The sequence below is a fragment of the Papio anubis genome, chromosome 10 (genome assembly GCF_008728515.1).
Source record: "Papio anubis isolate 15944 chromosome 10, Panubis1.0, whole genome shotgun sequence".
NCBI classification, from domain to species: domain Eukaryota; kingdom Metazoa; phylum Chordata; class Mammalia; order Primates; family Cercopithecidae; genus Papio; species Papio anubis.
The window spans coordinates 64,761,999-64,834,087 of NC_044985.1; the positions used below are offsets into that span (position 1 = coordinate 64,761,999).

Sequence of the window (72,089 nt, forward strand, 5' to 3'; positions counted from 1 at the left end):
GGATCTAGAACTAGAAATACCATTTGACCCAGCGATCCCATTATTGGATATACCCAAAGGGTTAAAAATCATGCTGCTATAAAGACACATGCACACGTATGTTTACTGCAGCAATATTCACAATAGCAAAGACTTGGAACCAACCCAAATGTCCATCAATGATAGACTGGATTAAGAAAATATGGCACATATACACCATGAAATACTATGCAGCCATAAAAAAAGATGAGTTCATGTCCTTTGTAGGGACATGGATGAAGCTGGAAACCATAATTCTGAGCAAACTATTCCAAGGACAGAAAACCAAACACAGCATCTATCTATCTATCTATCTATCTATCTATCTATCTATCTAATGCTAAAATATCTCTCTCTCTCTCTGTCTGTCTCTCCCTCTCCCTTTCTCTCTCTCTCTCTCTCTCTCTCTATATATATATATATATATATGGTGCTAACATTAATCTAAGGAAAGCAGGAGTAGCTATATTAATATTAGATAAATCAACTCAGGGCAAAGAAAATTACCAGAGACAGAGAGGGACATTATATTATGATAAAAGTGTCAATCCACCATCAAGACATGATAATCTTAAATGTATATGCACCAAAAAATGGAGATGCAAAATATGTAAAGCCAAAGCTGCTAGAACTGAAAGGAGAAATGGTTAAATTCACAATAAAGTTGAGGGGTTCACATCCTCCCATACCAATTGATGTAACTAGACAAAAGATTATTAAAGATACAGAAGAACTCAACACCACCGTCAACCAACAGGATCTAATTAACTGTTAAAGAAAATTTCATCCAACAAGAGCAGATTACTTTTCAAGTGTCCACAAAACATATAATACAAAACATATAAGATAAACCATATCTTGCACCATAAAACAAACTTTAACAAATTTTAAAGAATTGAAATCATGCAACATGTGTTATTTGCCCACAATGCTATCAAACTAGAAACAACAAAGAGATAACAAGAACATTTTCAAATACTTGGAAACTAATATTATACTTCTAAATAATCCATGGGTCAAAGAGTAAGTCTTAGAAGAAATGTTTTTAAATACAATGAACTGAATGGAAATAAACATATAACATATAGAAACTTTTGGGATACAGCTAAAATAATGCTAAAAGGAAAATATGTAGCCTAAAATCTCAAGTCAATAATTTAAGCTCCCCACTAAAGAAACTAGAAAAAGAAGACCCAAATAAACCCAGAGCAAGCAGAAGGAAGGAAATAATAAAGTTAAAAGCAGAAAACAATAACATTGAAAACAGAAAACAATAAAGAAAATAATAAAAAAGCTGGTTCCTTGAAAGGTTCAATAATATTTATAAACCTCTTTTTTCATTTTTTATTAATTTTTATTCTCATGTCTTCGTATCCAATAGTTATAAACGTCTAACAACTCACAATGAGAAAAAAAGAGAAGACCAATTTTTCATATCAGAAATGGAACAAGAGATATTACTATAAATGTCAAAAGAATGGTAAGAGAACACCATCAACAATACCACTCACATAAATCTGGTTACTTAGATAAAATGGACAAATTCTCCCCCCAAAACCATGAATTATCACAACTCACCTGTTGTGAAGTAAATGACTTGTATAGACCTATGTCTTTTAAGAAAATTAATTTAAAATTAAATACTCCCCAAAAAGAAATCTTCAAGCCCAGATATTTTTACATACAAAAAAATCTACCAAAAATTTAAAGAAGATTTAACACCACTTCTACACAATCTCTTCTAGAAAAGAGGAGCTGAGGGAACATTTTCAATCATTTATATAAAACTAGCAATACCCTGATACCAAAATCAAACACAGAACAAAGTACAGACCAGTATCTCTCTTGTATATAGACACAAAAATGCTTTACAAAATTAACAAATAGAATTTAGCATTTTGTAAAATGAATTTGTCATGATCAAATGAGGTTTATTCCAGGTATGCAAGCCTCTTCAACATTGAAAAATCTATCAATGTAATTCAATCAATGTAGTCCAATTGACTAAAGAAGAAAAACAATCAAGCTGTAGACAAGCTGTAAACCTGGAGAGAGTATTTTCAAAGATATCTGAAACAGAACTTATATGTAAAATATTTGTGGACTTATACATAGAACACTCAAAAGTCAACATTAAAGAGAATTCAATATGAAAATGGACAGATGATGTGAAGAAGCATTCTACTGAAGACATACTGGTGGCAAATAAGCACATAAAAAGATGTTCAACAATCTAGTCATTTGGAAACTGCAAATTAAAACCACAATATGATATCAGCACACACCTATTAGGACAGCTAAAATAAAAGATAGTGACAATACCAAATGATGGCAAGGATTCAGAGAAACTGAATCACTCATATATAGTTGATGGGACTGTAAAATGGTACAGTCCCTCTGGAAAACAGTTTGGGTGTTTCTCAAAAGACTAAACATACTCTTACCATATGTTCCAGCAGTGAACAGTGACACTCCTTGATATTTACCCAAAGAAGTAGAAAGCATATGTCCACACAAAAAATCATGCATGGATGTTGATAGCAGCTTTATTCGTAATTGCCCAAACTTGGAAGCAACTGCAATGCCCTTCAGTAGGTGAATGGATGAATAAACTGTGGTACATCCAGACAATAGAATATTATTCAGCACTAAAAAGAAATGAGCTACTAAGCAGTAAAAAGACATAGAAGCTCCTTAAATACATATTACTAAGTAAAAGAAGCCAGCCTGAAAAGGCTACATAGTATATGATTCCAACTACTACTACATGACCCAGCAATTGAACTCTTGAGACTTTATCCCAGAGAAATGAAGAATTATGTTTATTCAAAAACCTATTCACAAATGCCTATAGCCTCATTAGTAGTAATAGCCGAAAACTAGAAGCAACCTAGATACCTTGCAACAAGAGAATGGTTAGACAAACTATGATACGTTTGTGTGATAGAGTACTACTTCACAATAAAAGGAATGAACTACTCGTTACAGGAAGTAACCTGAATGAATCTCCAGAGAATTATGCTGAGTGAAAAGAGCCAAGCCCAAAGATGACATACTGTTCTATTCCATTCATATAACATTCATGAAAAGGTAAAATATAAAATTGGAGCACAGATTAATGGTTGCTGAGAGTTAAGAAAGGAGTGGGGAGATAATTGTGTATGGCTATAAAAGGGCCATTTGAGTGATGCGTGAGATAATGAAAATCTTCTGTATTCTCATATGCCAATATCCTGGTTGTGATATTACCTTATAATTTTTAAAAATGTTATTATTAGGAGAAACTGGGTAAAGAGTACATAGGATCTCTCTGCATTATTTCTTACAATTGCATGTCAAAATACAATAAAATTAAAGGTTTTTAAAAATGTTTAAAATCATATAAAAATAGTATGTAAATTAAATCAGAAGTAAGTTTGCTCTAATGTTTTTAAGTGTCAATGCTTATGCTAGTTAGCATCAATGCAATTTTGTCCAAAAGCTAGCTATGAGGCTGAACCAAAGACCAACCTTGTCATGAGAATATCTCGTTTTGTAAGATTACTTCTTAGACACATGTTCTTCCCTATGCCTTTGCCCAAACAGAACCCGCTCACTTCTGATTAGTGAATAGTCTATATTATTCAATAATATTTTCAGTGTCTCAAATACTGAGTTCACAGCATGTGTTAATTAAGGACATCTTTTAACCTCAGTAGAATATAATGTTGATTTCATGCCTGGTTCCAAACAACTATCTATTTGTAGTTAATAAGTTTAAGTATTTTACATATCATTTAAGAGCTTTTTATAGAATTTAGCACCTGGAAAAGTGGCATTGCTTATATTGACCTTTGAAACACTGTGAATAATATGAGTATCAACAAATGAAGAAAATAGGCATATCAGTAGTAGAAAGTTTTTATCAGGGCATGAAACAAAAATCAAGTATTCCAAAGTATTTTTCTTGTATTAGAGAGCTGCAGATACACTGCCTCTTCCGTGCCTCACCCATGCTGAGCTTCCTTTGGTGATCTTGTATGCCTGCTCCAGTCCCATTACGTTGGTTTCTTCAGGTCGCATGAGCCAAAACATGTTGAGCTTTTTCCTCTACAACCCTATTTTACAGCTTCCCCTGAGTACTCAAGCTTTTCTCTAGGACTTCTCAGATATGTTCGTTTTTGTTTTTTTTTTTTTTTTTTTTTTGAGACGGAGTCTCGCGCTGTGTCACCCAGGCTGGAGTGCAGTGGCGCGATCTCGGCTCACTGCAAGCTCCGCCTCCCAGGTTCACGCCATTCTCCTGCCTCAGCCTCCGAGTAGCTGGGACTACAGGCGCCCGCCACCACGCCCGGCTAGTTTTTTGTATTTTTAGTAGAGACGGGGTTTCACCATGTTAGCCAGGATGGTCTCGATCTCCTGACCTCGTGATCCACCCGCCTCGGCCTCCCAAAGTGCTGGGATTACAGGCTTATATGTTCGTTTTTTAAGGCTTAAAGACTAATGAAAAATAAAGAACTACTATATCAGGAGTACAAAAATAATGCTTTATGTTAAGTGTTTTATTTGACAGATGAATATTTTAACACAAAATTTTACAATGGACCCTTTTCTTCTGCTACTCCTATCTGCCTCTCCCTGTGGCAATGGGTGCAGTCTCTTTTAGAAGATAAAGGCTGAAGTCTAAAAACACAATCCTTTGTGAAAATTGAGGCTGGGTTCACGTGGTCCCAATTCCATTCCCCTTCCTCCTCCTCCAGGGCATAAAGAGACACTGCCCTTTATGCATTCCCTACTTCTTTTCATCTCCTAATAGTTCCCAACTTTTCTACCTTTGGACATCTGGGCATCAGCTACTGCTGTCTCCAATGTCCTTAACGGTTCAATAAGGAGCACAGCCAGCCTGAGCTATTCCAACTCTCTTGTTGAGAACAGTCCTCAACCCAGGCCTGTAGAGCTTGTCAAAGTATGAGATGGAAATGGTTTTAGTATTTTATTACTTTAATTTCTGCCTTTTACAAATAATTTCTCCCTTTAAACTACTGCATTTCTTTTTACAGAGAAAGAGTGAAGCTTCTATTTCTGTTACATTTACAATAAATTTATATTCACATTAAATGTGACAAATATTTCTTTAAATGGAAACTTTGGAGGGTGGTTTTGTTAATTTGTAAAATCTTCAGATAAGAGATTTGTTAAATCATGTGCCAGTTTTTAGATTTAAAATGTATTTAATCTAAATTAAATTATTAAATTAAATTTAATTTAATATATTAAATTTTATTTAATTTTAAATAAATTTAAGAAACACAATCCTTTGTGATTGTGATTTGTGATTTAAAATTTATTTAATTTTAAATAGTAATATATTCACATGGTTTAAACTACAAAACAACAAAATGTCTCCCTTATACCTTAGCTTCCAGCTCACCTAATTCTTCTCTGTTGAGGTAATTTTTCCAGCTTCTTGTCTATCCCTCCAGAGATATTGTACACATATAAAAGAAAATATATATCATTATACAAGGGATAGGTCCCAAAACATAGGATTACACATCTTGCTTTTTCTTCCACTTTAGCCAAATGTCTTAGAGATTGTGCCATAGCAAGACATAAATATTCACTTCATTTTTACTTATGAATGTACCATAATTTATATAAATAGCTCTACTGATCAATAATGAGTCTATTACAAAATAATGGTATAATCTTGTACTTATATCAGGTCACACACAGGAAAATACAGCTGTAGGTTCTCTAGTGTAAAATACATCTCTAGAAATTCAACTCCTTTTTTTAAAAAAATCAGGGAGTTGTTATATCGACTATAGAATTTTCATGTACTTAATAAATGTATAAAGAGAAATAGTTTTAAATGGCGTTTTAGTTCAAATTGGTAACATGCCATGAATTTTATTAGGAAATAGATCTTAAGATCTGAAAATTATATGTGTACTTCCTTTTGCTTTTGTTTGTTTGTTTTTACTTTCTCCTCCTTTTTCTTTTTCTTTTTTTATTTTCATGGTCTTCTCTTTTTCTTTCGTCCTGCCTTTCTTACTTTCCTCCCCTCTCCCTTCCTTCCCTCTTCCTTTCTTCTATTTGGTTTCTATCAATGGTCAGATTGAGAGCCGTGTAACCACTAGGTGGTGGTACAAGAACATAGGGAGAAGTATTTTTGTAAACAGATTGGGAATTTGTTTTGATTTCCAACTCAGTTTTTAAATTGCTATACTCTTGGGCCCTTAAATACCTCCTAAGGGATGCCATTGTGATTGCTGTTTAGTAGTTGAGCCAACATAAAATTGATGTTGAGCTTTACAACAGCTGTTATAGACCACTTTATGTTGATGCTGAGGCTTTTAAAAAATGCTCCTTGCATGAAAACGTTAACTCTTCGGTAGGAATCTGTTAAGTTTTCTGAGAGATTCAAAGGCCTTGCTTATATTTCTGGCTGATTTACAGATCTTACAATGTTGCAGTTGAGACTACTTAGAATATATATTCCTGCTTTATTTAGCTGACTGAATTTTCAGTAAATACATGACAGTTTCCTAGCTACTTTCTATGGAAATGACAAAAGGCAGCTGCCCACTATGATTTTACCCTATTGACTGCAATTCAGTGTTTTTGCATGACCTTGTGTCATTGATCTTCATCTTAATGGCTAACATATATTTTTTAAATGTTTTGAAATTTGAGGTAAAAATATTTTTCCGTGTATGAATTACCTTAATTTTTGGAAATGTGCCTTTTCTCTTTTAATATTCTGAATATGTGGTTAGAAATTTTGGATCAGTTAATTCTCTTTAAACCACAGAAGAAAGGAATCCAGAATAAATATTGAAGAATCTTTGCTTACGTTAGAACTGTATGATCATTTCAACACTTAAACTCTGCTGAAATTCTGTTTAATGCATTTAGCACAAGAATGTGGTTGTAGTTATCCTGTAAAACATTCTTCTTAGAGCTGGCACACATTCTCATGTAGTGTCCTCGTTGGATTTGTAGAAAGGGATCTACAAGTGCTTCCCTGCTTTGTCTTAGCGTCTTTATGTCAACTTGCAAATCCCTATCTTCCTAAGAAGTAACCTTACAACAAGGTACTTACTGATTTACTTGGATGAGTCAGTTATTTTTGGATAAGTGTTGAGGCGTATCACCTCATTCTCGTAGTGACTGAGAGTTCTACATGCCATTTTTATTAGCATTCCCTGGGTTAGAAAATACTGTTAGCATTTTAGCTAAGTTGTCTTACAGGTTTTGATGAGAATAGGGCTTTCTTACCATTTAACTTGTAGTCTTCCTAATGAAATTCTATGATTTGGTATCTTTTAACATTAAACTTGAAGACTTCATTTAAGGCATTTGGTGTTTAACTAAAAGGAAAATGGCTTATTTGTACCTGTTTATACGTTAGGAAAAAAACAAAAAATGAGCACAGACTTCAACTCCATGGAAGAACACTGTTAAAAGAAGCATCTCTTAGATGATGAAAGCATTATAGCACTGTTCCAGTAAATAGCACCAACTGCAGCTGATTCTTTGGTTTTATTAGGAAAGATAGCCCATTTTGTGATCTGCAACGTTTAAATCAATTGAACTATAGTGAAATCTCTCCCCTGAAATGACTATTACACAGCTTGCAACCTTTTGTTCAAGAGATTAAGTTTGCATCTCCTCACATTATCTCCTTGTAATTGGAAAACTTTCATTTTGACAGAGAAAATGTGCCAGTATCCCTGTGAGCCTTGCCACAAGCCAATGCAGAATGCCATCTGGAGGATGCATGCCCAAGTCATGCAACAGCCTCCTGTCGGGATGTATCTGGAACTTTGCAACAGAACAACTAATAACATCTTAAGCTCCATTTGTCTAGCTCGCTAGTCCTCTTGGCAGAGGTCATACCAGCAGTGGTTTTGTTGATTTGCTGCATCAAATGTAATTAGGTTAAAGCACTCACTGACAGAGCCTCTGATAATGGCATAAAAGCCTCAGGCTTAAATTTACCCATTGAGTCAAATTTAAGTGGATCAACAAAGACATACTAATTTTATCACTAGAACAATAAAACTTAATTATTTTTAAAGGTGCTTATTTGGGACAACAAGATTTTCCTTTCTTTGGATCTCATAATTGTTTTATTTTTATTTTTCTTTTAATTTAATTTAATTTAATTTAATTTATATTACTTTTTAGTCGCTGGCTTCCAATGAAGTGGTTAATGTCTCTGGCTAGGAAAGATGGTTTCATGTGCACACAAGCCATAGATCTCTTCTGAATCTTACTCTTGAGTACCTTGTGGAAAATGATAAGATGTTTTTGTCAGGTTGCATCCAAATAACTTTGAACTCCACCAATTGCATACTCATAAGGGTAGCAGTAACATTATTGCTGACCTTTTAACCCTTACTTACTGGAAAACTCCAGTTGTACCAGTGGCCTCTTTATAAATGACTCACTTTCAGGTTATGACTAAGACAAAGAAAGCATTACTTAGGGTTAAATTTAGGGCAAGGCTGGGCCCAGAGCACAAGACAGGCTTTAGCTGTTGTTAAGAGCCATAAGAAAACTATGAAAAGCATTTCTGTCTTATGCAGAGAAGGAACAATTCAACAGAAATAAGGTTTAACAGTTTCCTGCCTAAATATTGTGAAACAAGTCAGCAGGGGTCTGTGTTAGAGTGAAAGAGAGCTTGGAGGTGGTCTCAGCAGGAAGGTAGCACTTCCCTGGAGTGCCTATATGGATGATCTGAATGAAGCTTTTTAAGAATTAGCAAAGAAATTAAGTATGATGGAATATGCAAGATAATAATAATATGTGAAATGTATGTTCTTAATTCGTTTCTAAATTTTCTCTCGTGTTCAGTTTTCAAATGTACCACCAGCACCAGAACTTCCTAAGAAATCACTCTGAAATTTCCAGGGCATGGCAATGATTTCTGTGGACTTCGTACCTCATCATGGAAGTTGTCTTAGTTTGAGTTCTAGGTATACTGCTTTTGATGATAGCAATAGGCACACATGAGAACGAGGTTAAGTAAGTGTTTATTTGAGGATTTAATATTGTACACACTGTAGGAGTAAAGCAATTATCATGCTGTTAATTTCATATTCATGTATGGCTTATTTATTTGTTGTTTACCTCTCTGCATAATGAAAATGCCATGGAAATCTGCTTCTTCTAGCACTCTAATTTTAAATGAAGCTAAATGTTATGTATAATTTCAAGATACGGATTGCTAATTTCATTCTATTTTAAATACTGTATGCATGAGAAGCTTCTATGTTCTCGCAGAATCCATCTTTAACCAGAATCAAAGCATAATTTTCTAAGTAATTATAGAATAGGTAGTTAATAGATTAAAATATGAATCAGAAGCATCATAGGCATATTTTGAACTGTATAGTTTTCTAAACCCATATATATGTATATGTGTGTGTGTGTGTATTCCCTATCTCAGAATCAACACCTTAGTTACTTTTCTGACAAATATAATGTAGTCAAAACATAATCTCTCTTATTGCTCCTACTGATAAATTATTTGCATCTGGCTTATTTGTAATTTGGTGGCAGAATCAATATTTGGTAAAATGATTCTGAAAGCTTCAGGGGCACTACAGTTTTCATTTATTTACATGATATGCTATTTTTAAAGAACCAGTCATTGCCAGAATTCTATGTTAGTTCATCTTCTGAGAATATAATGGAAAAAAAAGAAAGAAAGAAGTTCATATCTAATGTACATGGAGTTTTCTTCTCCAGTCTGAGAAGTTCTCAAGTAACATGCCTCAAGTTTCACTTCCAGGCCCACCCTTGCTCTTCTCTGTTCAATACCAGAAACTAGAGTTGTGTATCATCCAAGTTTTTCTAATTTTCTATTTTTTCAACAAGTATCACTGTGTGCCCACCATGTGCATGAATAAAGTCCCTATTTCTGGGTGGCTACAGCCCAGTTGAGAAGATAACACATAGATGTGAAATATTGAATAAATAATACAACAAGCCAGTATACATTTAAATATGCCAAAGGCAGAAATTATTGAGGAAATTCACTTCTGAAAACCCTTAACATAGTCTGTAAAGCTTAATATATGCCAGTTTTTCAATTTCCATTGTTATTTACAAAAATGAAACGTTGAATTAAGGAAAAAAAAGCACCATCTGCCTACCCATGCAAAAATGCTTGGTTTTATTCCCAAGCATATCAACCACTGGCTTGGCATTTTAACGAACTGAAGTACTTTTCTCATTAGATTGTGTCTGTGTCTACAAAATGCATTTTCCTGGTTACTCATTTTAATATTTCTGCTCTCTAGCTCTGCCTATGCTGGACTTGAAGCTTTCTGTCTATAAGTACGGCCACCTTGTTAAATGACTCGTACCTTCTAGGTACCTCAAGTGCAGACTATACCTGGTGCCCCTTCTTTTTCAGTTACTTATTCAATCAATTCCATCAATCCTTTCATCAATTGATTGTTTAGTCAATATTTATATTGATTGCCTATTTTCTGTGGGCACAAAGGGCATGTACAGGCCTTTAAAGATACAGAGAAGTATGATACCTGCCCTCAATTACATTTCAAAGAAAAAGTGCATATAAAAATATTCTGTCTGGGCTGGATGTGGTGACTCATGCCTGTAATTCCAACACTGTGGGAAGCTGAGGTGGGTAGATCACTTGAGCTCAGGAGTTCAAGACTAGCCTGGCCAAGTTGGCGAAACTGTCTCTACTAAAAATACAAAAATTAGCTGGGTGTGGTGGCACACACCTGTAACCTCAGCCACTCCGATGGCTGAGATATGGAGAATCTCTTGAACCAGGGATGGGGAGGTTACAACGAGCTGAGACTGTGCCACTGCACTCTAGTCTGGGCAACAGAGCAAGACTCTATCAAAAAAAGAAAAAAAAATCTGTCTTAAGTAGAATTTTCTAAGTGTCAGAGGGAATGTTACACATTTATTCATTCAGTCCATCAATTTATTTAGCAAACATTTTATTGAGCATTGTGATATGTCAAGCATTCTGACTCACTGGAGATACAAAGATGAATAAATCATATATGGTGCCTGCCTGCCTTGTATGAATTTAGAGTAAGTTGATACCATGGTAGGCTAGAACCTTGTTCCTCAACGTTTGTCTGAGAACTGGGAGCATTGGCATCACCTAAGAGCTTTTCAGAAATAAATAATTTTAGGCTCCATCCAGATATATTGAATCAAAGTCTGCATTTTATCAAAGTGCCCAAGCGATCCAAAGTAAAGTTTGAAAATCACTGGGGTAGAAGGATTATGAAATGCTTTTGTGGAGGAGCTGAAATAAGTAGATATCATCCAGTTTTATTAAAAGAGGAAGGAAGACTTGTTAAAAAGGATTGGATAAAATCTGAAATCTAATTTAGGATATGGGGTTTTCAGAGCTAGTTGGGAATGATTCTTCAAACAATGATGGGAAATGACCCAATAGTTGGTGATGATCCAGAGGGAGAGTAGTGGTGATAATGTATGATAATATGGCATTCAAAGCTGAGAGAAGGATGAATGGTCTAGATTCTAGACTCTAGAAGTAGCAATGGGATACTAATGGTGATGCAGTGGCTAAAGGCCAGACTTTCTCATCCCAGCATGTGAAGGTAAACACTCATATTCTCACACGTGATATTTAATTAACTTTTAGGATTTATACTTTTTGAATCCTAAAATTGTAGTGAAAATCAGTAAGTAGATACAAATCCATCTAGTAAAATGTTTTTATATATGCCAGTTTTTTCAAAATATGTTTAATTTATTGGACCTTAAATATGAGAAGAAGAGGAGGTAATCTTAATGGAGAAAGACTGTTTACATCTTTATCTACACAGAGTTATGTCTTCAGAATCAAGAGAAGTCCCACACAAGATTGTGAGAAAATGAAGTTTATCTGTAGTGGCTTTACGTACTTCAGTCATCTTTTTGTTTTCTTCCTCTCAATTTTTGTGATCCAACGCAAGGAAATCAAGACACCATTATGATTAGAAGTCAATAAGGGTAATATTGAGGGATTGGTGACCTCCTCAAATGTATTGGTTTTTGTTTTTGCTTGAGACAGAATTTTGCTCTGTCATCCAGGCTGGAGTGCATTGGCACGATCAAAGCTCATTGCAGCCTCCCAGGCTAAAGCTGTCCTCCCATATCAGCCTCTCAAGTAGCTGGGACTACAGAATCACACAACCGTGCCTGGCTAATTTTTCAAGTTTTTTTGTAGAGATGAATTCTCACTATGGTGCCCAGGCTGGTCTCAAACTCCTGAGCTTAGGTGATACTCCCACCTTGACCTCCCAAAATGCTGGGATTACAAGTGTAAGCCACCACACCTGGCAAACGCATCATTTTGAATCACAGGATCTCAACTGGCTTCTGTCCTGTGAGGTCAAGTCCTCTACACAGGGATACTTCCCCTCACAGGTCTGAAAGAATTTAAGGGGCCAATGCTGTGTAACCCAACCAGCTTATGACAATCATAGACAAGGTACCTTTGCTCACTGGGTCCTTAAGACTGCCTCCACAGATGATTTCATTCCTGAGATGCTTTAAAAGTGACAACCATATCTCCTGTCTTTTTTTTTTTTTTTTTTTACATCTGTTAGTGTGGCTTTAACATTCAGTGTGCTTTAAACACATGACTTATCTGCACACAAACCTGAGCTGACAGGGAGAAGCCTGCAGCTCTCCAATAAATGACAGACTTAATCAGTGAGACATAGAGCCTAGAGCAGTGTCTTGGATAAAGTCTACCTTACAAAGCTCAGAGATGATCAGAATATTTTCATTGCTAATGTTTCAAATGTATCTGCACAATGATAAATTATGTTTTCTCTGAATAGAGTGCTTTGAAATCACTTGAATGGTAAATCTAGAATTATATATTCTTAGCCAATAATACTTCCTAAGTATAGAAAGCTGGAGAAGTAAATGGGGCTACGTAGGGGTTTGGAAAAAAGAGTTTGCTAGCTAGAGGTAGCATCCCTAGGTGAAAGTTTTATAGCAGACTTAGAAGGTTAATTATCTAATAAGTCAGAGTGCTGCTTTGAAAGCTAAATTATTTTATTGTAATTCAGATAGCTCATGTTTTGGGGTAAATGTTTTTTTACATAGCCACAGAAATGTCCTATCATGAAATAAATTAGTAGCTATATTGAACATTAGTAAAGGCACAGTGTTTCAGGGATAATATTTTTTATTACTTTGAGTTCTACAAGTAAAGATGTTTGTAACACCACAAATATGAGTTAAATGGCAACTGAATATTTCACTGATGGCAAATCTTCAATATTTAATGGTAGATTTGATATTTTACTTATGAAGGTCATCTGGAGCCATATACCATATAGTAAATTACTCAAATGATTGATTTTTAAAAATATTGTTTTAGGTCAAAAAATAAAAGAAGATGGAAGGAAGGATGTACAGAAGGAAGGGAAAAAAAAGAAAGAAACTGTGACTATGAAGTAAGAACAATTTTCCTCATTTGTATTGAAAATTCTCTTTCATTCCAAATGGCAACAGCACTGGCTTCATGATTCCTTCTAAAGAAACTGTGGCTGGTGGAGTGGCTCACTCCTGTAATCTTAGCACTTTGGGAGGCCAAGGCCAGCAGATCACTTTGGGTCAGGAGTTCGAGACCAGCCTGGCCAACATGGCGAAACCCCTTCTCTACTAAAAATACAAAAATTAGTGGGGCCTGGTGATGCGCCTCCCAGCTACTCAGGAGGCTGAGGCAGGAGAATTGCTTGAACCCAGAAGGTGGAGGTTGCAGTGAGTCAAAATCATACCATGGCACTTCAGCCTGGGCGATAGAGCCAGACTCTCTCTCAAACAAACAAACAAACAAACAAACACAAGAAACTATCATATCATGGCCACAAACCTTTGAATATATGTGTTCCAGTTCCAATGTGTTGTCCCAAATAGGTTTCACTGTTCTGCAGTTGGTTTCATGCTTATATGCTACTTAATTTTAACAATCACTTATCCATCATTATTTCTATAATGAAAGCCACACTACATATGTTAGTACACTATCTATATTATTACCAATAATATAATTTTTAGCTTTTTTCATGTAGGAAAATGAGAATTTATAAAATAACAGATCATATAATTAGAAACTATAGAGTAGAATATTATCCTTTATTCCTCAAAAGATAGCTGCATTTTAAAAGAAAATTCATTAGGATCAACAAATGTCACTTCTGTAAATATGAAGTGTAGAGTCAAAATTATTTTTCTAACCTTAAAGTTAGTTTCATATTTTTTTTCTAAATATGTTGATCTCAAGTAGTGTCAGCTCTATATTTTGTTTCTCTTTTAGCCCATACTTTGTTTTCATTCAAACTTCTTTCCCACCACATGAGAGTACCACCAGTGAGAAGGACTCAAAATAGCTTTCTCAATTAAGGAAAAAAAAAAAGTGGGAGCTGATAGAATCGCTGTTTAGTGACTGGCTACTGGAGTCCAGCCCATGGAAAAGAAAAGTGTGGTAGCAAAGGTGGCACCACAGAAATGATTATCAGTGGAAAAAGTGTCATGCCTCATGTGACCTCTGTCTGTTAATTTAACATGATGCATTTGAGTATAAAAATAATGGGCTGTGTCAGCCTTATTAATTATCTATGTTTATTCTAGAAGTCAGGATCATGAAATGCCTCCAAACAACATGATTTAACAGGCTACTTTAGACCTTTACTTACAAATCTCTGAGCAAGCAATTGATAATCCCATTGGAAGGCTCTTCTGTAGTCAGGGATGCTGTACTGAGCTGGACTTGAATAACACTAAAAGTAGCTGCAAGATGGTGGAATAATTGATTTTCCATAGTGGGTTCTTTAACCTGGTAGGACAAGTTTCCTAGTTAATGAAACTGTTTTGTTGCTGAAACACTTCCCTCTCTCATACTGCCTCTGTTTGTTCATTATAGTTTAAATACACTGCATTTAGGTTAATAATGGAAGCAAATTAGCCTATTATAACTACTTACATGTTCTTCCTTGGTGTCATCTTTAACACGGCCTTTAAAAAGCAAGAACGCAAGTTGGCAAGATAGTGCTTCAATACTGGAAACTATTAACACCTTAGAATTTACTGGTGGACCATTTTAAGAGGGAGATGTTTGTGAATGGGATACTATGTAGAAAGACCTTGCCATTGAGGGCCATTTTTTTTCTAATTATTCTATCTAGCTGGTCAGTGTGTGTGTGTGTGTGTGTACACAGTCATATTTACATTTCGACTATGAACTTGCAAGAACATCTCTTTGTTCATAACTTCTCTGGATCTTGGCACTATGTTGGGTACCCAATGACTCTGTAATTCATGTTTATGAGGGGTAGATGTTCTAGTGAAAGCACATGAAGATTGGGATGAGAAGGCTGGGTTTCAGTTCTCTTTGATGCTTACCACCTGTGTGACTTGGGCAAGTCACTTAACCTCTTCGAATCTCAGTTTATCACCTCTAAAAGAACTATAATAATATCTTCTCTATTTATAGCATTCTAATTTGTTTGAAGATCAAAAGAACTATAATAATATCTTCTCCATTTATAGCATTCTAATTTGTTTGGAGATCAAAAGAACTATAATAATATCTTCTCTATTTATAGCATTCTAATTTGTTTGAAGATCAAATTCAATTATGAAAATAGTAATAAAATGCTCTATAGTTATAAAATGGTCTTAAGCCCTCTATTATTATTAATAGTAAGTAAACTTTAAAATATGATCTAGCCTTATAAATTTTTCATATTGTATGATCCTTCTTACAAAGTTTAGAGGAGCATTTTGTTGCTAATATTTGCTATGCCTCTACGTTTGTATGTAGTATCCAAGGAATATAATCTTTTTAGATCATTCTGGAAAGAAAAATCGTTATTATGAAGGAAAGAAAGTGGAAGCTTAGTTAAATATCCAAGTTCACCTGCCATCTAAGAGTTATAAAACAATCTAATCAGATGAAGACCATTATTTATATAGGTTCTCCCCATTGTAACTAGATTGATAACCAGATTTAGATATGCCATTTCAATGCATGTCTCACCAACATGAAATAATTAGTAAGTTAATATACATCAATGATGCTTCTTTACTTTTTAACAGTAAAATCTAATTGTTCAGCTAATGTCTGCATTAGGTAAGCCACTTAACCCACTCAAACTTCAGCTTTATTCTTATAAGGTGAGAAAGTGGCATTGAATGATCTCTAAGGCCTTTTTCGGCTCTGAAAAGATTTGGATTTGTGATCTTGTGTGTCTTTGAGTATGTCATAAGTAAACGATGCTTTCACATTAGGAAAAGAATCATTTTAAACTATCTAGAAGTTATTCTTACATTAACTTATTCACTTCCATTATAGCTCTTATCACAGCCTCTAATTATCATGTATATTTATTTATTTTCCTGTTTAGGGTTGGCCTTTCTGTGAGACCTGAGACTGTCTTGATCACAGGTGGCCAGTGTCCAGTACAGTAAATATTTGTTGAATTAATGAATGAATGAATTCAACTTTATCTCCAGGGTGCCATGTCTTTATTCTTTAAAATAACATCACTGGGAGTTCAGTAGGATGTAGCAATGGTTGAATCTACTATTTATGTAAAATAATTAATAGAGGAAATGATTAAATGTTTTGCTTTCTATGTATGAGAACCATCTATATTTTACTAGTTTATGGCTTTATTACTTTAGCTAATGAAGAGTGGGATTTTCATAAGAGAGTTGTTAATGCATTTGGTTTTTTTAACACTAAATTTGATTAGCTATTTTGTTCCTAAAATTTATGATTGGCTCAATGTACTCAATATACTTGAGTACATTGTAATATCTAGATACATTCTTACATTAGGTAAATAAATTTGCCTGTTATTGGCATGTATTGTCTTATGACAGAAGAATGTTTGTCACCATTAAAATTGAATTGTAAATTTTAGAATTCATTGTGAATAGCAATATATCTTGAAATTTCCTATTGAGTTATTAGAATATACATTCTTTTCTACATCTCACTCATGTAGTTTCCCATAACATAAAAATGTTTGAACATCTTGTCATTTATCCTTCACAAACTGACTGAATTACTTTGTCAACATAGATTCAAGTTAAGGTCAATCTGGTTGCTATTTTCTGGCTTTAAATTGGTTGGAATAGTAGATCTCTATTTGTAAGACATTAAACAGTGAGCATCACCAATGAAACTTTTCTCCCAGTGAAGTAAACCTTTTCAAATTAGAAAAAAAAAAATCAAATTGCTTTGGAATACAGAATCACAAAAATCAGTGACAACTGAGCCTGTTATTCCCTGTTGTGGGACTTTCTAATAATAAGTCTCTTGAAAAATTACAAAAGGCATTATCTTTCACTGTCATTATTTATATACAACAGGAACTAGTTTTTCTAACAATGCCAGTTTCATCGATGAACTAACAATTTTTCTTCATTGAAAAGCTGTCAAGTTATGGTGGAGTGTAACTATGACAGTTTGTTAGAGGCAACCATTTGCAGCTTTCTATTATGATTTGTTCCCCAATGGATCTGGGAACCATTCCTCACAATAAAGCTAAGCCTATGTGTGTTTCATAACCACACTTTAGATTACAAATTAGCCAAGAGGTAAAAACAAAACCAGTGAGACTTTAAGGAACACAGGTTTTGGTGACATGGCAGAGAAAACAGGATAGAAAATTATTTGCCTGCCTGTAAGACATTTGTAGTGCCTTGGCCACTGTGGACAAAATCACTCTTCAGTATATCCTTGCTGTGTAGCAAGAGTTGAACAAGAGACTCTCATCATAAACTTCTCTCACTATCACACATGCATGTATACATATTTATGCGATACTTTTATTTTGACTATTTTTGAACTGCAACACATTGCATATTAATTGAGTAAAACTGGTTTTGAATTGTCTTTTTAAAAGGTGCAAATTATGGTTTCAAAGTGACCTGATAGAGGTGCAAATGAATGTTAGCACAACATTTCTAAAATGGAATTATTTTAAATATATGCATATAGATATGAATTCAGAATTGGTCTACTTCATTTTTTGGTTGAGGGTTTACTGCCTTAAAATGGGAAATAAATGTGTGAATTCTATCAAGGGTGTGAAATTCTCCATTTGTACAGACTGGAAACTTGGTAATAATTATGAATATATAGCAATAGCAGAAATTATACAAAAGTTTAGCAACATTTTAATTTTAAATGCAAGTATTTCAAGAGTTGAGAATCTACTTGGAGAGATTTTCTTGCAGTCTTTGATATTAAAAAGTTAGGGATTTCTGAACAGCCTACAAATATAATTTACTTATAATTTTAAAACAGAAAATTGCATTGACTCACCTTTCCTATTTCTAAAGCTGTTTATTCAAAGTGTGTCTGAATCTGATAAACCCATGAGCCCCAACTTCACACAACCTAAGCGAAACTTAGCCTTTCTCTCTTCTCACATCAGTGGACAATGGGCCTCAGCTGCAGGGAGCATTAGAGAAGCTTGCCCAGTCTCAAGGCCAGCTGGAAGGCCAGCTTCCCTGCTTGTCAGCCAAAGAGACACTTGGCACTGAGTTACCTTAGGGCAGAGGTTTAACATGGTTTGAATGAAGCTTGGATTTTGAAGTATCTATCTCTTTAGGTTGATGTCACTGGGAGTCCAAGACCCCTCTTTCATTAACTGGCCTCTCACATAGATGGCAATGATGACAGAAAACAGCCAACCACTAAAACAGTTGGTTCTTTTTTTATTATTTGTAATTTTGTCTGTTTGCATGAGAGCCTGGCAGCATATGGCCTGATGAATTAAAAAAAACAAAACCCCGTAAACTCTCATCTACTGGCCAGAGCCTCCAGCTCATGGAATTAGCAGGGGCTAGTGCTGCTCCACCTGCCACTTGTCTGGAGGGTGGGGGAATAAACTGATGACCTACTAGGCTTCCACAGCCAAATAGCACTCAGCTAATGCCATGATTTAATTCCTAACAGTACTGTCAGAAATGACTAGAAGTGGCAACACCCACTGTTTCAATAGTAAATCTGATTGGCAAGCTACCTGATCTCTGCCCTACCTAATATTCTACACTAATTATACCCTATCAGACCAGCAGGAATTGTGAGGGAGCAGAAGTACTTCTAATCCAATGCACACAGATCAATTTTGAGTAGAAATACATAGAGATGTGCATTCACATGATCATCTCAGGATAAAACGGAGTAGTAAGTAAACTTAGGAAGAAAGAAACATCTTCACAGTGCATCTATTTACTTAATTATACACTTGATCTTTTCAAAGTCAAATACTGATAGGGTTTTTAAATTTTTGTGTTTCTGAATTAGCCATTTTCTTTAACCATAAACTTGGAGAAAGGAAATTTATCTTATGATTTATCTTGAGAACTAAACCTTTCTTTGGCTAAAATAAGGAAATTACAATTATTTGTGTTAATACCTTATAATTAAAAACAATCACTAACCTTTCTTTCTCTCTGTTATTTTGTGTGTATTTAACTTATGATTATACAGCATCAACAAACCATACAAATATATAAACAGAAACAATGTATAGCCTTTCATTAATTAAATGGATTTGTGTAAAAGTAAAAAATAAGTCATTCAAAATTCAAACTGAGTCTGCTAACCCATTTTAATCTAGTTTACACATTTTTTTTCCTACATTTTAATATTGCTAATTACATTTACACTACAGGCATGGATCAGCATTACCAGTGATGACTGCACATCTTTAGTATAAGTGCAGGAAAGGAGGAAATAATTTGGGTGTAAAAAGCTTCTATGACCTTTTCACGTGAGAAATTTCTTGTGAGAATTTTCACATGAGAATTTTCTTGATAAGCCACAGCAGACAAATCTAGCTTTATGAGATTGGGCAGAGATAAGACAGTAAATCCTTGCTAATCCTAGGTATTGCTGTCTCACTAAGTGCTAAAACAACAAACAACCAACAACAAAACGTCTATGAGGTAGGTAAGAGGGAATTTAAAAATATTTAACAACCAGTAGAAAGGGGACTGACCAATCAGGATAGCAGCACTGGAGTATAATCCCAGAAGCCTCATTACTTGTTGAAGCATTGACGCTTTGGTTCCTGAATTTTGGGAGGTCAAAGGATTCTGGTGTAGAATGGGACATGAGAACTGGTGGGCTTTCATAGCAGCTATTTACCAATGTATGAAAGTGTTTCACTGTTGGTTAATCAGCATGGCAGTCAGTACCTCTGCGTGCTGGCTGACCATCAGTCCCAGAGGCGGGCCTTATCCTACAGATGAAGACATTGTGACTTAGAGAGGTAAATTAACATGTTCAAAAATCATCCCGTTAACAGGAGACAGAGCCAGGATTTGAATCCATATCTATCTCGCTCCAAAGACTGAGATTCCCTCTGAGTGATGTGGATAAAGACATCAGATACACACCAGTAAGTCATAAAGGTTGAGCAAGAGCAGAGGAAATCTATTTCAAACTCAACTGGTTCTTTGATATTAGACTGGTACACGTTCCTACATGTAATTGGTAGTTAATAAGTTTGTTAAAATAAAATCTTTATTGCTGCACTTCTACATAGAGAGATGTTTGTAAGACATATGCAAGCCATCTTTTTAGGTACGATGCAATTGTAAATAAGAGCAAGACACTATTTTTAAAAAGAAAAACACCCTCTGCAGTACTCTGTAGTATTATTTTTTTTCAGCTGAGGTAATTTAAATTGAACCAAACTAAGTGATCAAGTTTTGCTTCAACTCAAAATGAATATAAATTACTAAATCTCAAATTGTAAGGAAGATTTAAAGCAGGGGTGTGCAATCTTTTGGCTTCCCTGCGCCACCCTGGAAGAGGAATTGTCTTGGCCACACATGAAATACACTAACAATAGCCCATGAACTTAAAAAAAATTGCAGGAAAATATCTCCTAATGTTTTAAGAAAGTTTACGAATTTGTGTTGGGTGTGCATAGGACAAGCTTGGTTTAAAGATTTAAGGTTTAAAATATTCATATATAGACGTGAAATTTGTGTTGAGCAGTAACATGTAGTAAGTGCTCTGTGGTGGTCGATTTCTTCCTGATGAAGTAAAAGAGATTTTGCAAAGTAATTTCAAATTGATGCTAATCAAGCTTTCTTCCTTCTTATGGGACTGATCAAGGTGAGACTGTAAACACATGCAAATATATAACCACATTCTATTTAGAAAGATAAGTTCAAGAACATTGATTTCACTAGATAAAATGTAGGTAGTGTATAAACAGATATGTCCCTAGATTATGAACAGATTTTGTTCCAAATATTAATTTGTAATTCAGCATTCTAGAATTTTATATGCAAATTTCTATACATAAAAATGAAATGAGTAGTTCCTCAGTTTTACTAGTAAAATTTATTTTACCCATAATGTACTTCAACAATAGAACTAATTCTATTTTACGTCCTATTCTCCATGTAGTATATTGTTAATAAGGGAAAATATTCTGAATTTTAAATGAATTTTCTGCAACACATTTGGTTTCAGACCTCTGGTCTTGACATAAAATGAATAAACTGAATACCCACAGATTAGAGCACATCCTCCTCCTATATTTTCTCAGAAATAAGACAAAGGTTCATCAAGTAAGGGGCTGAAGAATGAAGCTATTTACTTAGATTTACTATGGGTTTCTAGGACAACTGAAAAACTGCAAATCTAAGAGATCCAAATTCTGACAATCAATGTGGATCATAGCACTTAGAATTTAGCAGCTGGATGGAATTTTAGATATGATTAAGTTCCGCATATCGTTCTAAACTGAACAAGCTGAATAACAACTCTTTCTCCTCCCTCTTCATTTAATTCATAAGCATGGGTTAGGGCCAAAGAATATCCACACCTTTGACTGGCCTATTTTACTTGTTAGTAAGGTACAAGGTAGCCATATAGCAAGACAGTTATAGTTGAAGGCCCTGTGACAAGCAATGCTTATCTTTCATTACAACTTTCTTTCATTAAAGCATCCATTGTTACCAGAGTCTACTCATTGTGCAAATATTTCTTGAATTTCTCTCCTTCGTGCATGATCCCAGTTGATGGGGAAATATAGAAACAAATAAAATGTGGTTTTTGCCCTCAAGAAGATTATCTTTTTGGTGAGAAGATAAAGTCAAATAACAATTCAAGAGTTTAATTAAGAAAGTAAATACATGCTTGCAAAATAAATGATTCAGATGAGCTAACAGAAGCTCAGAAGAGGGAAAGAATGCTATACATTAGAATTGAGATTGACTGACGACCCGTGGAAAGGCAGGATCACTGAGGCTGGGATCTAAACTATTTGATTAAGTGTGGATGAAAATGAAACAAAAGTACAGAATGTGGGAAAAAAAGAACTGAATACCAACTGGTGATTTATTGGAAAGAGTCAATGAGAGGGAGAAGTACAGGTTTCATGTGTGAAACCTATAGTAAGCCACAATCATTTTCTAACCAGTGGAGTAGAGGCAGAAATAGCCTGATATAGTCAAAATGGCCTTGGACTTGGGGACGGAATAGTTGTCAGGATACAGAGGTTCATCTCTTTTACATACCAGAAATACAATTTTGAATAAAACGATCAACTTCTTTTATCTAATGTTTCTTGAAATGTGAAACAAAAGGTTTGAATTTAGTGTCTAAAGTGCCACGCAGCACACAATTTCTAAGACCTTGGATTCATTTTTGATGAAAATAGAGAAGTGAAGTAGCTGCAGAACCAAAAGGAGAAAACTTTTCAGAGGACCAGAAGGAAGCCGGAGTGGTTGGTGACATACTGGGAAGTGATGCACTAGGTAGAGAGATCAGTGAGTCTTGAGGGACATTTTGCATTTTGAAATGGTATCTGGGTCTGACCCAGGACTTTGTGTTGTTGCCTTCGATCCCCTTCTGCTAAGCATACCTGTTCTTTAGTTACCCTTTTCTCTCTTTTACGCTTCTTTCCCTGTCATACCTCCTCTACCCCAACTAGATGCACCCGAATGGTAGAAGGTAGAATAAGGAGGAGATGCTCTGCTTCTCTTATTGTGGTTATTCATGGATCTCTTGCTTTTCCCCTTTTGATTTGAGCATTTTGAATTGCCACCAATAGTGGCAACTGCAACTGTGCCTCTTTGGTTTGTGCCTCTTTGGCCTCCAAGGCCAATGATATAATAGCTATATCCTTCAAACCTGCCCAGACATACCTAGAGAAAACATTTTCAGGTATCTCTAGGTATGTGTGAGCTAGGAGGAAGGTTAGTTAGGAGCAGAGACCAAAAAGAGATATAATGAATGCAACTCTATGAATCCCAAGGGAAAAAGTCTCTAATTGCAGAAGGAGCAGTAACAGTTTTAAGCTGGAGAGCCTGGGTTGGTGCCCAAAGCATTTCTTTGTTTGCCAGAAGCTGCCTCAATGTGATATTTCCATCAACACCTATTTGTTGAGAGCCTACTCTGTGCCAGACACTATTATACAGGCTGTAATTTTCTATTGGCTCTAAGCTATTCTGATACATAAAAATAAAGTGAACATAGTTTCTTCAAAAGGGATTAGTATTTTATAATCTAGTTCAGCCTCATGTGTTAACACTTAGTCTGAATATTTGCCATTCTGAAAATATGCAATATCTATGTATTTTTCAGATATGAGCCAAAGTATTGAAAGCATTTCAATACTTTTAATTAACATTGTTCTTTAAAGTGTTCAATCTTTAACCAAAATATTTCTCAAGAAGTATTTCTGGATATACTTGTTATTTATTTTTGTTCTCTGAAAGAAATGCCTCCTGATGTTAAAAATCATTTTGCTGATATCTGTCTTATTCCTTTTTAGAGTCCTCTACAGTCTATCAATATAGAACTAGCTGCAGTTACCAGAAAGTGCTGTATTGTTTTGTGCTTTTGGATCTTTGAATATGCCAGACTGCCAGCTGGGAATGCACTTCCTTGCATGAGAAATGACTACACAATATTCTTTACCACAGTTCAAGAATCAACTCCTTTGATCAACTCTTTTACCCTAATTAGAATGTCCATTTCCCCACTTGGGGTCCAGTGTATTCTGTATAAATTCCTATTGTTGTAATTCTCACATAATATTCATAATTATTTGTCCAGTTTTCCTTTCCCATCTTATGATTTCCCATAAAATCATAAGATTTTATGAACTTATTAAGGGCAGAGATTATGTCTTATTTGTGCTTATATCCTCAGGGCACACACAAAAAAGCTCAATATATGTTCAGTAAATTCATTGAATGAATAAATGAATCAATGAACAAACAAGCAAATGCCATATGCATGCATACATTCAACTCCTAGGAACACATTGTACTGGTACAGTAAGGAATGCAAATAAATATAAGACCCTTTCCTGAAGATATTTCTAAGATGTATCAGCAGTACATTATATGAGATGCATATAATGGTTCCTGGATAACGTATTTTAAAGAAAGAAGGCTTTCTTTAAAAGGCAGTCTCAAAAAGGCAGTCTGTTATAAAAGTCGTTGTAAGTTGAAAAAAAAAATGTTTTTTAAAAAGCAGAACTCTGTAGTTAAAGAAAATTCAGTAGCCTAAATTCTTTACTACTCCATGTGTGGGTATAGTGAAACATTAGCTGTCTGATATTACACTATTGTTGACTTCTCAGTTTTAGTATTCAGAGAATGACCTGAACTTAGCTATGTTAAGTTACCTGCTCCACAGGAAACCACCTCTGTAACTGTTGCTTGTGCTTTCTCTTTAGGTAACACCCAAAGCCACTGTCAGATGTCATGGGAATGAGACCTCACAAGGTAAGTGCAAAGAAAACAGGAACAAATACATTTTCAAACAGAACTTGGTGAAAACATTGGCCCAAGAATGATAGGAAGCACCGCCTTTTGGGGATCCTTATTTCGGCCGTGGAAGGGACATATAGCCCTGTTTTATATGGAATCATATATGGTGTGAGGGATATGAGTCAGATCCTGGGTTCCCAAGTGGCCTATCTGAGACAGAAGCAGGCTGTGTTGTCTAGACAAAAGGAAATGCTTTGTTTTTTGAGGGAATGTTATCAGAATTTTAAAAGCCAAATGATGGCTAGAGAATATAACTAAAATTTTATTGACGCTTTGTTGTTTAGAAGGCTTTTTCCCTCTTTGTTTCATTCTAAAAGTCTATCTTTTTGTCCAATATGCAAATTAAAACTTAATTAAATCTATGATTCCGAAGAGATATAGGCCTTATTACACAGCAGGCATTCTCTGGTTTTTTTTTTCACATCTGGACTTTTAAACTTTGGGGAATTAATGTCATGTCTAAGATTTCTTGTAGTCTTATTTTGCTAAATACAGGATACATAGCTATTTTAAATGAGTGTTTCATAATCATCCAAAAATGCTACAAATTTCAAAGTGAAATAGCTTTTTCCTACGTTGTAAATATTGAATGATTAAGCATTCCTCATGCCTTTTGCATGAAAAGGCAACATAGACTTTATTAGATATCTGTGGTTCTTATTCTTTGAGCATTTGCCTCCCTATTGACCTTCAGGCCTTTTGTGCTTCTTTAAAGCCGTTTCCATCCCCCTACTTCCTCCTTCACAGAATATAAGATGTCAATGAAAGAAGATGAAACCAGAGGTTTTAAGAAAAGATTGGACAATAATGACTAAAACAAGCTCCTTTAGCTTTTATTTTTAACCATTTAATGTGTTTTTATTGATATAAATTGCTTTATTATGATTATAGTTGGAAGTCAACATTTTGGCATATTAAAAAGACCATTTCCTTCCAACCTAGAAAATTCTATCTCATGTTGTTACATGTTAGGCCTCTTAGCAACTTATTCTGTCCTATAGCTTTGTGTTGACACTGCCAATTTGGAGTCCCCAGTTCTAGTCCTGTCAACTATTTCTCCATAGGAAACTGAACCAGAGATTATACCACAATTTTCTTTTATTTTTCTCAGCTGGAGGATTTTTTTTCACTGTGAAACTGTCTGGTTTCCCACTGGTGGGTCTAATATACAGAGCTCTCTGGTTTGACATATGTGATAAACTAACAAGAATATTTGCATTTGTATAGCTTTTATTTAAAGATATTTCACTCTCCTAATACTATTTTGAGTTATAGATACATGTTTTTTAAAAGCAAACTCAAATGGCTGACAAACAACTGCTGCATAGACTTTGGTGCCTGACTGCCTATGTTTATAGATTGCTTATAGAAGTGTGAGTTCTGATAGCCTTTTTGGAGATGAATCTAGCAATATCTATGGCTATTTATTGTGGCATTTGCTGAAGTTCCTTCTACAGCCTATCAGGCACAGCATCACCTGGACCTTGGGCAAGATATATGTCTGACCCCTTTTCCTGCCCTTCTGTCAGTCTGCATTTACTGCAGTGACATTCACAAGTGTTCCCAGTCTGGCTGAGTATCTCTCCCTCAGAACTCAGGTGCTTTGCTGTTCCTTCTGACTGGATTGCTCCTCTCTTAACAGGCCTCGTGGCTTACTCCCTCCAGTCATTCAGGTTTCTGATCAAATACCTCCTCAGAGAGCTCTTCCCTGGCCACCCCCTTCAAAGTAGTAAGTAATTTCATGTAACTTTGTATCCCCTTATTTAGTTTCATAAAAATATAACATTATGTTACATATTAAATTAGTGCCTGTCCCCTCCACTAGAATGGATTCTTTATGAAAGTGGGAACTTTGTTTTGTTCATTACTCTATTCCTAGAGTTGAACATGCACATAGAGGGTATTAAGTAAAGGCTTGTTGCACGAATAATTTGTGGTAGCAAATGAATGAAAAAATAAACAAATATAATATCCTTGGTAAGAGAATCATTAGATAAATTGTGGCATATCAATAACATGATTAAGTCATTGAGAAGAATAGAATTAGATCTATGTCATCCAGGGAGTTTCAAAGTTTATTATTAAGGAAGAAGTGGAGATGCAGAAAAGTTTGTATAATAGGACCCTGAGCAATGATCTACATATATATGTATCTATCCATCTATTTGATCCATCTATCATTGCATAAGAATGATGGATATCGTAGGATATTCACCAGGTTGTAAGTGTTAGCTTTGTAGGGAAATTGTGCAGTGTGATTTTGTTGAACAGGGTATGGAAACAGAGACTAGAGGGCTCAAAGTTGGCTGAAATATGTAAAATGATTGCCAGTTTGAGATACATCTTCACTTGCTTCTGCTAGATACACTTCAGAGCAACTTCAGTCATATCTTCCTTCCCTTGCCGCCCACACTATGACTTAGTGTCAAACTCTGACCCATTGTTGCTGCCTTGGCCTTCCTTAATTACTCTCCTTTGGAATTCCGTGTTGGTGCTCAGTGCTTCCATGCTGAAATGCAGGTTCCACGCAGTCAACTTGTCTTGTCTTTGACTACTATTTAGAACCTCTTTGCATTCCTTGAAAAAAGGCATTTGTCTGTTACTGATGTGTTTTGCCCGTGTTGCCTATGCAATGAGTCCTTGATATTGTTATGACTGTTGCTGATCACTTTTGGTGGGTTTTGAGGAAAAACTATGAAATCGATTCTAGACAATTTAGACTTTTGTGGTTCACTGGGGCGCATAAAACTCCTGAGCCAGAGAAGTGTGACTAGGAGAATAACAATATTTATTCAACGATAATGTGCTCCACATACATTAAGAGAACTCTGCACAGCCCCCGATGGAAAGTTATGGAAACATTCTCAAGTTAGAAACAGTAAATGTTTTGCAAATAAAGTGGCACTGTCTTAGAAATGCCAGAAGGCAGAGGCAAAATATTCGATTTGATAATTAAGAATATAATTAATGATGAGAAACCCTATATTTTAGAGTAAGACTATATCCCCTTTATCATGGCATTCAGTCATTTGAAATTTTATATTCATTAATTTAGTGGTATTTTCCACCAACTCTAAGGAGGAGCTGGAGGGGTGTGTACTTTTTTCGTTAACATTGGATTGCAGTATTCAGGCACCTATCTATTCTCACTTTAAATAAAATAATTTAGGAATGTTAGTTCTAAACTCAAGCTGAGGCAAAATAAAGATTTTGTAGTGATTTTCATTTGAGAAGATACAAAGGTTTTGCCAATATACAAGTGTGTTACTTATATCCTTAGAGGGTTTCCAGCTTATTACTGTTTTAAAGATGAACATCAATGGCATTACTTGTGAAGAACATTAAAGATTATTCTAGTACAATAAGAAACTGGATCAATTCACATCATAAACCATTTTGGATATTAGAAAATTAGTTTAAAAAGTAATTTTTCTGAGTGAGGAAAAAAATATGTTGAAGCCCTGCTGTTGGGCAAAAAAATCTGAAGAGTCTATTTTTCTGAGCTGAGCTTTGAGCAGTTTCTTCCATCAACATATTTTTAAAACCAAATTCTTTTCTTTTCTCAAACAATATATATAATGTGTAGAGAAGTCGGGAGTGATAGACTAATGTGATGTAACAATTCTAACTTTCTCACATGCATGCTTAAAAATCATGAAACAGCAACAAATTGTAGCAGTTTGTAATTGTTTGCTTTTGTGTTAAATGCTGGGCTGTGACAATCACTTGTTTAGGACAGAAGTTTTTTTAATTATGTGAACCTGAACCCACAGAACTCAAAGGAAACATGTAAATAAATAAAGAAGTGCAAATACCTTTTTTGCATAAAGAGCAGTCTATCAGACTCATGATGAGCTTTCTCCTTTTGTTGCTTTAACTCTTTCGCAAAATGTTTTTTGTTTGTATATGTTTTGCAGTGTCCTTTTCAAAATTAATGACCTGGACTTTCTGAATCATAAAACAATTCTGAAAGCCCACATTATTAGAACCATGGGGGAAGTTTGCATCTGTTGATTAGCTGAGAAGCTTGCTTTCACTATTAATATGCAACAGTACTTTCAGTTATGTTCTGGTAAAAGTAAGTATAGATATTAGACATCAACTCAAAAACTTTTGACAAGACAGGTTTCTACAGAGAGGAATCTCCAGTACTACAGGGTTTTGCTTCGTAGCAAAGTTTAACATCTTTACCCCTTTTAAACTCTTGAAACCTAAAACTCAACTAGATAATGTACTTCAATCTTATTAGTTATAAAAAATGTACTAACTACAACGGCCTTTCATCATGGACATCTAAGGTTACCCCACAAGAAACTTCAGAGTAATTGAAATGAAGATCTTAGCAGGCTCTTCTCTGTATTTTAAATGTGTCTGCCAAGCAGTATGCTCAGGAGCTTGTTAATGGACAGTTGTTTCAGATAATGTTCTTTATAAATATCATTGACCTACCTACTCTATACTTGTAGTCTCTCCACTAAGATTTATAATTTTCTGTTCTCATGTTAAAACTGAATGCATATGATTTATTTCTAGTAAGCTCCATCAAATAATACAAAACACAATGTCTTTATTTCTTAAATGTATATAGGTACTGACTGAGAGTGGCAGGAGGCAGCCAAATGCCTAGGCAGACAGGGTTGTGTTTTTGGTTAAACCACACCTCCAAGTCAAAGACAGTTTAAAGCCTGATAGCCAAGCTACAGATTAAATCCTCAGACTGGGTTGAGAACTTCTCTTCCTGTTTGGCGCATTCCTCTGATTCATCCCCACCCATCACCTATTTTACATATACCTACCCTTTCCTAATTGGTTTTCTACACTGTCCTGCCCACCTTTGAGTGGTATCTTCACTTTAACCTTTTTTGCATCCTCACAAACCAATTAGTATGCATTCCCCATTCTCAACCCATAAAAGGCCTTGGACCAAGTCACAGGGGGAAATTTCCTGCCTTTGGGTAGGGGGACCACCCCCACATCCCCTCTCCACTGAAAGCTGTTTCATTGCTCAATCAAATTCTTCTCTGTCCTCCTCACCCTTCAGTGTCCAGCGTATCCTCATTCTTCTTGGGTGCAGTACAAGACCTGGGGAACCACTGAACGTGGGTACAAGCTATAACACAAGTGAGCTGGGACACACCAGCGTGGCCTAGTGGGGCCCGGGAGGGGTGTCATCAGCCAGAGGTCCCTGGCTTGCAAAGTGACTGGGAAGAAAACTCCTACATCATAATGTTTTCTGTTACTGTATAAATAAGAAATGCTGAGAGAGGAATAGTAATAAAAATGATTTTTATTTAGAGAGCTTGAAAAATGTTTTCACAGGATTCAGATATAAAAATGATCACAAAACTCAAGAAAAACAGGCATGCTATGGAAAACATAATGAACAATATACTAATGTTTTCATACACGAATATGGAAATCTTTAAAATAAGCATATTTTAAATTTTATAATTTAAAATTTATTATGTGTAGCAAAATTTCTAATATTTCATGTTATGATCCACATAGTAATTATCTTATATAAAAATTAACTTGAATAAATATTTTTAAATTTATATATTATCTATTAAACCCATTCTCTTTTATATTCTTTCTGTCTGTCCTTATCTCTATCTCTTTCTCCATAAGCACACATATATTTTTTTAAATCAAATGCAAACATGTAATATATTGATAGAAATGTAAAAATTGAGGTTTATATGAAATTTCAGATGATAACAGATATAAGCACTAAAATTTTATTTAGAAAATGCAAAGAAAATATTTCTAAGAAATAAAAACTGATTACTTGGTGCAGGCTAATTTTAATGACTATATATAATAACTCATAGATGCAAATTTTACATGCTTTATTGCTCATAAACTGTGATTTAGATGAAAAATTTGTTCAGTGAGTACATTAAAAATTAAGATAAATTTGTTACTGTTGCTTTGTGAAAATAAGACATATTCTTCCATTAGCAGCATCTACAGGAATAAAGCTTTTCCAAAACCTCTGGGTTCCTTAACCACTAAGATGGACCTCACTATAGGAATATCTTGGACCTTGTCCAAGAAATTTCATAAATCAGTGTCAGCACTTTAAGTCAGTTTCATCTACAGCGGTGAAGCATCACAAATACTACAAACAGAGCTTCTCTAAGTTTCAGCATAGTGCAGTATGCTTTGGTTGCAAATTTTACCTTAATTTACTTTTGTTTACTTTCAGCTAAAGAGCATGTTCAATATAAGATTAATGTAAAATGAGTCCCAGCTCCAGGTAAAGTGAGTTCATACCCTTTCCTTTATTTTTTTCTCTAATGCCTTTACTCACAACTTTTATGTAGTAACCACTGTCTGACAACTACAAGTTTATATATTTGTTTGTTTTTCTGAAAACTACCCCTCAAGTAAATTTGTCAAAAATTGGAAGTAACCATCTGATTGTCATTTTGTTCAGTAAGTTTTACGTTTTGCTAACAGACTTGTTCATCATCGAATAGATATGACTTCTAAGCTGTTAATAATTCCATATTGTGTTGACCTGTGTGTTCCAAGTCCAGTTGGAGTTAGTGAAGAAACTGAGGTAGGCAAAGCTGCTTTGGCTCCAAGAGGAAAAATAGTTTTTATTTCATGAAAATGCAAATAATTAAGGAGGTGGGAGCTAAAAATATGTATAGAGATAAGACTTTCCAGGAAGAAGTTAGAGAAGAAAAGGAGTAGAAAATAAAACCATGCAAATTCACAATTTAAACTGAGAAGAAAAACTCAGAAACTAAAAAAAGATAATATGGAAAGTAAAAAGAAGTAGCATCTCAGATGACCAAAAAAGGGGGGAATTGTGAAAAGAATGGAGCCATCTGCATTATCCATTGTTGCAGCAAGCTCAAGTAGCTGGAAAACAGAACAGGGTTTAGGGATGCTAGCCACTGACAATTCATGGTGGCCTTTTAGAAAGCAGTCTTAGAAGACTGACGTGGCTGCAAGGATGGGATGTGGAGCCAGTGAGTATAAAGTGACTCGGAAGTGTTGGCTGAGAAGCTGAAAGAGACAGAGTGCATAGTCCAAGCAGGAAGGAAGATTGAGGCAAGAGATGCATTTGATTTTCCAGTTTTTGAAAAGAGAATTCCATTTCTGATATAAATACATGGATTTAATCTGAAATGTTTCTGTATTATTTAGAAGGTTTCAGGGCTGTAGCTTTAAGATGACATAGTAGAAATAAACATACAAAATTAATTTAGCCACTTGAAAGAATTTACACTAAGCTTAAATACAAAATTGTAGTCACTTTTAAACTCTCACAAGGTTAATTTAGGATGTAGTGGCACGTGTTTCATAAATAATAATTAAAATGACAAATTTCCACATCTTTATTTCTGTGAATATTTAATATTTTATGTTCTATTGATGACATATGCCATCTATAATGCTGTTATTTTAATGTTAAGTTAGAACTCATTTTATCTTCAGAATATGCTAGCATATTTCATAGAAATCCAAGAAATATTTTCATTATTATAGAGAATTTTGAATGGAACTTTTATAAATACTAACATGGAGGGGGAAAGGACAACTCCTATAAATTTGCATCAATAATAATTGTAAATATCCTGAACTTATGAAGAGAAACAAGTATGAAAAATCATGAAAATAGTGAAGTTACAAACTATTGTGAATGGATCTGTAGTCCTACTGGTTCAGCCTGTAGTGAACAAAATTATTAGATGTTTCACTTGATATTGTATTTAAACCACCTAAAAAAAAAAAAAAAAAAAAACTGAACAGTTTACCATGACCTGCTTCATCCTAAACTTCTACATTTTGGTGTTCTCTTAAGGCAGTATCCTAGGTCACCTCTCTTTTCTGACTAATCTGTCCTAGGTGATTTCATTCATAGCCAAGGTTTGAAGTATCATCTATACATTGATTACTACCAAATTTATATTTCTAGCAAACCCTTCTTCTCTAAACGCATATATCAACTTCTTCCTCCTTCCTCTCCACCTCTTCCTCCTGTTCTGCTTCCTCCTGATTCTCTGCCTTCTTTTCCTTGTAACAGCTTAATTGAAGAATAATTGACATATAATAAACTGCACATATTTAAAGTGTACAACTTGGTAAGTTTTGACGTATGTATTCACCCATAAAACCATCACTACAAACAAAAGAGTGAACATAATGATCACCCCACAAGTTTCCTCATGCCTTTTGTAATTCCTCCCATTCCCCTGCCCCATCATGAGTCCCTAGGCATCCAAAAATCTGCTTTCTGTATACACTGGTTTACATATTCTAGAATTTTATAAAAATGGAATAATTTGATAAATGAATGAAATGTTTTCATAGTATTTTGAAGGTTTCAAGGCTATCTATAGCTTTAATATTACAAACTGCAAAATACAAAGATACAATATTAAACAGCCATTTGAAATAGTATTTTAATCATTCTGTTTATGGCTTTTTTTCTTCAACCCATGTTTTCATAGTATTTTGAAGATTTCAAGGCTATCTGCAGCTTTAATATTAAAAACTGCAAAATACAAAGATACAATATTAAACAGCCATTTGAAATAGTATTTTAATCATTCTGTTTATGGCTTTTTTTCTTCAACCCAATTATTCTGAGATTCATCCATGTTGTCGCATGTGTTATTGAATGTAGTTCACTCGTTTTCACTGCTGAGTAGTAATATCTTATTGCATGACTATACCACAATTTGTTTACTCATTCATCTGTTGGTGGGCATTTGAGTTGTTTCCAGTTTGGGGCTATTACAAATAAAGCTGCTATGAACATCTGCATATGAGCCTTTGTATGGACATAGGTTTTAATTTCTCTGGGGTAAATACCTAAAACTGGAGTGGCTGGATCATATGGTAGGTATATGTTTACATTTTTAGGAAGCTGCCAAATTGTTTTTTAACATAGTTGTATTTTTTCATTCTCACTACCAGTGTATGAAACCTCTAGCTGTTCTCCATCCTTGCGACACTTGCTATGGTCAGTACTGTAATTTTAATTCTAATAAGTGTGTACTGTTAGTGTCCTGGTTTTAATTTATATATCCCTAGTAACAAATGATGTTGAGTATCTTATCTGTGCTTATTTGCTATCTGTATTCATTTTTGGAGAAGTATTTGTTCAAATCATCTCCCTGTTTTTAAATTGGGTTGGTTGTTTCTTAATATTGAGTTTTGAGAATATGTAATATAGTTTTTTGGGGGAGATACATGTTCTCTGGCAGATATATACTTTGTAAATATTTTCTTCTAGTCTGTGGCCTGTTCATTTATTCTCTTAACAGTGTCTTTAAAAGAGCAGGCATATTCAATTTTGCTGAAGTATAATTTACCAGTTTTCTGTTTGCTGTATCATGCTTTTGGCATAATATCTAAAAATTGTTTGTCTAAACTAGGGTCAAAAAGATTTTCTCTATATTTTCTTACAGAAGTTTTATAGTTTTATGCTCTGCATTTAGGTCTACAATCCATTTTCAATTAATTTAGGTATATGGTATGAGGTATAGATCAGTTTATTTTCCCACATATGGATATATAATTGTTCCAAAACCATTTTTTGAAAGACTATTCTTTCTCAGTTGAATTGCCTTTTGACCTTTGCCAAAACAGCAGTTGTCTATGTATATGTAGGTCTGTTTCTGTACTCTCTGTTCTATTCCATTGATCTATTTGGGTATTTTGATGTCAAAACTATGCTGCCTTGATTACTATAGATTATATCCATCTTGAAATTAGGTACTATTAGTGTTCCAACTATTTTCTTTTTTAAAAAGTTTTTTTTTTTTTTTTTTTTTGAGACTGAGTCTCGCTCTGCAGCCCAGGCTGGAATGCAGTGGTGCCATCTCGGCTCACTGCAAGCTCCACCTCCCGGGTTCATGCCATTCTCCTACCTCAGCCTCTCGAGTAGCTGGAACTACAGGCACCTGCCACTATGCCTGGCTAATTTTTTTGTATTTTTAGTAGAGATGAGGTTTCACCGTGTTAGTCAGGATGGTCTTGATCTCCTGACCTCGTGATCTGCCCGCTCTGGCCTCCCACGCCTGGGATTACAAGCATGAGCCACCGCGCCTAGCCTTGAAAGTTGTTTTGACTAGTCTACGTCTTTGCATTTTTAGATGAATTTCATACCTCAGAGAAACTCTATTTTTCAATTATCTTTATTTCAGTTTTTCATTTTGATAGTTTCTAATGCCATATCTTCAGGTCCACTAAATCTTTTTTTCTGCGATGACTAATCTGCTATTCATACAATTCATTATATTTTTTATCCTGGACTTTCTAGTGTTTATTTCTAGAAGTTTTATTTTTTAATATCTTCTTCTATGTCTCTACTTGAATTTTTTAAAATATGGAAAACACCCTTGTCTGCTAATTGTAACACTTGTATCATTTCTGGATTGGTTTCAGTTGATTCATTTTGATTCTTTTTTTAAAATGTAATACTTAAAATAGGTCATATTTTCCTACTTCTTTCCATGCCTTTTTTTGTTGTTGTTGTTGTTTTTTTTGGACAAGGTTTTACTCTGTCACCCAGGCTGGAGTGCAATGGCACATCATGGTGCGCTGCAGCCTTAACTCCCTGGGCTCAAGTTATCCTCCCACCACAGCCTCCACAGTAGCTGGGACTACAGGCATGTGTCACCAATCTTAGCTAAATTTTTTTAATTTTTTTTTTTTTTAGAGCAGGGTCTCACTTTGTTTCCCAAGCTCTGGTAATGTTTGACTGGCTGCTAGGCACTGTGAATTTTGCCTTGTTGGGTGCCGGTATTTTTGTATTCCTATATATGTTACTGAGCTTTGTTCTAGGGTAGAGTTCAGTTACTTAGAAATAACTTGGTCCCTTCGTATATTACCTTAAAGATTTATCCTCAGTGAAATACTAGCAAATTGAATTGAACAACACATTAAATAGATCACTCACCATGATCAAGTGGTATTCATCCCAAAGATGCAAGGATGGTTCAATACAGGCAAAATAATAAACATGAGATATCACATCAACAGAATCAAGGACAAAAACTATCTGATCATTTTGATAAATGCTGAAAAAGCATTCATTCAATAAAATTTAACATCCTTTCCTGATAAAAACTTTCAACAAATTGGGTGTGGAAGACCATACCTCAAAATGATAAAGACATATTTGATGAACCCACAGTTAATATCATACTGAACAGATAAAAATTAAAAGTTGTTCTACCAACATTTGGAACAAGACAAGGATTACTACTTTTACCTCTTTTATTCAACATAGTTCTGGAAGTCCTAGACAGAGCAATTAGGCAATATAAAGAAATAAATGGTATCCAAATAGGAAAGGAAGAAGTCAAACTGTCCCTGTTTGCAGATAACATGATCTTATATGTTAAAAAACCTAAAGATTCCACCAAAAACCTCTTAGAACTGAGAAATAAATTCATGAAAATTGCAGGACATAAAATCAACACACAAAAATCAGTAACATTTCTATATACTAACAGCAATCAATTTGAAAAAGTTATCAAGAAAGCAATTCCATTTACAATAACTATGAAAAACCCCTAAGAATAAATTTAACCAAGGAAGTGAAAGATCTCTACAAGAAAAATTGTAAAACACCGATGAAAAAAATTCAAGAGGACACACCTGTATAGAAAACAAAAAGATAGCCATGATCAAGGATTAGAGGAATTAATGTTGTTAAAAAGTCCATACTACCCAAAATTATCTACAGATTTAATTTGACTCCTATTAAAATAACAATGACATTCTTCACAGAAATAGCAAAACAATCCTAAAATTTTTATAGAATCACAAAAAATCCTGAAATAGTTAAAGCAATCATGATAAAAAACAACAAAGCTGAAGGCATCACACTTTCTGACTTCAAATTATATTACAAAGTTCTAGTAATGAAAACAACATATGTATATACATATATGTGTGTGTCAAGATTCTGTGAGTTGCCAAATATTTCGTACTTAATATTAGCCAGCTAATGATGAGTCTAGCTCTCCTAGAATATTTAGAAATCATAAAAGTACAGCCATTAAATTAACATCAGCCTTTGGGTCCATTTTTTGTTTGCTTACTGCTGCATGGTTACCTGTCTGTTGGAATGTGGGTTCAGGGATTAACCTCTCCACAATCATTTAAAAATGTGGCACACTTTAATATTTGGAATTCCACATAGAAACTGGTTTGTCAAAGTTTATGATCTAAGTTGTTGGCCCTTTCCTTCTTTCAGTGGAGACCAGACTGCACTGACAAGATCAAAGGTAACACAGGCTTATTTCTTCTTCACACTGATGTAACTTGTTGCCCCTGGGAGATTTCAACCAACTATAGCTAGGCATACTCACATTAGTGACAAGTTGAGCAGTATGGTAGCCATGCAATACAAAGGTATGGCTTCTACTCTGTTGGTTGAAAACAGACATCAAAGCTGGAAATGAATAGATGTATCTGTATTTTGCCATATTTACTTAATTTACTATAAAAAGGAAGTGGTATGATTTGATGTGACTTAAGATTGTATATGCTTCCTAAATTTGCCATCTTTGTAGATTAAAGGAGAACACTGAGATTATGGGTGTTAACAGCCCATCAGAAACTCATGGGATATATTCTGCTTATAAAGAAAATCCTCTTTCTCTCCTTGACTCTTTCCTCTCTTCCTTCCCAGTGAGGTAGGGGTCCATAAGGGATGATGGGAATATAGTGGCTCAGTCTGATGCATGATATTATGAGATGAGAGCCCACACGAGTTTAGGAGGTTGGCTGTGTCGAGGAAAAGATGACGATAGACAGCCTGGAACACAATTGCAGACTGTGAAAGATTTAAGAAGATATTCATTTTGAGGGCAGAAGTAGCCAGGCATAGTGCTGAAAGATTTTACATGTAAGGGACATCGGATTAGTACATATACTGAAGATATTGAGAGCCAGGTTTTTTACTATCCATATGATATCCATATGGAAAGGGAGGACATTAGAAAGAACTTCATGGTGTTGGATTAGAATTGGAGGTATAAATGTAAAGTCAAAGTTTTCAATATATACTGACATGTGCAAAAATACAAATAGGTATAAATATATGTATGCATATATATAGAGACTAGCTCCATTCACTGGGAGAACCTGGAAACATTGATATCCCAGTTGCAATAAATACATCTATTACCCAGATGTTTGTTTATAAATGCCATCCTCCATACAAGAAAACAGAGATACTTGGAGAAACAGCTAATCCCAGAGTTTGGGAAGAGAATGTACACCTTGAGCCTTCTTGTGCCAGAATGTAAGAAAGTACTCAATGAATAAATGGGACATACTCAAATACACAGAAGCCAGCATGAAAGAGTTCCTACTGGCCAAGCCAGGACAATAGGCATATCAAAATAAGAAATGGTAATAAATTCAACTAACTTCATTAAAACCTTTTTTTTTTTATCATTGTGAGAATACAAACATTTTGTTTTTAACTTTATCCCATTCAATCTAGTGTTTATTTCACTTTTCTGATATTTTCAGGTGGTTAAGCTGTTGAAAAGCCATAGAAGTTTCCACATGAAGTATATTCTCTGATGAAATGATAATATTTCCTTAAACTTTAATAATTGTGGGAAAAAGTGCCACTGATTCCCCTGCCCTTAATTATCTAGTCAAAGAGATTAATGTCTCTGTCCCTTGACAATGCAAAAGGTAAATCTGAGTGGAAGGGAGGACAATGGCATTTTAGGCATGAACCTTATTTATTCATTGTCGTTCCCTCTCTCTCGTTCTTTCCAAGCACAGATAATCTCTCTCTTTTTTTAAAAATTCTGGCATATGTTAGTTTCATATATAATACACAAGTGAATCATATAACTTACTAACAATTTTAAAGATAAGATTATAATTTTAAACATTTTAAAACAATTTACAATTTGGTTTTATTTATGTCGTTAAATATAGAATATATATAATATACACTATATCTTATGTGCAAATATATATGAATCTCCTTATGCTATAAGAGGGAAATAAGCATAAAAATGAAAAACAATAAAATCACCTAATATAGAAGGAGCAGGACTGAGGTAAAAATGAATAAATAAAAATTTTACAAAAAGAAAATCATTTAAATCATGAGTTTAAAAGAGAGAGAATTTAGGAGAAAATAGAAAAAGTCAAAGGAGAGTAGACTTGAGGACAATTTCAGGTAAGAAGTGTGAAGAGGAACAGCAAGAGTAAGGAGACAGAAAAGTGAATGCAGATGGTCAGGAATGGAGGGAGGAAAAACAGATATGAAGTAGGGCTATCCAGGGAAGAGAAAATCTCAAGAGCTGCAGTTGGTGGACAGTGTATATTGCCACTTGAGTCATTGCATTTGGAAATTAGGTGATGGTTGGTGGCCGTGGAGAATGGAAATTCAGTTGAATATATGTATAGAAGCCAAATTCTGGGAGGTGAGGCCAACGTGGGAAAAGCAAAGATTAAAACTAGCCCACGTCCTCCTCAAGTTTTAAGTAGCAGTTCCAATTCCACTTCCTACAGGAAGTCTGGGCTGAGTCTTCTGCTGGCAGATGCTTCCTTAGCACCCTGTACTCTTCCTACCATGTCACTGATTAGACCTTTATTTTATGTATTATTTGATTCTGGTTTTCCTGCAGGTATAGGGCAAAGACCACATCTTTACTCATAAAGCATCTAGCACAGTGTTTGGCATATAGCAGCTGCTCAATACATAAATTTTAGCGTTAAATCATTAGAATAATAATTTGAGAGAGCCACATAGTTATGTTTTCAACTACAATGGAATTATTCAGAAACTTCCTCAATAGCATCCTCATGAAAAGAGAAAAAGACAATAAATTGAAGCAAATTTTTCAAGTCAAGCAGTAGAATTAAATAGACAAACAAAAAACCTGAGGCACTAATGCCTTAATGTTGAGATTATGGCAAATGTTAAAATGGAGCAATATAGAGAAATGAATGAGAGAGGACCATGGCATGAGACAACAGTAATTTAAATTCAGGCTATGTTTATGAGATTTGTAATGTGAAACTTGCTTAACTTGCGTGAGCCTCAATTTTTTCATCTTTAAAATGAAGATTAAAATGTAGTGGTAACATAAGGACATGTGCAAAACTTGTATACATAGTAAATGCTTAAGAAATATTAAGTATTATAATAACTACTTCTATTTTCTAGTTTTCATTTTTATGTAGTTTAAAATTGTTGAATTTAATAAACTAAAAAGAAACTTTCCAAATAATGCTGATAGCCAGTATACAAAAGTTTTCATGTTTTAGACTTGTTAATGAGAGAATTGTGAACTTCTACAGAAAAGACCACTGTCTTATCCTCCAGATTATCCTTCATATTCGGCAAACAGTATGCACTACATATGGAATTTTGGCATCAAAGAGACAATAAATATATGAAATATTCATTTTCCCTTACTTTTTTGTCTCTCTTTTGCAAATATTCTTTCATATGTAGAAAATTAAACCACCATGCAAAAGAGTGCAGTCCCTGATGAAAAGCTGAGATAAGAATGAAATTAAAAGTTTGAAAGACTTAAAATGAAAATACTGAAATAAGCCAGTTATGAGGTGGTTGGTAAGTCTGCACCCTTTTGACATTGCTTGCCAACTCCAGTACTTGTCTGTTAGATAATAACTGCAATTACTCTACCTACCATCTAACCCTCAGAGTCTCTGTTGATTATTATAGATAGTTCAGGTGTCATTTTATAAAAATTGGAAAACAAATTGATTTTGTTTTTCTGCACCACTACCATCAAAATGCAGTCTGTATGCCTGTCATTAGCAGAACTGTGTATATAATTTATACATAAAGCTATCATAGACTTATCTTAGACAGTATGCCAGAGGATAATGTGGAAATTATGCTCTTTTGTGTAACTGGGAAGGTCTCCAAGAAGAGTGCCATTTCTTGGAACAGCAGAAGTCTTTTCTCACATGAGCTACATGACAGAGGAGTGTTACGCAACTCACCCATGGATGCTGGCAGCCAAGTAACACCCAGAGTTCTGATTCTGCATTATGTAATTGGAAATCCCTGCAGTGCAGTAACTTTTCGATGTGCAGGATGATCTAAATTGATGTCTCACTTCTACTCAGGGAGAACTAGACTGCCAATGATTTCATTTGATATTTTTTGGTTTTGTTTTTTGTTTTTTTGGGGAGAGATACTATTAGAGAAAATTGTAACCAATATTTCTGCATGTCTGTTTTGTGCCGTTCCTTTTGATTTACTTTTTCACATCTGTGAGATTGTGTATTTTGTGAGCTTATGTATTTTAGGGGTGTGTGTGTGTGTGTGTGTATATATATGTTTACATTTGCTCAGTTTCTGTGAAGTACTAAGAAGGTGCCTTGGCTATTATATGTATCACTTTTGCATATAAAGCATGGTTGCTTAGTGGCCAAAATGTGGGACATATTCTCTCTAAGGCAGCAACTAGGTCTTTTGGCTGGCTCCAAAGATGATGCCTTTGGTTATTTTGCAAGTGTTACTATAGGATCTGTTGCCTGTGACTCTCTTAACTTCCTGAATGTGTTTTCCTTTCTTTCAACCTGAAGTCAAAGGTATTACTACTCTTTCACCTGATTTCTCATAAATGATTGTTTACCTATGACATTTTCATAATAAAAATGTGTTTCAATGAAAATTGTTTCCTTTTGGTTCATTTTCAGTGTTGTTTTATATTAATACTAAACAAGGACTTTCACCTGGAGGAAAATAGTACTGATTATTTTGAAACTGGCATTTTAACTGTTCCCTCATGGCTTCAAATGCATATGGGATCCTTTTATTCGCTATTACCCTCTACTTTGACTCTTTAGAATGTTTTAAAAGGGAAATGTCTTTATATAAAAAAAAATGTGCCTGGGCAATGAAAGAAAAGAATTTATATTTTGTGGAAAACCAAGCTCTTCCTCCATCACTAGCAAAATTTCTAGCTCAGTCTAATATTCCACTTTCTCTTTCTTGAATTCCAGCAACAACCTCCCAACTAGTTTCTCCATAGCTACTCTGATGCCCCCTAAATTGGTTTTTGCATGAACAATTCATATTTGATTATATTAACCCCTTCTTCTCTTCTATATACCTATGCTTAAAGTTCTTTAATGGTGTTCCTTTGTTCTTAGGAAAAGAAAATAAACTCTTCAATATGGCTTACAAGGCTTGGCTTCCTCTTCCAGCTCATCTCATTTACTCCATGTTTTCCCTTCTCTGAGCTCCAGTCTCACTTTCCCTCTTTCATGCCCTGAAAGCCCCATGCTCCCTGTTACCCACACGTAGCTCCTTGTACTTGAAACATGATTGTTCATAGCTTTTGCTCTGTTAGTTTCACGGTTTCTTCAAATACTAACTCAGTTATGACTTCCGCAGAGCAGCTTTCCCTCTCCAACATAATTTGTTCTTTTCCCACAGAATTATACTCCCATAGCCCCGGGTTTTTCTCCTTTATATCACTTAATATAGATGAAAATTTACATTTATTTTGTGTAATTACTTTGATTAATATTGATCTTTCTTATTACACAAAGGCAGGGATTATGCTTTTCAGTTTTTGTTTGTTTGTTTGATTTTGCTTAACTTTGTATCCCACAACCTAAAATAATGCCTGCGATGTGGTAGCGGCTCTATAAACACCTTTTTTTCCTTCAGATAAATGAAAAAAAAAAATGAAGTCACATGGCAAGAATTTGAAATAAATCTTTACTAAGTCTATTGTGATTATTTAAGACTAGAAATTATGGGCATTAAGCTACCTAAGTGTATTACAGTTTTCTTGGATCAGATGATTTTGGCAAAAATATTGAACTTGAAAGAGGGCATTGCTGTAATTTCATCTGAATGGACTCTACATGGAAAGTGCCTTGACACATGAAAGAAGACGAATCTGGGATGGATGCTAATCTTTTTGGTCTTCACAAATAGAGATTAGGAATTGATCACTGTGTCCAAAATGCCAATGTGAGGAAATATGTAGTCGTACTGTAACAACATTTGTTGAGTTATTACTACGTGTCAGACATGCTAAGTTCTAAACCTATGTAACTCATTTATATTCTCAGCAGTCTTCTGAGATATTAGTACTGTTGTCATCTATGTTTCAGAGAAGAAGAAACTGAAACAGGTTAGGTAACTTACCTCCTGGTCACAGAGGTAATTGGTGGATTTGAGGATTCACAGGATTCTAAAACCCAGCTGCTGTACTGCCTTCTTTAAAAAATTAACATTTTTGAGTTTTGTGTAGGAAGTAGGAGTAGGAAATGAACATTTTGTGTTTTGTCATAAGTAGAAGTATGAGAAGAACACTTATCTTTAAGAATAAGTGGAGTCTTTTTGCTCTCCCCAAATATAAATGTCATCTTCATTATAATTCCAAAAATATAATGAAATAAAAATTAAAATGATAACCTATCTTATTCTTTCAATTCACTTAAAATTTTTTTGAGTTACATTTGTGTTATTATTCTATAGTTTATTAAGTGCTTTTACTTATATAGTAGATTTAATTCTTCTGAATATTTCATAATTATATCCATTTTAATAATATGAAGGTGAGTGTTAGAGCTCTCAAGCATACAGTAGATGGCTAAGTTAGGGCTAGCCTATAGATTCTCTGACTTTGGTCCAGCGCAAAGGCTTTTCTATGACAAAGCCCTTTAATTGCATGAAACTTATAGAACAATCTTCTTCTGGAATACACATCTACGTAGACAGAGTGTGGGCACTATTCAGTATATGCTGAAATATTTTGTTGCAATGTGTTCTGTTTTGTTTGAGTTCTGCTGTGAAATTTTAGTAAAATTGATTAAACAATTTTTCCTGTGGAAAAGAGAAAAATGAAATCATTTTAAAAAGAGAATCACCATTCAAGATATACACACACATATATATTTTCTTATATATACTTTATACATGAGCATTAGTATTTATTTTACAAGACTGCAAAAGAATTATGATTAACAACATTTTCTTCAGAGCTCATTAGAATCATGATTTCTAGAAAATAATAAACTGAGCTTAATGTTGCTATTTTCTTATTGTTAGCTGCTGGGAATAATAACAAATACAAAACATCTAAATAGATGGTAAAACAATTAAAATGGCATTTTATGATATGTCATATTATTAAGGCACAAAGGGCAGAATTTGTAATGTAATAATTATGACCTTTATTTTCCTGAAAGTTTGATTTCTTCCAGTTTTCTTTTTAATCTTGCTCTGTTTACATCAAAGTTTTAAAACTTTCTTCAGTGTAACATTAGCACAGGAAATGAATGACAACAGGGTAGTTGGTCTGACCTCAAGACCTCCATATTTTTACTTTGAGGGACTCAGCGCTTGCATGTACTGAAACTCTACCAGCATATAGCAAAGTGCAGTGAAAATAAAATCAGAAAAGACTTCCTCAAGGTTGTGTGTTTTTTTTTTCTTAGCCCAAAGAATAGTATGAGCGTGTTATATTGATACGCTGCTGCAGTGCCTTCTACTGTGGTAGGAAGATGGGAAATCTATGGCTGTGTAAAAGTGTGATAAAGAAACGAATTCAATTTTATTTTTAATTTGAACATCCCTAGATATAAACTGATAAGGTCAGCCAGGAGTTGTATCAGAATTTGCAGTTGGTTATCTAAAATCAAAATCACAGGAGGCAATGTTCTTATATTCTGAGTTGAAAGCTCAAATGTTGCAATCGATGTTTATGTTTTTTAGCAAAATACAGTAGTTCCTTTTTAACGGTTTTGACATTTTCAAAGAAATTACATTAAAGACCAGAAAACCTCACATGTTGTTGTAGTCCTCCCTGGGTGAAGCAGAAAATGTTATTAAGTATTATATATCTTGTTTCTGGTGCAGTCTTTGCAACACAATTGTGAAAAGCCTTTGCTACTTGGGAAAGGAGAAAAAACCCTGATGCTGAAAAGGACACATGATAGATGATAGCAGTGAACATGAGCTCAGAGACCTGGGAGGGAGTTCTAGTCCTGCTACTTACTAGTCTTAAGACAGGCTCTTCACTGCTAAGTGACAGAAAAATATAGCTAATAATTCCAGCCCTACCTAATTCCCATTGCTATAGTGGAGCCACAGCATCTTGTGTATGGTGACTCTGTGAAGCTTTACACTACTGTCACATGCTTTCTCAATCATATTTATCTTTTATACAATAGTTCACAAATTAACAATTCTTTTACCTTGCTTTGAAATACCAGCACAGTCACAAAATGAATGACTCAGGAAGTGTAGGTCTAGAAGAACCAGATAATTGCACATAAGTTTGTTGAGATCAGCATGGTTGTTATGTTATGGGTGTACTTTGTTAGCTGTCTTTATTTTTATTCTCAGCCCTTTGTAGTGCTTTAAATGGCAGAGGTTTTGAGAATGGCTATCCCAATGACGTTACTGAGGGCTGAGGTTAAGCATTATATACAATAGTGGTACTTAGTTGTTGGCCATTACTGGTTTCCTCACCATCTGTGTCAAAAACTGTCAAAAGTATGTATTATTATGCTGATCACTAGGCATGGATACCCAGGTTCCCTGTGGTGGCCTGATTCTGCCATGTTGCTGTAATTATAAAATAAAATATGACATGTTTTCCTATTTCTCTTGAGTTAGAAAACATACAAGCCAATGCCATTGAGGAGTGTAGTGGTGGAATATGCCAGTAACAAGTGGCATCTAACTTTGGTGTCTTTTACTCTTAAAGCTCACTTTGCATCTTAGCCAAGAATGTACTTGATCTAGCTCACAGTCCCTATTCCACACAAGGACCAAGCTTCTTTCTTTTTTATGATTGACATAGTTTTTGTGTAGGTAATATATTCAAATGATTCAAAACCCAGAAAGTGTATAGATATCTGTGAAAAGCCTTCTTTCCTTCCCATCCCGCTGTTTAATTTCTACACATTTTTCCCCATCATGGCCACAGACAGGTAATGTGTGTTATAGGTTTCTTGTGTATTCTTAAAGAGATAGATTTTTTTTTAATAGCTGTAACTCAATAAAAATATATTTTATTTTTCTTTCTTAAAAAGACTCATAAATGATGTGTATAAATATATTTATATCTCTTACACCTCACCACAATGCTGGTGTAATGATTTGACATTAAAGGAAATCACAAAGATCTAGTTAAATTAGCCTTTAATATATAGCTAAGAAAAATCCTTGGCAAAATTTGTGTGCATTACAGAGCTCAAATGCCTAAGCATTGCCTGCCTCTGTTCTCAATAAGTATGTGTTTTATTTAAAGAGAAATCATCAGGTTTATCTGGGTTCATCCTAATGTATTCAGCACATTAACACTTGTTTCCAATAGAGTTTAACATAGCTTCTTTTTACCCATCCCTTTAGTAAAATCTTTTATAATATAATAATTTAAACCCAACTTATAAAATATAAAATTCATAGCTCTAATCAACATTAAAAGTATATTATATGTATAAATATTTAAATATTTCTTAAATTTTTATTCATTAAAAAATCACATACTGGTCTTGAACAGTGTTTCAGATGGTTTTTAGTTATGTAAATTATTTCTCCCCTGACTGTGTAATTACATGATGGACTGGTTTCTAGAGTATCATATACTTAATGTGAGTTTCTAAAAATGCTTTAATCATATAATTGCTAGTTTATCAAGTAGAAATATAGGTTTGAGAACACTATCATTATGTCATTATTTTCCACAAAAGACTGTGAAACACACTGAAGAGGCTATTATGAGGCAAATAACAGTTTTCTGTGGTGTCTAAATTTGCAAGGATTATATTTAAAAAAAGAATAGTAAAGAAAATACCTAAAGGTAAAGAGTTTTAAATCTAGCCTGCCAATTTACGTTGTATCTCTATGAAAAACCAGTCCAGACAAAGAGAATGAATACGTTAAGACTAGAATAATGAAGATAGTAGGTTATCTAACTCAATGAGTGATACTAATATTTAATAATTGATTCACTAAATTCTGCAAGAAAGCCTAAAGAAAATGAAATAAAGTGGAGACATTTTATTTTATTTATTCTAGAATCTAGTTGCATTGCTCTTGTACTAATTATTACTGGCTGTACCATGTTCAAATGTGATTGAAATAGATAAGCATTTATCTTCAACTGGTCTGCAGCCAGTAGGAACAGGGACATATAATCTGGAAAAGCTAAGTGGTTAAATTCAAGTCTAATTTTACAGAAATTAAAGATTTAAAGAAATGTTTTCTGATTTATTGAGTAGGCACAGGTGAGAAAATGTTTTTATTTTCAACGAAGTCTAGCAAAAGTCTAAGGTTAAAATTGCTCCCTCTGTGGGTTTAGATGAGAAAAGAAGACTCATAAAAAGTCTCTTTCTCAATATATTTCTGTTACACACACACACACACACAGACACACACACACACACAGACACACACACACACACACACAGAGTCAGCCTTTCATGTGCAGGGGTTCCACATCCCTGTGTTCCACCAATGGTGAATGGAAAATATTTGGAGAAAAGAAGTATGGCTGCATCTACGCTGAACAAGCACAGACTTTTATTCTTGTCACTCCCCAAACAATACAATATAACAACTATTTACATAGCATGAACTTGTATTAGATATTATAAGTAATCTAAAAATGATTTTAAGTAGAGGGAAGGATATGTGTAGGTTATATGTAAATACTATACCATTTTATATAAGGGACTAGGGCATCTGTGGATCTGGTATCTGTGGGGGTCCCTGGATACCTCCACAGATACCAGATCCACAGACAGCTATATTATTTCTGGATACCCCCACAGATATCAATACATTAGACTGTATATCTATTACCCCATCTCCATTTAAAACGATTACAGCTACAGCTCTGAGCAGAAGAAAAACCAAAGGCAGGATGTTAGATTTATTGATAAATGCCTATGTTAAAGGTATTTGTATATTGTGGTTTCAAGTTTAGATAGTTGTTTGTTGTTATTTATTCTGTTACTATTTACTCAGCTATTGAATATAGTTCATGACGAATATATCTAGATGATTTCTATTTTCATGCAATTAAAGCATTTTTCTCCCATAATGAGTTTTTTTTTTTTTTAATTAGGTTGTTAAATTGCCCCTACATTGTGCTAATCTTTTGGTTTCCTTTTACCTTTTAAAAGAAATTAAAAATAATATTCTAGGAAAATAATACATTTTAAGCATTTTAGTTTGCCGAAATGGTTAACAGTTGATTTATTTCTGACCATTTAGGTCTCTCAGGAAAACCTGAAACTCAGTGGAGGGCGTTAGATGGTGACTTTTGTGGCTTACGCTAGAGCACTGCAGGGTGGTGATTAAGAGTCTAGATTAACAGATCAGAATGCCTGGGTTTGAATTCCTGCTCTGACTCTTATCTCTCTGTGACTATGACCAATTTAAAAAACTTCTCTGTAATTCAATTTCCCATTGTAAAATGGGGTTGGTAATATTAAGTGCCTCATAGAAAATTAAAGGTCATTATGTGTACCAAATGCTTAGAACTCAGTGGAGCACATGGTATACCCTCATTCCATGTGAGTTTTTCCTTGGTTTTACTACCTAGGGGCCTTTCCTGTTTCCTGAGTCTGTGGCTCTCCCTCTTCCTCTTATACCTTCTTCACTGTTCTATGATTCCCTCTTTCATCAAATAGCCAGTGCTTAGAATACATCCACAATTTGTTTTAAAAGTGTCTCTGCCATTCAATAGCTGGGCAATCTTGAGAAAGTTCCTTAATTTCTCAGCCTACTGTGTTTTCTTTTGTAGGAATCTGTTTTCTTGTAAGGATCAAAGGATATATTAATGTGAAAATGCTTTAAAATATGCAAGTAGCTTGAAGTGTGAGTGCTAGAAAGGAAAAGACCATACCCTTGTTTGTTTCTTTTTTAAACAGAGGTTATATTTTCTGTTAGATTTGTTTTTGAAAACTAGAAAATACAGAAAAGCAGAAAGAAGAAAAAAAATCTGTATTTCTTCTGCTGATAGATAAGTATTGTTAACATTTTGTTATATTTAAATTTATTTTCCTATGCATTTTATTATATTATTTAAGTCATAAAATAGAAATGTAATATGGTATTGATGTGTCTTGCTTTAATTTTGGCATACTGCTAGCATACCAAATCTAAAACATAATTTAAACAATTATTCTTTCAGTCATGATTGTCAATCTCTCTTTTTATATATTACACAAGCATGTGTATATATACACACATCTGCATAGGCACATCTGGAATGTATGTGTGTATATCACAGAGAGGATAGATAATTATTTTACTTGTGCTATAATGTGTTTTTTTCTGCATGATTTATGTGTTGCTTTGTTTGCCTTTCAGTGTAATATAATGCACAACTTTTGTTTTATACTTGTGGATGATGAAGAGTTTTACTCTTAGATACTAAAAACTATCATAAAGATAGCCATATTTACCTTCAATCTCATCATCAAATCAGACACCATGTATTATAATATATCATATACTATAGTATATGTAATTTATAATATATCTTATGTGATATATAACATATATGATATATAATATGTGATTTATATGTTATAAATCATGTATGAACAATCACTTTATAAACAACCAAAATATTCTTCTCCCCAGTATGTTATTTGCTCATATACCTTAATACAATTAATACAATTAAGGAGGGAAAGATAGCTGTGAAAATTTGAGGTTGAGGAGGAAAAGTCAACAGAACTCCCAGCTTTAAGAACACATAAATTTGAAATTCCCATGGATTATTATAATCTGAAAGCAATAGTTAATAAAGCTTATTTATAGAGTGATTTTGAGTGTTAAGATGATCAAAATAGATGCAAATACATATATATTGAAATAATTTTGATATAGTTATTCTAACATCTTGCATTTAGAGTTATTTGAAGGCAGTCTTTAAGATTTACATTGTGGTGCAGTTTTTGCCAACTACTCTAATCCATTACTAACTAACCATATAATAGCTATGTTAAAACTTAGATCAAAAGAAAAATGGAAAACAGACAATGTTTAAGAAAAATGCAAAACCAACCCAAAAAACACCCTAAAGAAGCAGAACAATATAAAATTAAACACATACACACACACACGCACACACATACATACACACACTCTAGCGTTCATAAGAGATACTCTGGTAAAGAAAAGTTGTGATACTAGAATTGAGGCAAACAGCGTCCACGGAGATGCGCGTTAGCCAAATTGAATCAGCCTTAAATTCAGATGGTTCAGCTGAGTTTTCAATATATTTGATTTTTTTAAAATTTAAGAAGTACTTACTAAGTGTCTACTATATGCTAGAATATCTGCTATGGCATTGGAATTTAAAAATAAAATAATTTGTGAAGTCCTTGCCCTCCAGATCACAATGTAATGATGTAGACAGATACATAGATAATGAAATACAACATGGCAAAAGCAGTGACGTGTGTTAGACACAGGTTTTGAGAACATTCAAGAAAGAAAATGTAGTACCACCTGAGATAGGATGGGGAGTACAGTTTCTGGGAAGGATTCCTGGGGAGCAGACACTGAATTGTATGACCCTGAGGAGTCAGGTAATGGAGGGTGGAAGAAGATGTATAAACCAAACTCCGGAAGCAACAAGAGTATGGTATGCTAGTTGTTTTGTTGGTGCCTATCTGTGAGGTGGGAAGACCGGATATTCTGAAGGGAGGGGAATGATTATTTGAGAATTTTAAACCCTCAACTTCCATTTTAGATAGGTTATCCTGCTATCTCTGGGGAGGATGGAGTTGAGGAAAACGATAAAACAGACAAAATAGTTACGTTTTGTGACGTTCTCAAATTTCCTCATGGAAGATCTTTAAAAAATTAATAGAAAAGTCTAAAAATAACAGTCCTTTTGTGTGATAATTCTACTCTTCTCTGTAGATAGAGAAGCCTATTGGGGAAAAATACAGGAAATAGATTACTGGGAAAGAAAACAATGAGACTTCTCCCAGCCTCTATATGCAGTCAGGGGGAATATGGAAGCTATGCTCCTCGGAGACCACATTGGTGAAAACTGCTGAAGGATTATCATTGGAGAAGGGCTTCTTCAGAAGCAAAATTCTGACTTAAGGAACTCGTTTAGTGGTGACTAATTAAATCAATGTGGCAATCCAATTTTTACTTTTTATCAGACGTCATTTATGTTTCTAATATCCATAATGGAGAACTAGAAAAGATAAATATATAGAATGGCGAAATTAAAACAGAAGAGTCTACGATAATAAATAATTTATTTCACTGATTGTAAAGAATTATAAGCTATTTTATAGCCAAAAATTTTATAAATTGCAAAAGAGCAAGTATGAATTTTGTTAATAATAAAAAGTACAAGACAAATCTAAACTAGAGAAAAAATCCTCAAAAATTTCAAGTGATAACCCATCATCTTTTTGTCTTGTCTCCCACACTTCTTCCAAATTACAAATTAAACTGTGTCTTCCCACTTAGACATACTTTTTAATCTCTTGGGAATGAAATGCATACTGTAATTCTTCATGGTTCAAGTGTAAGTTAAACAGAGCAGAATTTAAAGTTATAAAAACGCTTAACAGGAAATGTCAAAGTTCCCCCAGCCAGCAACCCAGTGAAGATTGTAGTTCATAGCCTTTTCAGGACTACTATTATTTGTTACTGCTATGGAAATTACATCATTTCTGGGTAGACAGTATTTTTAAGGCTCCTTGACCTTTACTTAGCCTGGTTGGTGAGTGTTCTTTGAGGACTCACAGTTGTAAACATGGTCTTAATTTATTTGACACTTTGTTTTATACTTTTTTTTTCCCTTCAAGTGTTCTAAGTTATATTCACACCTGTTAATAAACTAATGGCTGCCTATCTTCCTATCTTGCCCCTGTATTTTTTTTGTATGTATTTTTCTCACCAACTGCTAATTTGGATTCACACTTTATTTTTAATACCAGAGCTCAACAGTTTTCCTTCCTGTATTCTGCCTGTATTCCTCCTTGCTTAATCCCCATAAAACAGCCTGCCCTGCCAAAAACTATGCAGAAACAATGACATTTCTGTCTGAAATTGTTGCTAGACATGCCATGCTATTAAGGAATGGTAAATATAAGGAATCTCATTTCTGGCAAGTTACAATCTCAGCTTAAAAAATATTTCCAAGCATCAGTTTATGCAAAGAATGTTGCAAACTGTCAAATTTGTGTTTTAAACCTTTTTCATCTGCCACAAAAAAGAAGGTATATTTATCAGTCCTACATATATGTACATTGATGTTAGTGCATACCTTTAAAAAACTAAATAATCTTTTTCAAGATGATCTTAGTCCTTTAAAATTTTAATCTTGAAGAAGTTAGTTCCTCAATCTCCTTTATTTCAATGTCATGTTTCATTAGACTATGTGCTTTTATCTAGCAGAAACAAGCTAATCAAGTCAAAATACTATGTTAAACTCATGTGTTTTAAAAGTGAGTTGAAGGGACCACAAAGAAACATGCTGCTGTTTCTAAACCAAATGTTTATAATGCATAAAATATGAGGCTTAGGATTATTTATTAAAGCTTTATATTTGTCACTTTAACACAAGAACAGAAAAATTTAGACTATATAAGTATATACAAGGGTTACTATTAACTCCACATGTATCAGAGTTTAGGTTTGACCCTTAATAACTACACTATTTTGGGTACTTTCCTTAATTTCCCTAAGTTTTAGTCTTCAACCTTATAATGGCAAAAATAACATTGTCTTGGGTTTTTTGTGAGAATGAAATAAGGGACATATACAAAATTCTTAGTGAGGTAGTTGGCACTTGGTAAGCATACAGTAAACGGTAGATAAAAGACCAAGGACAGAGGAGGCAATGTTTAGCAGCAGGAGAGAGGGGGCAATATTCAACAGCTGGAGGAAGCTTTGTAAGTGTGGAGATATTCACTGGCATGGCCCTAATTCTAGTGATCACATTGAACTACTTCGTGATATATAATTTGAGTTTTAGAAGCAAAGCATGGATTACAAAATTCTAAGACAAGGAAAATAATTTGAGGTTCTCAAACAAGTACTGAGGTGGGTTTTTTAAAGAATAACTTAGGGTAGTAGGATGTAAGAGAAAGAAAATGCCCAATATGAGGGAAGAGTTTCAAACACATCAATCTTACTATGTGGTTTGTGATTACAGAGTTCTTACAGAATGCTTTGTGTGATGGGAAAATACTTATTTAAAAATCACTCTTCAATTTTAAAGGGTTCATATCAAGGTTAACACTAGTGAATGTAACATGAGATGGTTGATGTATAAAACCAACCCACAAAGCCAAAGTTCTCCATACATTATTCGGCTTAGACCCTTTCAGCCAGCAACAGAATTCTCCATGTGGCTTGCCTCAGTTCTAGAGTCGCTACTCCCACCAGAAATGCTAATGGCAATTCTCTGAAACAAGTATCACTGAGAAAAAATTTTTTTCCTTACTTTGATTCTCAAACTTGGAAATCAGTTAGCATTTCTGATTTCACATTCACATGTTTCAGAAAGGAAAATAGGCTTCAGGAATCTTAGCAAATACTCTAAGCATAAAAAGGCCATTACACACTTAGCGTTTTCCTGTCACTAAGGATTAATAATTGTGAAAAGAAAAAAATAAATAAAAAGAAAATTTTATCTGGATCAGATTTCTGAAAAGAAGATTTTTTTTGGTAAATTTAGGAATGAGAGAGGTCAAAAGTGGACATAGTATTGTTCATATTTATTAATATTATCTTCATGTTAAGTTTGTCTAAAATAATGTGCTGTGTTTACATGATTATTTTATACTAGGAATTAAAAACATTTTATATAAATTTAAACCCCTATGTATCCACATGAGTGCCAAACAGCTTGCTCTTTTAACATTGCTGTAAAAAACATTCTGAAGTCCTTTAGCATATGGTTCTCAAAATATTGAGGCAACCCAAGGCCTTATCTACCTTTCTTCTTAAGGAAAATATTAGCAGCTTTCTTGTTGGTAGGAAATTAGAGGTTAGAAGCATGCCTCACATTCATAAAACTCAATGACATAAATGTAGCAGATATATAAAACCTGTAGAAGGAGATCTGCAATCCCATAAATGTTATTATTATAATGGGTAAACCAGCAGTTAACCCCCACAATACTGACTGAAGGAGTGGGGAATGCTTTACATTAATAGTTATAAATCTTTAGTCTTTGAGGTGTATTAGGGAAACATTTTTCTATGGAATTCAAGGAGGCAGTGGTAAACCAGAAAATTATTTTTAGTCATAAAACAGAAAATAATTTTTAGGTACCTGGCATTCTGGCATGGTATCCACCAGTGTGTATTTTTCCTTCATTCTCAAATTTCACTAGATATAGAATTCTGGGTTGATAGATTATTTTCTTTCAACTCTTTAAAGATATTCTTTCTCTGTGTCTAGCCCCTTCTGTTTCTGATAAGAAATTTGCAGTCATTTGAATTGTTCTCCTATATAAAATATATCATTTTTATCTGGCTTCTTTTAACATTTCTCTGTTTTTATTTCATTTTCAGCAGCTTATTACAACAGATTAGATATTTGTGCATATGGGTTTTTTGAGGATATTCTGTTTGTGGTTGACTTCTTAAATCTATAAATTTATCTTTTCACCAAATTTCAGGAAATTTTTGCCATTATTTATTGCAATTTTTATTCCATTCTTTCTCTTTCACTTTTCTGGGACTCCAGTTATATCCATGTTATACCTTTTTAATACTCCACAAAATGCGGAGTCTCACTTTATTTTTTTCTAATTATTTTTCTTTCTGTTTTTCAGATTGGATGCTTTGTATTGATCTATCTTCAGGTTCACTGACTCTTCTGTCATTTCAGTTTTGCTCTCAGGCTCATTCAGTAAATTTTAAAAATTTCAGGTATTGAATTTTTCAGGTCTAGAATTTCCATTTGGTTCTTATTATACTTTCTATTCTTCTGCTGAGATGTTGTTTTTTAATTCATTTTACATATATTTACATTTATGTTCTTGAGAATAGTTATAATGACTTCTGTGTCATCTCAGAGTGGGCTTTAATTCTGTTCTCTTAATAATGGGTTATATTTTATTGGGTTTTATTTGGTATATTAAATAGTTTTATATTATAGCATTATCATCATGAATGATTTATTATAGAAACTGTAGTTTATGTTATGTTTATCCTAAGAACACTGTGTTCCCTCAGAAGGACTGACAGAACTCACTGACAGCTATTATACTCATGGTTTTGGTTCATTACAGAGAGTAGATTCAGATTATAATCAGTGAAAGTCAGAAACGAAACATATACACAGAATCCAGGAGAAGTACCAAATGTGGAACTTCTGTTATCCTCTCCCTGTGTAGTCAGGATGCATGACTCTCCTGCCATTGGCGCATGACAATATACATACAGTATTGTCAACCAGGGAAGCTTGCCTGAGCCTTGGTGTTCAGAGTTTCTATTGGTGGCTCCATTATGAATTCTTCAACCCTTCTGGGCATGACCTAAAGCCCCAACTCTACATTGTAATAATTGGTCTTTCTCACGTGGTTATCCCCCACCCTAAATACTATCTGGTATGGCTTCCAACTTAAATCATATTGTTGGACAATCTGGCATGGCCTAAGGTAAACAAAGACACTTCTATCAGGAGAGACCCTCCACAAATCTCCCGGCTGAAATTACCTCCTAAAGGCCAGCGCTTCTTGGTGGGCAAGATCAAATTCTATTTTTTAACGTATATTTTTAAAAATTTTAAATTGATACATTAGGCCAAATTCTTTACTACACATACTTGTTATTAATGTCAGCTAAATACATTAAGATTAGTGTTGATTCCTGTCTTAGTCTGTTTTGTGTTGTTATAAAGGAATAACTGTGGCTAGGTAGTTTATAAAGAAAAGAGGCTCATTTGATTCACAGTTCTGCAGGCTGTACAAAAGCAGCATGACACCAACATCTGCTTCTAGTGAGGAGTTCAGGAAGCTTCCAATCATGGTGAAAGGGGAAAGGGATTTGCACTACATCACAAGAGGAAGGAAGCAAGAGAGAGAGAAGGGGAGGAAGGTTCGGGGCACTTCTAAATAATCAGTTCTCAAGGGAACTAAAAGAGTGAGAACTCATTACTGTAAGAGTGGCACCAAGCCATTCATGAAGAATCCACCCCTATGACCCAAACACCTTCCACCAGGCCCCCTTCAACATTGGAGGTCAAATTTCAATGTGAGATTTGGAGGGGAAAATTATCTATACTATATCAGTAATACTCATTAATCCATCAAAGACATTGAAGGTACTGTGTTCTTGTCACTGCAGAAACTATTAGTACTAATGAAGTTGATACTTTATCTTCTTAATAGCCTGTGGAAATTCTTGGGAAGCATTTCTCTTTATTTTTCCATGCTTTCTGATTATTAGCCTTTTATATAGATTCATGAGCCCATGGCAGGGGGCAATCCACTTGACAGAAAGTCTGTCCTTGGAAGCTGACCTGCTTTTCTTGAATGAGATATTTACAGTTCTACTTTCTCTTCTCTTTTTTATCTGAGAGACTTCTTAGACACTCAGTCTAGGAGACTGGGTTTCTTCAGGAACCGAGTAGCTATGACTACTCACACTTAAATCCTAGAGTGAACACAACTTAACCGCACCCTAGCACGTGTTCATTAACCACAATTTATACCAACATTGCACATCAGAAGATTAGTGATTCCATCTGGGTCTTTGTGAGGAAACTTCGTTTTTCCCTCATAAGGAAGCTGACCCGTCTGATTTAATGGTTTCAAGGGATGGTTACAAAATATAGTATTACATATTTCATTATGGTGTATTGTCCAAAATATAATAATGTGAATATCATGTATAAGTCATTTTTGTTTATTTATAGGTAAACAGAGAAATATTGTAAATATAATGTCTCACCCTACTGTTTAGTTACCTTGGAAGTCTATCGTATTTCAAAATGAAGCAGAATGCATGTTTCTTCATTTTATTCAAATGAATAATACTGTAAATACTTTTATAAACAAATTATGTATCTTTCCAATTCTAATAGACTACAAGTAATAGTAAAATGCATTTAAAAACTTGATGATCATATGATTACAAAGGTAAGAGAACATGTGTCTTTAAGATGTGGCAAGCAAGGTACCCAGGGTGCACCTTCAGATTCCAGCTCCGCACTTGTGCTAGCCTAGGGCATCTCATTAAATTTTGTACCCTGTACACCTTGCCTGCCTGACCCTAGTCCTGACCCCCAATATATCCTAGTTCTATCATTTGTGGAGTGTGTGACCATGGAAATGCAAGTGACTCTCTCTAAGCCTCAGTTTCCTCAGGAGGAGGTAACAGTAATTTTAATGTAATGACAGTGTGCAGGGTGAAGGGAACACACAAATAGAGTCCATTAACGAGATCTGAAAGTGCCTCAAAACTCACAAAACAATAGAGGTTAAACTGATCTGAGAAATTTAATTACTTTACTTTCCCGAGGAGAAAATTGACACTGAGTTGGAAGGTGCAGGGACTTATCAGACGCTATTCATGTTTTGGGGCAGAACCAATGTTAGAGATAAGTTTCCAGGATTCTGTTCAACATGCTTTCCACTGTACCACACTTACTGCACAGCATAGTGAACTAGGATGGGGACTCTGGATATATAGAGGAGGCAAATGGATTCAGGAAAGTTACAAAGTAATCACTGACTGGTGATCATTGTGAAGTGTTGGCTAAGACGTCACAGTAGATAGATGTTTACAATTTGGATCATTGATAACTAAGAAAATGATGCCATCAACTGAAATAAACCATGAAAACTTGTAGGAGAGATGGTGAGTTGGCAAAGAATTGGAGTAGAAAAAGCATGCTTCAGCCAGGATATGAAGGATTTAGATAATCTATAAGGAATAATTTTTTTTTGAGAAAGAAGACTGCTAGGGGCTTGTAATGGGATATATAGGCAGACTAAAAACATTATGATGGTCTTTAAAAACAGGGTAGTTTTCTGGGGTGGCTTAAGTATAGCATTGCTTATATGCAAGAATTTGTCTTCAGTGATTTCTCAAAGTCCATCTGAAGCCTGTGGTTCTTTGAAGCTCTTAGATTTAGTGCACTTAGTCTGTTAAATGGATGTTGGATATGTGACATAAAAATACGATGGATTTGAATCGACCTTTTGAATGGTGATTGGAGTCAGCTATGCTTTATCAGAGGGGTCACTGTGGTGTAACCTTTCCAGATCCTATGGGCTGGGTGCTTTTAAAGACCCAAGCATCTGAAACTTCATCCATGCACTAAGCGTATGTAATCGGCATGTCTGCCAGGGCAGTTACAGACAAGAAAGACTTGTCAGGAGGCAGCATCTGCACCAGAGAACTAGGAAGCTTCTTGAGTTGACTTTTCATCAGTAAAAGTGGGATGATGAACCTGGCCAAGTTGTCACAACATAGATTCTTGTAGAAAGTAACTCCATAACCTCAAGGTTACATTTAGCACCATTTTACTTTTCTGGCTCAATTGGTAAATAGTCACGCATTGGCCATTGTTCATTTTCTTCAAACATACCTAAGGACTCAAAATAATTTTAAGAGAAACAAATTTTAAAAGATACTATTACATTTCAACTTTTGTTATTGTGAGAGAAATCAGAGTGGCCAAAAATGGTATTTCAAAATCCTGCTTTTGAACTTTCCTAGGCTAAAACTCAGAAAAGCTGTTTCTACTTTGGTGATATGTGAGTCTTGGTGATTTCAACCAAATACATTTGCTATATTTTAATGGAGTAGTTTATCTATAGCATCTTGATGAGAATTTGGAGGCTGCTTGTCCATTTAATTATGGTGATAGGCACCACTCACAAAGACAGAATGTGTTCAAAGCTATACTCTTTTCTTTATGGTGCATGGATTTTATTTCAATGACTATTATAGAGAGTAATATGGAATGAATATTATTAACATTATTAATTTAGCCAAACTAGAGAAAAAAAATATTTCTATAGACTTGTAGCAGTGTGAATTCATTACAGCATGCATTGAAATTGGGTATTTGGGGATAGTGACTGCCCTTGGTGTGTATCTATTTGGATGGAATGGAAAGGGTCTATAGGGATAAAGTTTGATGTGCTGGATCTTGGGGCCATGGAGGAAGGTGATGCTGAAATGATGGAGACATTACGGCGTCGACGCACAAGACCAGTCTATAGGGCAACAGTCAGTCTCTTTAGTTTTGAATAAGCTAAAGAAGAATGCGGAACCATTTTGAAAGGTTTTGCAGTTTTGTGAGGAATTGGAGCAGAAATTTTGGTGTACATGTCTCTTAGTCAAATGATGGGACACTGCAAATGAATTAGAAGTGTTCTTACTTTCCCTTGTAGCATTAATTAAGTCATATCCTTGTTCTATAGTTGATGTCCATTTCATGGAGAAATACGGGATCAAACTCTTGAAGAAAAATTACAAAATTTAGTTTTTATCACCACCATGCTTTTAGCAGTAAGAAAAAATGTATTTATTATTTATTCATTCATAATATGTTTTCAGCTGGATTCTAGAATATCAATTAAATAATTGAGAGAAGCATCAAAAGCAATGGTGAAATTGTGGAGGTATGTTAGCTTTATACAGCCTTCTGATCATACCTGGATAATGTTTTAAAAGGTGATATCCCATGACAAGAGTGATGGTTAGTTAGAATATGAGTTGTTTTGCACCTACTGTGCTCTATCTGACACATCACAAATATTTGTGGTTATTGCACATCCCCTGTAGATATTAGTGTTTGCAATCCCTGATCCAGAAGTATGTTTTCAAGGACCATATGGAAATATTATCTCTCTTTTTTTTTTTTTTTTTTTTTTTTAAGACTGAGTCTCGCTCTGTTGCCCAGGCTGGAGTGCAGTAGCGCGATCTGGGCTCACCACAAGCTCTGCCTCCCGGGTTTATGCCATTCTCCTGCCTCAGCCTCCCTAGTAGCTGGGACTACAGGCGCCTGCCACCACACCCAGCTATTTTTTTTTTTTTGTAATTTTAATATAAACGGGGTTTCACCGTGTTAGCCAGGATGGTCTTGATCTCCTGACCTCGTGATCCTCCTGCCTCGGGCTCCCAAAGTGCTGGGATTACAGGCGAAAGCCACTGCACCCGGCCAGAAATGTTATATCTTTACATTACATAAACATCACCAGGTCTAACCACGCTTCAAGTTCAAATAAAGTCTCATTAATATTAATACTAATTAATTATGTTTATTTTATTCTACATATATGACTGTAGAACTTCAGCCCCACATATTTCTGCATATATCCAGGGATATCTCACACACGTACAAGAAAAAAAAAAATCACTCATGTTTTTTACCTTGCTGCCAGAAAGTCTTTGGAGGGAGTTGTCCTACCACAGCCTCTGCAGCTGAGGTAGGACTGCAGCCCTCGTGAGGAAAGCACCTTCACTGAGACTCCACTGCCCTCAAGGGTGGCTACCACTGCTTGGCCGGTGCCGTTCAGACCCCACCGGATATTGCTACTCTCTTTCAGTCCAGAGGTGGGGATATTCCTTTTTCCATATTAGTTTTAAACTTATTACTAGGTGCCAGAGCCCATACTCTTAGAGATTCACTGGACAATGGCTTCTTTAGTGCTGACTTTGATTATTCTTCCTCATTCATTGCCCAACCCATCCTTAGAACTGTTTGGCAGAGTAACACCAGGACATCCCATTATATTTTTTCTCATATCTTTCCTCATGTTCCTCCAATTTCCAACTCCCACATACTTCCTTTTCCTCCTTTCAGTAAAAAATTACAAAATCTTAAATGCATTTCACCTCACCCAAATAGGCACTCTGAAACATGACCCTCAGTCTCTCAAGCAGATAATGGAACTCATCTTTGGACTAGCAGGATATACCACTAAATTTATATCTCCTAGTATAGTTAGCAAACTGCATCTATTTTCATCTTTTTATGGTTTGCGTACCCATAATCACATCTATACAGATATACTCACAAGTACAATCTTTGTGAAACCTATTTCTAAAGTAGGGACTATTCTTTATTTATTCTAGTAAGTTCTACTTAAACATTCCTTTCTTGACATCTTTGGTTCACTCATAAATTAAAGTTAAGCTAATCTATAGTCAATTATTTACATCTTTACATAATAAGTAAGAGTTACAGAACATAATATTAGTCTTGTCTTGCCATACCTTTTCCCACATTCTCTAAACATGCCAACCTTTTTCAAGACACAGTTCAGGACTCCTGCCTGTGAATCTTTTTTTGATTAGTCATGTCTTATTTCAGTCACTGCCATCACATTAGTTCAGTTTCAGAAAGGGCTTTTTATGGAACCCTGCACCCTGCTTTTTTCTTTTCTTTCCTTTCCTTTTTTCTTTTTCTTTTTCTTTTTTTTTTGAGGCAGAGTCTCACACTGTTGCCCAGGCTGGAGTGCAGTGGCCCGATCTTCACTCACTGCAACCTCCACCTCCTAGTTCAAGCGATTCTCCTGCCTCAGCCTCCCGAGTAGCTGGGACTACAGGTGTGTGCCACCACACCCAGCTAATTTTTGTATTTTTAGTAAAGATGGGGTTCCACCATGTTGCCCAGGCTTGTTTTGAACTGTTGGGCTCTTGTGATCCACTCACCTCGGCCTCATAATGTGTTGGGATTACAGGCGTGAGCCACTGCACCAGGCCGTGAAACATTGCTTTCTTGAAAGATGTTAATAAGTGTTCCTTGGGAGGGGTGAGGGAAGAAATTTGTGCCCAACTAAACTTGGGTAATTCTGCTCACTCTTATCTACCTTTCTCAGTGTACCTAAACACATTAAAAGTTTTAAGGTGTGCGGTGGCTCACTCCTGTAACCCCAGCACTTTGGGAGGCTGAGGTGGGCAGATCACGAGGTCAGGAGATCAAGACCATCCTGGCCAACATGGTGAAACCTGGTCTATACTAAAAATACAAAAAAAAAAAAAAATTAGCTGGGCGTGGTGGTGTGTGCCTGTAATCCCAGTTACTCAGGAGGCTGAGGCAGGAGAATCGCTTGAACCAGGAAATCAGAGTTTGCAGTGAGCCGAGATTGCTCCAATGCACTCCAGCCTGGGTGACAGAGTGAGACTCCATCCCAAAAAAAAAAAAAAAGTTTTCAGTGCTTTATAAATGAAGAAACTAATTTCACTCTGTATCCAATCTTATAAATATATATATACTCTAACATTCAGATTACATTTGTTACATATTGCAACTTTGTTAAACTGAAATTTCTTAAGAATAAATCAATGTTCCCTATTTCTATCATTAACTCTACTTGGTACGTGATTTAATATTGTCTATAGATTCGCTAAACTTACTTATCAGATACTAGACCCAACGCTAAGTCCTGGAGATTTCAAGATGAATAATTTTTATAAAGATTAATAGACCAAAGAGTGGGTTCAATGAGCAGTATGTTGATGATAATTAGTATTTATTTAACTGTAAATTCCTTGGAATTTGATCTCTAATTCTAACTATTAGAGTTTACTGTTTCTCTGATCTATTTCAGAATCTGCTGTTGTTTTTTTCCTGTTGCTGTTATACAATTGTAAAAGGGCTTTTAAAAATATTTGAAAACTAGGTCAAGTGTGGCAGCTCACACCTCTCATACCAGCCAGCAGTGTGGGGGGCTGAGGTGGGTGGATCGCTTGAGCGCAGGAGTTGGCAATCAGCCTGAGCAATAGTGTGAAACCCCAGCTCTACAAAAAAAAAAAAAAAAAAAAAAAAATTGGTCAGGCTTGGTGGTGCATACCTGTAGTCCCAGCCTTTCAGGAGGCTGAGGTAGAAGGATCACTTCAGTCTGGGAATTCAAGACTGCAGTGAGCCGTAATCACACCACTGCACTCCAGCCTGGGTGACAGAGTGAGACCCTATCTAAAAAAAATTTAAAAAAGAAAGAAAACCGATAGCAAGTTGCTGAAATATTACACAAGGATTTATAGTTTTATTTTCTGTTTCACTGTGATTATGTAAAAGTAAAAATATATAAATATAAGACATAAATACACTTTATTCTTAGGAATCTAATGTCTTCTTCAATTAAAAATGAAAAATTTTCTAACAGAAAGGATCAAGAGATTGGAAAGTAGCCAAATGAGTCTTTAAAACAGCATTTCTAGGAATCTGATATACCAAAAGCAAGGAGCAATAGGAAATACAGATAAAGGCAGGAAAAGGGTAGATTTTGTTACAACGCTATTGTGGTTTCTGAAAGAGTTTGGCCTCATTGGGTGATGCACATTAGTGTTAATTTCTAACACTCAGAAGATTCGTAGCTTTTATACCCAAGAAGTGAACAGTCAGAGTTTAAAGTGAATTATAATTCACTTGTAATTATGGCCACCAAAAGAATGTTTGTGTGTGTTTTTTTTTCCATTTTGTAATTCAACAAGCACTTGTTGGATCACTAGTTGATGTCATGAATGTATTAGGTGCAGTGGTGGTGATGGTGGTTGGCTGTATTTGAAAATAAATAGTATATTCTGGGGAGAATATAGCATTTTGAGAGAGAAGGTAGGCTTAAAAATATAGAGTGCTTTCAAATACACTAAAAGTGTGTAAAAAATATTACTACTACATGAGGAAAACACAACAAAACTTTAAGAAACCTCTTGAGGAATATCTGGTTTGGCTTCAGTTTATTTAGAAGAATGAAGAGCTAGGCAAAATGCTAGCACACACAACACAGAAACAAAATAAATTATAAATACCTTATAAATAAATTATAAACTACCTCGAGGAGACAGATGAAAACAAATATTAGAGTTAAAATCTTGGGAAGTGAAGATAGATATTATGCCGCAGAGAAAAATTTGAAGAAACTGTGTTTGTGGAGTTTGATGAGGCTCTTCTCACAAACTATAAATTCTGGTCTTTTGATGAAATGGAAGGTTCTCGCATTCTATGGAATAATAATGATTTTTTATGTCAGCCCTGGAGAAAAAATCCTGGTGATATTTGGAGACCACCTGTTCTGGGTAGTTTCCATGGTAAGTCATGAGGCATACCAAGATTCTTACAGCCCACCAACTTCTTCATGCTTTTGTGAATATACTGAGAAGAAAATGATATCACTGAGAAAATGACTTAGAATGTATTTCTTATAAATTTTAATTCTAAGGTAGAAACTGAAAAGGTTGGATTTACAGGTGGAATTTAAAAAACAACAATAAAACTCCTCCTGCATTTGTGAAGTCTGGCATAGAAAGAAGAATAAGGGAAGTGAAACACTGAGCCCACAAATAATGTTGAAGAACATAATTTTTAAAAATGCCATTGCTCATGATGAAAAACACATGGGTTTGACAAGAGGAGGAAACATCTTGTTACAGAATGCAAGTCTGTCAAAACAACCTTAGGTTGGTGAAGAGTATTTAAGAATTGAGAGGGTTTGGGCATAGGGAAACCAAAAAGAGGAAGATACCAAGAATTTCTCAGGAGGAAAAATAATTAGAAACTATTATTGTACCCTCAGATACCTATGTTCCGATTCCCAAATATAGGGAATATAGAATTGAAGATACATGTATTTGTAGAATGTGAGAATAAAATCATTGAATAGAGGAAGAAAATATTTCAGAAGGATGCTGCCACCTGGCTATCTACAGGATGGCCACTGCCAGCAACTCCTGTTGCCACCTACTACAGGTTTGGATCCCAAAGTTTATGGATGTTAAAATGGACCAAGCATGAGTTGACCTCTCTATATCCTTTTTAGAGGGTCTACTTTTGATTTTTACCTACATCCTCTGGAACCATGATAAAGTTAGTTTCATTTCTCAGCCCTAGGTCTGTCATCCCTTTCTTAGGCAGCCTGGGTCTGGGCAAGCCTGATGCTGAGTTGCTGTTACGTTTATGGTTCAGGATTGGGTATACACCTGTCCTAGTACAAACTTAAGGGGGGTTTCCTAACTACTAAGATCATATCTGTTATTTTGTGTTGTATTAAAAACATGAATATAATTAGTTTATAGTGGAGACCTCCAGCTATCTGTCTTTAGGGACAGTTAGTAGCAAACTACCTGTGGCTAATTGTAGAGAATAGTCTATAGAATATTTTTCTTGGCTTTCCCCAACTGCTGAGGACAGAAGTCCTTTGAACTGTGAAGAAAATAATGTAGAATTTGGTGGTGGAGGAGGAAGAGGGGAGGAGAAAGAGGAGGAAGAAGAGGAAGAGTTGTCTCACTTTCTTTACCCCCTTCCATCTCCAACTCCCCGCCTGTATTAGTATGTTCTCATGCTACTAATAAAGACATAATCAAGACTGGATAATTTATAACAGAAAGACGTTTAATTGACTTACAGCTCCACGTGACTGGGGAGGCCTCACAATCATGGTGGAATGCAAAGGAGGAGCAAATTCATGTCTCACATGGCAGCAGGCAAGAGAGAGTGTGCAGGGAACTCCCCTTTACAAAACCATCAGATCTCATGAGACTTATTCTCTATCATGAGAACAGCATGGGAAAGACCCACCTCTATGATCCAGTTACCTCCCACCGGGTCTCTCCCGTGACATATGGGAATTATGGGAGCTACAGTTCAAGATGAGATTTGGGTGGGGACAAAGCCAAGCCATATCATTTTGCCCCGGCCCCTCCCAAATCTCATGTCCTCACATTTCAAAACACAATTGTTTTGTCTCAACGGTCCCCCAAAGTCTTAACACATTTCAGCATTAACCCAAAAATCCACAGTCCAAAGTCTCATCTGAGACGATGCTAGTCCCTTCTGCCTATGAACCTGTAGAATCAAAAGCAAGTTAGTTACCTACCTGATACAGTGGGCGTACAGGCATTGGGTGAATATACTCATTCCAAATGGGAGAAATTGGCCAAAACAAAGGGGGTACAGGCCCCATGCAAGACTGAAATCCAATAGGGTAGTCATTACAACTTAAAGTTCCAAAATGATATTCTTTGACTCCATGTCTCATATCCAGGTCACATTGATGCAAGAGGTGGGCACCCAAGGACTTAGCTCTGCCCCTGTGGCTTTACAGGGTACAACTACCCACCCAGCCCCGCTTCTTTCACAGGCTGGCATTGAGTGACTATGGCTTTTTCAGGCACACAGTGCAAGCTCAGTGGATCTGCCATTCTGAGGTCTGGAAGATGATAGCCCTCTTCTCACAGCTTCACTAGGCAGTGCCCCACTGAGGACTCTGTGTGGGGGCTCTAACCCCAAATTTCCCTTCTCAACTGCCCTAGCAGAGGTGCTCCATGAGGGCTCTACGCCTCCATCACACCTCCGCCTGGACATCCAGACATTTCCATACATCCTCTGAAATCTAGGCAGAGGTTCCCAAACCTCAATTCTTGACTTCTGTGCACCTGCAGGCTCAACACCATCTGGAAGCTGCCAAGGCTTTGGTCCTGCAGCTTCTGAAGCCATGGGCCCAGTGGCACCTTGGCCCCTTTTAGCCACAGCTGGAATGGCTGGGACATGGCACCACACCCCTAGGCTGCACACAACAGGGAGGGGCCTGGGCCTTGCCCACAAAACCATTTTTTCTTCTTAGGCCTGTGATAGGAGGAGGTACCATGAAGACCTCTGACATGCCCTGGAGACATTTTCCTCATTGTCTTGGCAATTAACTTTTGGGTCCTCCTTACTTATGCAAATTTCTGTAGCTAGCTTGAATTTCTCCTCAGAAAATGGCTTTTTCTTTTCTATTGCATTGTCAGCCTACGAATTTTTCACACTTTTATGCTCTGCTTTCCTTTTAAATGTAAGTTCCAATTCCAAACTGTATCTTTGAATATATAACATGAATGCTTTCAACAGCACCCAAATCACATCTTGAATGCTTTGCTGCTTAGAAATTTCTTTTGCCAGATGCTCTAAATTATCTCTCTCAAGTTCAAAGTTCTACAGATCTCTAGGGCAGGGGCAAAATGCTGCTGGTCTCATTGCATATCGAGAGTTATCTTTACTCCAGTTCCCAAGAAGTTCCTCATCTCCATCTGAGACCACCTCAGTCTGGACATTATTGTCCATATCACTATCAGCATTTTGGTCAAAGCCATTCAACAAGTGTCTAGGAAGTTCCAAACCTTCCCACATCTTACTATCTTCTAAGCCCTTCAAGTCTCTAGGAAGTTTCAAACTTTCCCACATTTTCCTGTCTTCTTCCGAGCCCTCCAAACTGTTCCAAGCTCTGCCTGTTAGCTAGTTCCAAGATACATGTTTAGGTATCTTAATAGCAGTACCCCACTCTACCAGTACCAGTTTACTGTATTAGTCTGTTCTTACACTGCTAACAAAGATATACCTGAGACTGGGTAATTTATAAAGAAAAAGAGTTTTAATGGACTCAAAACTCCACATAGCTAGGGAGGCCTCACAATCATGGTGGAAGGCAAAGGAGGAACAAAGTCACATCTTACCTGGTGGCAGGCAAGAGAGCATGTGCAGGGGAACTTCACTTTATAAAACCATCAGATTGCATGAGACTTATTCATTATCACGAGAGCAGCATGGGAAAGACCCTCCCCCACGATTCAATTACCTCTCGTGAGGTCACTCCACGACACTTGGGAATTATGGGAAATATGGGAGCTACAATTCAAGATGAGATTCGGTGGGGATGCAGCCAAACCACATCACCACACTAGAGTTAACCACATGACTAATGTCTGGATCCATTCACTTACCATCAAAACCAAATTCTCCTTTGGTTCTACCAGTTCATCTCATTTCTACCCCTTCAATTATAGTTTTCCTAAGGACCTGTTAGTTTATTGAAATCAGATGTGTCTTTTGAATAGCAGGGGTAACTCTGGAGAGATTTGTTGAATATTTGTGAACTCATGAAGATAGTTGTTACTTACATATATTGCTATCATTGCTGAAGTGCAAATACATTTAGAGATAAACAAGAAACAAATAGTGAACTAAGAAGTATTTTATTCACATTTTAAATAATTTTAAAAGCCAGAGTTTGCTCCACTAAAATGTGAGAGGGGAATATAATAAAATGAAAAGCACTTTAGCCTTCTCGGTTTTCTCCAATTAAAAGTATTTTGCAAACTTTGGGAGGCTGAGGCAGGAGGATTGATTATGCCCAGGAATTTGAGACTGGCCTGGGAAACATAGTGAGACCTAGTCTCTACAAAACATAAAAAAACAAAATTAGCCTGGTGTGGTGGCACACATCTGTGGTCCAAACTAATAGAGAAGCGGAGGTGGGAAAATCACTTGAGCCTGGGAGGTTGAGACTGCAGTGAGCCATGATTGCGCCACTGTACTCCAGCCTGGGTGACAGAGCAAGACCCTGTCTCAATACAAACAAACAAAACAAACAAACAAACCCTCAAAAAATCAAGGTGGAAAAAACATTTTGCAGTTATTCAGAAAACAAAAGGTTTTAAACACTAAATCCACATTTGCTCTGTAGAAAATGGGTGTGGAATATGCTATGAAATTATGTGCGTATGCGTTTTCAAAATGGCTTAGGTTAGAGTATGCTAATGGCAAGAATTCTATTTATTCTATCTAATATTTTTGGTTTTAGTGTTTAATCTTTCTTTACTTTCTTTCGCTGAGTATTACATAGAGAGATAGATAAATCTGTTGATTATTATGGAAATGTGAAATGACTTTCTTTTCTAGTTGAGAATTCTAATTGATTTCTAAAAATCAAAGGTATTATCATCAAGTATTAATTTTCATAGACAGTAGCTAAAAAGGCTTTAAACCTAGGATTTCTATGTAAAAGATTATTAAATCAAATTTATCCATGAGTGTGTATATCATTTAGAAAAGGTAAGTGAAACCTGTTTCTCTAATCCTAAGCAACCATATTGTCAGAGGAGGGGTAAAATCATGCAATGATGTCACAGGATCTGCATAGAGATCAAATACAATTTAGAAGAGTACTTCTCATACTTTAATGGGCATATGAAATCAGCTGGGGATCTTATTAAAATGCAGATTCTTCTCCAGGAGAGCTGGATAAGACATTTCTAACAAGCTCCCAGGGAATCCCTATGCTCCTGGCCCTTGGACCACACTACGTAATGCGAGTGATGATTTGGAGTAAGTTTCATAATTCCACTTGATTTTACTTTACCCCCCTTCTCTCCCAGCAGTCAGCCTGAGGTCAGAGTAAATTGTCATACTGAAAGGATAAGCTGAGGAAGAGTTTCTATAAAACTTTGCTGTGGATAAGTCAACTAAAAAGAAGTTACATGCCTTTTCACTTAGCTTGCCAAAGTTGATCATGGGCTAGGGAAACAAGAGATCATTGGTAACATATGTATTGCATGAAAACTTTTTTAACGATATAGTTTGTTGATAGTTAAAGGCAGGAAAGTGGGAATCTTCTATCAAACTACTAAATATTTATTATCATTAATATGTCTCTTAGTAATATAAAGTAAAAAGGAATTATTGCTTTGAAAGAAAAAATAAAATACATAGGTTGTAAATAAATGATTCAACACCATCATAATGATATATTTCTGACTTTTCAAATTAAATGTATACCTTTCTCCTGGTAATTAGGTAATTTCTCATTTCCTATAAATGTGTGAGCTCCTTGATGGCAAGGATCATGCCTTATCCCACCTCTGTGTAGTCTACAGGATGCAGTGCAGTTCCAGGTGCATAAAGTTTTGCTAGCATTTAGGACCTATTAATCGTGTGCATCCTTCTTTTTTCTTAACTCTTCATTCCACTGCTTTATATTGCAAACAAGGTGCCTAAGTATAAGGCCAGTCTTGCCTTGAAAGATGTGGTTCAGGGTGCACATGTGGTTCTGGTTTTCACTTCCTGAAGCTTGTTTGTTTTGAGGTGATTCTTCTCCTGTTTACTTTTGTGTAGAACTTTGTCTAGAGTTTGAAAGAGAGGCTGACAAGAAATGTCATAAAATTTTCTGGGAAACAAATTATCTAACTTTTAGGACTCTAAATGTTTATTAAATTATGGTTGAAGTTTGTGGGGTGAGTTTATTATACTACTCTTTTTTAGGTACATTTGAAAATTTATGTAGTCAAAATCTAGAAGAAATTGGGACTCAAAACAAGGAAAAATACTATTTATAAGGTTGAGCATATATGAGAATAGAAAAACAAACACATAAAGACATGGCATATGTGTTTACTAAGAAATTAAAGCATATGTGTGCAATTCGATAAAACTGAGTTCAAAATCTTACAGGTTTTTTCCGATTAATAAAAGGTTTTAGTCTCTACTTACAGAGACTGAAAAGGCTGAAGTTTTTAGAAGCTTATCACTGTCATGATCTCTTCAAGTAGATTAAAAATGGTCATGTATGAGGGGGTATTTTAAAAGGCTACAGTGATAATGAAATTTCCCTGCTAATTACCAGGATATGAGAACACAGCTTCAGGCTTACTTGTTACATGGGTGCACTCGTTGTTTTGGCAATGCTCACACACTGAACTTGGCCTGTCATCTCAAATGTGCATCACAAAGAAAAACTACATTAGGAGTTTGATTAGTGCAAACCTAATACTACTGTTAGTGAAGCAAGTCAAAGTAAATTGAGTTACTGATGTATGCATTTGTTTAAGCAATAAACATTAACCAAGGAAATAAAGACACTATTTTCTAAAGAGTACAGGAGAAACAAGATATATTGTTCTTTTCCACAATATTTTGTAATTTAGTTGAGAAGATTGACTTGGGTTCTTAACTGTAAGTAATATAAACAGACTGTAGTAAGTCCTACCAGAAAGGTACATATGAAGGTCAAGAGAGGTTAGGAGGTAGAACAAAGTATTTTTGCTTCAAAAGGATGCCCCATTGATAATGGGTAAATAAAGTATCTTGCTGGGCATAGTGGCTCACATCTGTAATCCCAGCACTTTGGGAGGCCAAGATGGGCAGATTGCTTGGGCCCAGAAGGTCGAGGCTCCAGTGAGCTGTGATTGTGCCACTGCACTCCAGCCTGGGCAACACAGTGAAACCCTGTCTCAAAAAAAAAAAAAAAAAAAAAAACAGAAAAGAAAAAAGGATCTGCATATCCAACAGACTTCTAGATATATCAGTGTGAAAAATGTTATTTTCTGATCTGAAAATATCTTACCCTGTAGGCTTTAATTACTTTTATAGAAATTAATAAACATATAAGGTCAAAATATAACATTTTAGTTAGATGGAGGTTACAAGCTATTGAGTATATGAATACAGTTATACATCAATATGTATAGTATGAGTCCTATAATACAATAGTGTGTATATTCATGTGTATCTACATATATCTATCTATCTTGAATTTGAGAACTTTTTTGAGCAAGATATATACCTTTATATCTAATTCTTTATACTAGACTTAACTATTTTTAAAGAGTATAAAAACTTTAAAAATAGTTAAGTCTAGCATAGAGAATTAAATGCGTGGAGTAGAAGAAAATTTTACTTCATAGGTGAGTTCTGGGAGATTTTTACTTTTTCTTTTTCACATTTTTCAAAATAAAAAGCTGTAATTTTAGTTTCAATATAGAAGAGATACTTTAAAACTTTCTAGTCCACTTCTGTGCCTTTGGCAAAATAATAAAATCATATGTGGGGACTTTGCTTGTTGGTTTTAGATTTTCCGTTCATTGAAAACAAAGTGCTAGACTATAATTTCATATTTTTATCACACAATACTAGAAAAAAATACACTAAAATTAAGTGTGGTTGTGTGAGAGTGGTCAGGTGAGTGATTTGTTATCTTTTCCTTATGTTCCAATTTTTTGATAATATAATATACTGTTTTGATTAGTATTAATTAAAGAATAAAACATAAATTTATCTAAAATTTATAGGCTTATATAATGGCATGTATGTGCATTTCAAGACTATGTGCAAGGTTAAGCTTATAATATATTTTAAGACTATTACAAAAATAAGTTTACAAAAACTAGGTACCCTTTATTTCTAAAGCATGAGTCAATGAAACATACATTATACTATACATGAACAATTAACAGGTTAGTGATGGCAATCTATGAGGAGATTTATTTTTCTCAAAAAGTGATGCATTCACATTAAAACCATAACATACAAGTTGGACATTTCATAAACATCTGCTTAAAGTGTCAAGATGTTTTGGTTATTTTTTTCCTAAAAGTCAGTGGTAAAAGTAGGTAAAAACATTATCAGATATCAACACGTTTATTAGGAAGTGTTCATCATGCATTTGTCACTCCTACTACCCGACAGCTGCATGTAACACAAAGGCCAAGGACTCTGGTTTCAGAC

The 72,089-nt window shown here is 35.1% G+C and overlaps 2 long non-coding RNA genes across 3 annotated transcripts; one reads left to right on the forward strand and one right to left on the reverse strand.

Annotated features, from left to right (window-relative positions):
- Positions 1-8,001: 8,001 nt before the first annotated feature.
- On the reverse strand, positions 8,002-21,639 carry LOC116269171. The gene is made up of 3 exons (XR_004176583.1): positions 21,577-21,639; positions 14,721-14,860; positions 8,002-8,289 (listed from the first exon to the last, which is right to left on the reverse strand). It is a non-coding gene; the product is annotated as an uncharacterized LOC116269171 (long non-coding RNA).
- LOC103876365 lies at positions 13,774-41,513 on the forward strand. Of its 2 annotated transcripts, XR_001893426.3 has the most exons (7): positions 13,774-20,447; positions 24,756-24,804; positions 26,492-26,578; positions 31,058-31,108; positions 33,787-33,832; positions 37,079-37,109; positions 40,752-41,513. It is a non-coding gene; the product is annotated as an uncharacterized LOC103876365 (long non-coding RNA). The 2 variants fall into 2 exon arrangements; XR_635572.4 differs by lacking the exon at positions 13,774-20,447 and having other exon boundaries at positions 21,444-24,804.
- Positions 41,514-72,089: the final 30,576 nt, after the last annotated feature.